Below are 72,089 nucleotides of genomic sequence, written 5' to 3'. Positions count from 1 at the left end.
GATGGCACCTCCCAAGCAGGACCAAGGGGCGGATACCCCACGGAGAGTGCCGCTGGGAGGCCAAATGCAGAGGAGCAGAGCTCCATGTCGCGTCCAGTGCGCAGTAGCGGGCTCGTTGTAATGCGGGTCAAGCAGACATTACCAAGAGATGGCAAGACGATCTGGGTGATTACGGGAACGATCACCTGTGTGGCGAAGACGAAAGGATTAGTGGTCATCATTGTGGCGCAGCCATCGAACCACCGAGCCACCGTGAACACACACACACACACACACACACACACACACACACACACACACACACACACACACACCACACACACACACACACACACACCACACACACACACACACACACACACACACACACACACACACCACACACACACACACACACACACACACATAATGGGTGAATCCACGTAAGATCGAACAAACGACGGCTGGTCGACCTCTCAAATTTATTTCAAAATTTTATATACTATTGCCTGATGAGTGGAAAGAAGAGATCCGCAATTTGTTTTGCCGCCAAAAATTTTTTCGAAGCACGGGAAATCAATAATGACGAAGAGGTGGAGTGGAGCGCTCATCCGCTCTGCTGTTTTGGCCAACTTTCGTTATGAATTGCACAAAAGATATTAAAGTTAGGTACGTTTAAAGATATTAAAGTTAGGTAAATATACTCGTGTTTTGCTTCTGCTCAGGTATTTTTAGTTTTTATGTGTAGTGTAGATGTTTTTATAAAAAACCTCAAAATTGGCCCAGGGAACGTTATTTTCTTTATTTTGAACGTCCTTATCTCAAAAAAGCCTTGTACCAGAGCGACAAAAATTCCGCATTACGTTCTTCGTATGCTTACCTACCAAGCGGCCGAATCTTATAATTATATAACGTTTCAGTAAAGAGATATGATCGGGCTAACTTCAAGAAAACACTGAACAATGCAAAATTCTGACGGCAATTAAAAAAAACACCATTTTTTATATTTCTTAAACTTTGTCCACTTATTCTCCTCCACATCAGCTTTCACAATCATTGAAAACATGTTGCATAATGTTGTTGCACTAATAGTTACGGCGCCTCCAATGAGGCGCTTAGGCAAGGTTTGACAATTCTGACTTCTTGCCCAGCAAATGTATAAAATGCAGGCCGGATTGAATTTCTTTTTATTAAAAGGCCAGCAGGTACCGAAAAATGTGTCGCCGGCACTGAAGACGTTAATTTTGAAATTATTTGGTCGCTGCAGCGGCCACGAGCGCGGGGCTATCAAGCAGGCGCGCGCGTGCCCGAGATGCTCGTTGTAAGAGACGGCGCAGTGAGAGCTCGTTTTCACGTCCTCAGACCGATTGAGTTCGAAACAGCAACACCTCTCGGGTGACTTGAACGCACGTGCACCGGTAGTGGCAATGATCTGGATAATGACGTCAATTTCTTTTTGAAGGGGCATAAGAATGTCATCGTTAAACTGTGGCTTCCGTGAAGATCTTCCATTGCAGTGGTAGCAAAAGCACGCGTAGCACAAGTAGTCCGTCTCACTAACAGTCACTGATCTTTCGGGCGTTAAACGTTCCTTCAAAGGCTAGGTTGGTAACTCTGCGAAATTTTGGCTTTTTTGCAATAATTAAAGGAGTATTCACACAATTTTGAGACATCACAAAAGGGACATTTTTTGCTTCGTTGGTATGCAGTGTCAACGCTGTCCACGCACTGGATTCGGAGAACACGTATAATCTATGTTAATTTGACTTTGAAGTTTTCGTCGCTGAGCATCTGCAAGCCAGCCCCACTGCAAGGAAATTATCCCGACGAGTCAAGACAGTTCCCCCCGAGTTTGCGAGTTCTGCGTCCTGCATGCAGCCTAAATCGTAGAAATGACTGTCAGGATCACTGGACGACAATTCACTCATCGTTGCTTATGTGCACCACAAGCAGATGACGGATTTGCCACTAGTACGTCGCGAGTTTCTGTATCTCCGTGACGTCACACTGCTATGAAACGACACTGAGAAGCCACCCCCTCGATATCGAAACCGAAAGTGTCTTTATAAGGTGGCGCTAATTAAAATATATACGATGCATTCCCAGGCACCACAATAGTCGTTTTAGCTTTCTCGACACCAGTATTTTTATTTAGAGCAACAATCCGAATTTTTTTTTTAATTCGTGTCAGTACTCCTTTAAGCTTAGCTTCCTGTGCTTCGAAAGGTAGTCTGCACAATACACTCATTATACTTTCTCGCCATGAGACGCACAGGAGCACTAGAGTAAGAGCAAAGCACAAGACCTATCCGCGCCGAATGAAGTGTGAACAGCGCACCGAACGCGCGGCCAATTCAGGCCGTTTGCTGCCGACATCTAAGATAGGCAAGCGCATCCGGTTACCGATAGTTTTGCTTTTCTTTCCTTTGACATTCCATATCATTTCCTTTGCCACTGGAGCACCACGTTCATGCTTTTCACTGATCGCAACTAACTGGCGCAGCGCAGTTTCTCAGGCAGCAGCGTGCGTGAAGCGAGCGCTCATAGCTCCCTTATGGAGTTTTCATCTTGTTTCCAGCTCCGCCGTGTTATCAGCGCCTAGTTGCGATGCTAACAGAGGGCGGATAGAATTGCGAAGCTCCAGTGCACGTGCGTTCAAGTCACCCGAGAGGGTTTGCTGTTTCGAACTCAATCGGTCTGAGGACGTGAAAACGAGCTCTCACTGCACAGTCTCTTACAACGAGCATCTCGGGTACGCGCGCGCCTGCTTGATAGCCCCGCGCTCGTGGCCGCTGCAGCGACCAAATAATTTCAAAATTAACGTCTTCAGTGCCGGCGACACATTTTTCGGGACCTGCTAGCCTTTTAATAAAAAGAAATTCAATCCGGCCTGCATTTTATACACTTGCTAGGCAAGAAGTCGGAATTGTCAATCCTTGCCTAAGGGTCTCATTGGAGGGGCCGTAACTATTAGTGCAACAACATTATGCAACATGTTTTCAATGATTGTGAAAGCTGATGTGCAGGAGAATGAGTGGACAATGTTTAAGAAATGTAAAACATGGTTTTTTTTTTTAATTGTCGTCAGAAATTTCCATTGTTCGGTGTTTTCTTGAAGTTAGCCCGATCATATCTCTTCACTGAAACGTTATATAATTATAAGATTCGGCAGCTTGGTTGATAAGCATGCGAAAAACGTAATGTGGAATTTTTGTCGCTCTGGTAAAAGGCTTTTTTGAGATAACGACGTTCAAAATAAAGAAAATAACGTTCCCTGGGCCAATTTTGAGGTTTTTTATAAAAACATCTACACTACACATAAAAACTAAAAATACCTGAGCAGAAGCAAAAACATGCATATATTTAGTTAAAGAAATTTCAGCTACCTAACTTTAATATATTTTGTGCAATTCATAACGAAAGTTGGCCAAAACAGCGGAGCGGATGAGCGCTCCACTCCACCTCTTCGTCATTATTGATTTCCTGTGCTTCGAAAAAATTTTTGGCGGCAAAACAGATTGCGGATCTCTTCTTTCCACTCAGCAGGCAATAATATATAAAATTTTGAAATAAATTTACGAGGCCGACCAGCCGTCGTTTGTTCGATCTTACGTGGAATCACCCTAATGCTTAACAATGGTGGAGACGTGGCTAAGGACTAGGCATTATTTGCAGGATGTTCTGCCTATTGTTTAGGTGCTTATTGATAAAACAGTAGCTTGCGATTACAATGTGAACATGTATGAAATGGCATGAAGTGTTTAAAACCGATTCAGAGAATAATTTTACGAATGACAGAAATTTCAGTTTGTTTACAGGAATTCATTGTAGGATGAAGGCGTGCAGACATAAAAGAGAAAAGACAGACAAGCCAAACGCTAGCCTTTGAGCTGTCCGCATCTCTTCTTTTTCCGTGTTGCATGGTTTACTTTCTTCTAGAATAAACATTTTTTGGTGTTTTACGCGAACGGGAATTGTTCTGAGACTCATCTATATAAACTTCGAGTAGTATTTTATTTTCCCCAGAGGAATCGAGTGCACCACTGTAAAGTTGCTTCAAAAACTTGTTGCGGCTGTCATGCATCCACCACAGTGTTCCTGCTTGAGTAATCCCGGTGGAAGCGCCTTGTTGAGTAACAAGAGGTAGTGGCACCAACTTTCGTCAATTGTCAGATAAAAACCCTAATGGTGTTCGCTCTGATTTGAAGTTCTTTTGAAATTCTTGATCAATCTCTATAAAACTTGTTTAGTTTATGTGTATTTGTACGCTGATTTTGAAAATGCAAATATTTTTTTACTAGTATATGTCGCGTTAATTAAGTATATCAAACATTTCATGTGCCATGTTAGGCCTGCACGAGTTACAAACCTCAACGAGTTACAAAGTAAGCATATCACAATTATATGAAATGGGAACTGTATGCAACGCAACCAGAATGCATGTTCTAAACCCACTTAACAATAGTTATAGTATGCTGAACAATGACGAGTAAGGGTATGTCTAGCTGGTGATTCGCTTACGAGAGTTCAATGTTACGTAACTTTTAACTCAAACCGGTTTAAAACGCGGGTTCGTATGCGGGCTATGGGTTCATGAACATTATGACAGAACAGCGCAGTAAACTCTTTTGAAACTATTGCATGGAGTTTTATCCCCAATTATAGCGATATTTCGATTTACTTTGTAACTCTCCAAGTTTGGAAAGGCTTGCTCATCAAGACACATCAAATTTTTATGTGTTAAAACTGCGTTTTCTTCCAGATAATTGCATATTTGAAATCGCCACATAAGTAAACCTAAACTCAGCAAGTTTCATCAATATCGACCAAGAAGAAAAATAAACGCATTATTTGTTGCAGAGTGTCTCATTGAGTACCACGAAGTCGTCACACTGACTCTTGCCAGGGGAGTCATGTACACCACTGTCCTTAAGGACAACGGAGTCAAAGGAACGCTCGAGTGGGGTTCAACGTTACCATGGCAAAGGGGTCACCCTGACTACCCAGATGTACTAGCGGGAAATAAAAGGTAGTCGCGTAGACTCCTGCGTTGGTAGTAATACATACTCTCTCTGCTTGTGAAGAATGGAGTCATTGGTCTGAAGAACGAAGGGAGTCGTTTGACACCCCAAAAGGTCATCATATGTGTAGCAAGGCGATTACCACCCAAAGGGAGTCAGTACAGACACCTTTTTTTTTAAGAGTGCAGGGAGACCAAGATCTGAGAGGTAAGGAAGGTTAGTACTCATCGGCTCTTTCCAAAAACTGCCGCTTGATGAGAATGTACCCCGAATCGATTTTACTTCCGTCCTACGCACACCATATGTCGTGTATTTAATAACTTTCACGTGCTAGCCTTGGTAAAACATTTTTATAAACCCAGAATAACGTCAACTTGTTCTTTGTGCCAAAAGTGCGGAGAGCTGGGCTTGTTGGTTGAACATGATTAGAAAACCAGCGCAAAACCACAGGACACACAGGAAGGGGACGCACACAGCGCTGAACTCTCAACAAATTTATTGTGAAAAACCAAATGCATCGCCTATAAATACACATGAACCACTCGCATAGTAGTGCGTCACTGGACATAGCGCAGATAAACCGCGAATAGCACAACCAAGACCGATCACATCAAACGCCTCCGTAGATACTCAATTTCCTTGGGCAATAATGCGATTGACGGGGTGCTGACACAGTTTTCACCCAACTGCGCAATCTTATACGCTTCAACAACTTCACGTGTTAGGCGGTCCCTGTGCTTGCTGACAACAATACATTTCTCAAAAATAGGTGAGCACGTGCACGACCTACAGTGGATGGCTAACCAGCCATCTTGTCCACGTTTTACATTGTTGTCATGCTCTCTCATTCTATCGTTAGCACAACGACCCGTCTGTCCTACATAATATCTACCACATGTGAGAGGAATCTGGTACACAACATTTTCAATACAATCGATATACCTAGTTCTGTGCTTCTTCTGACAACCTTCTTCCCGGTTCATTGAATTGCATGGCCTCGTTAAACGGCAAATACTGTTTAATTTTGCGGGAGCAGAAAACACCACTTTAATGTTTGCTTTTTGCGCGATTCTTTTCAAGTTATGCGATGTTCTGTGTATATATGGAATGACAGCGACTTTTTCTTTTTTGCCCTTTTCTGGTTCATGATTTTCTGTATTACATGCTCGAAATTTTTTGCGCATGCTCTCTGCGACAGCAACGATTACATGTTCAGGATAGCCTGCGGCTACCAGTCGCTTCACCTGTTGTCCTAACGCTTCTGAGAGATTATGAGGACATGTCCGTTCGAGCGCATTGGTCAAGCTAAGGTTAACAATACCCCGTTTTACCAGCTTTGAGTGTGCCGAGCTGAAAGGGAGAAGGGGTTTTTCACCCCGAGGTTGGTACATCCAACAGATGTGATCCCTGTTGATGTGAAACAAAACATCCAGGAAACGAAGTCTCCCCTCATCAGGGAATTCGCATGTAAGCTCCAGGGGGTTAAAGAGTTTTCTAAAAACACCGAGGGCATTGTCGGCGTTAGTCTTAAATTCGTGAGGGTCACCGTCAATGAAAATTAAAAAATCGTCCACGAACCTAAAAACTTTTACCACTCTTGTGGAATGTAAGGCGTCACATACGGACCTGTCAAGTTGCGCTAAAACCAAGTCACTTAACACTGGGGCTATACTCGAACCGATGCACACTCCTGTCTTTTGAAGATGGGGCTTGTCATTCCAAACAATAAAAGTTGACGTTAAGTAGAAGGTCAACAATTCTAAAAACGCATTCACAGCAATGCCCGATGTGTTCTGAAACGCTGTGGAACCAAATTCTTGAATGGCATTCTCCACACATTGTAATAACAAGTCATGCGGTAGTGAATAAAACAGGTCCTTAACATCTATTGAGAAAGGCGTCAGACCTTTGTCACAGCTCGTCACAAATTGCAGCACTTCCTTAGAACTTCTGACTAGAAAGGGGTCGTTGACATTTAGAATATTCAAATGTTTTTGCAAGAAAGCTGCAACACATTTCTGCCAAGAGCCATTCTCGGACACTATAGCTCTAAAAGGTAAATCCACCTTGTGTGTTTTGGCACTGAAAAATATTTCCAAGCAGTCCTTTGGACTGCCTGCTATATTACGACACAGATTATCAAGATTCAGGTTGCTACAGATTTCTATAGCTTTAGTTCGTAATTTTTTCAGGGAAACATCATGCTGGACAAATGCAGAGTCAACAGCTTGCTGCGCCTTACCATTGTACACTCCTACAGGTAGTACGGTAAAGCCACCCTCCTTGTCGGCAGGTAGAACACATAGCGAATGTTCCTGAAGATATTTCACAACACCTTTTAGCGGCAACTGCGACCGACTCGGCTGGCAGCGTTGAAGTTCGTCCACGGCTTCGGATATGCAGCGCTCTTCGTCTCCTTCAGTGGCAAGGCGAGATACTTGCCTCACCATGGTGAGGAGTTCTGGTGCGGTGCGCTTTGGCTCAACGGCGAATTTTGGCCCCAGGGAAAGCACGTCCATAACCTGACTAGGGAGTGTTACTCCCCCCGTCGTGTGGACTGTGCATCTTGGTTGCTGGCGTCTTGTCGGCAGGCAGCTTCGAAGATACGGCAACTGCTGCATCCACAGCCATTCAGTAGCCTGGCTGATTAATCGCCGGAATTCCATCAGCTTACGCTGAGTGGCCGCGGAAGATGTGCCAAAGCCTACCTGTGCTTGCAAGTAGTCGTAGTAGAGGCGTATCTGTCGCTGACATTCCGCCCGAAGAATCTTGCACACCCTCACGCCATGCCCTTGAGAAGGCATGTAACCACAGAACAAGCGTCTGACGTCTTCAGGGAGCACTTTTTTCCTCATGCAGAACGACAAACATCGCGCACGGCAAGTGAGACCGGCTATAGCGCTCACGATGGCACACGGATTCGTAGGCGAACACACAAAAGGGCCAGTCGGTCGCAGTTGCCGCTAAAAGGTGTTGTGAAATATCTTCAGGAACATTCGCTATGTGTTCTACCTGCCGACAAGGAGGGTGGCTTTACCGTACTACCTGTAGGAGTGTACAATGGTAAGGCGCAGCAAGCTGTTGACTCTGCATTTGTCCAGCATGATGTTTCCCTGAAAAAATTACGAACTAAAGCTATAGAAATCTGTAGCAACCTGAATCTTGATAATCTGCGTCGTAATATAGCAGGCAGTCCAAAGGACTGCTTGGAAATATTTTTCAGTGCCAAAACACACAAGGTGGATTTACCTTTTAGAGCTATAGTGTCCGAGAATGGCTCTTGGCAGAAATGTGTTGCAGCTTTCTTGCAAAAACATTTGAATATTCTAAATGTCAACGACCCCTTTCTAGTCAGAAGTTCTAAGGAAGTGCTGCAATTTGTGACGAGCTGTGACAAAGGTCTGACGCCTTTCTCAATAGATGTTAAGGACCTGTTTTATTCACTACCGCATGACTTGTTATTACAATGTGTGGAGAATGCCATTCAAGAATTTGGTTCCACAGCGTTTCAGAACACATCGGGCATTGCTGTGAATGCGTTTTTAGAATTGTTGACCTTCTACTTAACGTCAACTTTTATTGTTTGGAATGACAAGCCCCATCTTCAAAAGACAGGAGTGTGCATCGGTTCGAGTATAGCCCCAGTGTTAAGTGACTTGGTTTTAGCGCAACTTGACAGGTCCGTATGTGACGCCTTACATTCCACAAGAGTGGTAAAAGTTTTTAGGTTCGTGGACGATTTTTTAATTTTCATTGACGGTGACCCTCACGAATTTAAGACTAACGCCGACAATGCCCTCGGTGTTTTTAGAAAACTCTTTAACCCCCTGGAGCTTACATGCGAATTCCCTGATGAGGGGAGACTTCGTTTCCTGGATGTTTGTTTCACATCAACAGGGATCACATCTGTTGGATGTACCAACCTCGGGGTGAAAAACCCCTTCTCCCTTTCAGCTCGGCACACTCAAAGCTGGTAAAACGGGGTATTGTTAACCTTAGCTTGACCAATGCGCTCGAACGGACATGTCCTCATAATCTCTCAGAAGCGTTAGGACAACAGGTGAAGCGACTGGTAGCCGCAGGCTATCCTGAACATGTAATCGTTGCTGTCGCAGAGAGCATGCGCAAAAAATTTCGAGCATGTAATACAGAAAATCATGAACCAGGAAAGGGCAAAAAAGAAAAAGTCGCTGTCATTCCATATATACACAGAACATCGCATAACTTGAAAAGAATCGCGCAAAAAGCAAACATTAAAGTGGTGTTTTCTGCTCCCGCAAAATTAAACAGTATTTGCCGTTTGACGAGGCCATGCAATTCAATGAACCGGGAAGAAGGTTGTCAGAAGAAGCACAGAACTAGGTATATCGATTGTATTGAAAATGTTGTGTACCAGATTCCTCTCACATGTGGTAGATATTATGTAGGACAGACGGGTCGTTGTGCTAACGATAGAATGAGAGAGCATGACAACAATGTAAAACGTGGACAAGATGGCTGGTTAGCCATCCACTGTAGGTCGTGCACGTGCTCACCTATTTTTGAGAAATGTATTGTTGTCAGCAAGCACAGGGACCGCCTAACACGTGAAGTTGTTGAAGCGTATAAGATTGCGCAGTTGGGTGAAAACTGTGTCAGCACCCCGTCAATCGCATTATTGCCCAAGGAAATTGAGTATCTACGGAGGCGTTTGATGTGATCGGTCTTGGTTGTGCTATTCGCGGTTTATCTGCGCTATGTCCAGTGACGCACTACTATGCGAGTGGTTCATGTGTATTTATAGGCGATGCATTTGGTTTTTCACAATAAATTTGTTGAGAGTTCAGCGCTGTGTGCGTCCCCTTCCTGTGTGTCCTGTGGTTTTGCGCTGGTTTTCTAATCTTGTTCTTTGTGGTTTATAATGTCCGCATGAGATCAAATATTCTTCGTTATATTCGGTCAGGTAATAATTACATGTTCAAGGAGTTTCTCTCAGCTATGGGACACATGGTATAGAGATGGAACGATAGCTACTTACCTGTACCTTATCTCCAGGTTTGAAGATCTGCATTGCTGGGTGGACTAACCGTGGCATGCGGTAACGCACCATTTTAAGGGAAGGAGTGATTACGCGAACAATTAAGAATCCCTTCAAATGAAACGTTTCAAAAATGCACCTGATTTTCAATCTAAACCAAAGCTTTTCTTCCCGTCCCGATGTAGCATTTATGCCGTGACTCCTGTTTCGACATCATGACACTAGCACGGTACTCGTTTCCTGCATCCTGGTGAACGATATTTTCAGGATGTTTCACGTAACTGTAACCACTTGTTTAAAGAAAAGTGGTTAGCCGCAACTGCATGAAACCATCAACAAATCGTTGGCAGTCATGCGGTGCTCGTTAGAGTACTGTTTATATTGTGTTTAATAAGTTAATAAACTAGGATCAAGTGTGATACGTTTTTAATATTCACCCAGGGCAGGAGCGTTTCGTTACGTTGTAGAGAGCATTCCAAAATGAGCTATGTAGTTTTTTTGTGACAAAGGACATGCTGGCATCGAGGCACCCTATGCGCTACCGTACTGCAGCGCTCTCAAACAAAACAACCGGTGCGCGTACCGTGGCGAAATGAACTCCGCCTTTAACCCATATATGCCCGGTGTCCTACATATAGGACGCTTCTCTGATGCACTCTAACATCGCTATTTCTTTAACTGATGACTAGCGCCACCTACAGCACATCAAGCAGGCCTCATTCTCAACGTGTGCGAGCCAGACATTGCTTGCTTTTCGTGCTGCCACGTGCCGACCGTTTTCTCTGGGCAAACGCGCGCTTTCTGTGAAAACCATGATGGAGAGGAAGAAAAAGTAAGTTATGACACCTCTTTCTTCGTCAAGTAATTCCAATACTCGTTCGACCAGCTCCTGAGAGTTCAGAAATTCACCGGTGTTAGTTGTGTCGTTGAAATGTCGGGAAGTCACGAGTTACGACGTGGTAAAACCAGCCGTCCTATATTTAGGACACTGGGCAAATAAGGTGTCAGGGGTGATACAAGTGAACGGAAGCACCCGCTACGTAGTTTAGTTTTACCACGTGGATAGGCACGGTGCTGCCGTTTTTTTATCGCACCGTTTGTGGATGCGTTGCTCGATCTCGTGTTTCATCGACGAAATATTTTATAGTACAATGCCAACATGGGAGGCGTAGACAGCCCTTATGAAAATGTGAGACGAGTTCAAAAAGAACGTCTAATGACTTTTGACATATCACTCATTTGACGCTCTAATGTGTCCCTTTAGAGTTTTGTAATGTACTTGAAATGACATTCAAAAACATATTTGCCACCGTCATTCTGATGCGTACTAACAAGTGATAGTCTAGTGAGCATTGGCCACCTTCATTATGGTGTGTACTAACATGTGATAGTCTAGTGAGCATGAAACGACCTTTGACATGAACACTCATTTGATTCTCTAATATTGTACTTCTAATGTCATTCAAAAACATATTGGCCACCGTCATTCTGATGTGTCCTTATGAGTGGCTCTCTTGTGAGCATGAAATATCCTATTTGAAGTGACCCTTGGCCAAGCTTGTGCTTCGTGGCCAATGACATTGATAACATTCCTGAAACAGAACTACTACAGTGCATGAAAACATTTATGTTTTGTCCAGATGATAGTACGGATATAACATAAATGTTGTCATGCACTGTAATAGTTCTGTTTCTGGAATGTTATCAATGTCATTGGCCACGAACCACAAGCTTGGCCAAGGGTCACTGCAAACAGGATATTTCATACTCACAAGAAAGTCGCTCATAAGGACACATCAGAACCATGTGTTTGCTTGTTGATACACAGGCAGCCAAGCATCATACAAAAGTGCATGCATGCACCTTCTACACACTTGTACTGTACAAAGACATTTCTCAACAAAAGAAAATAAATAAAAATATTTATTGACTGGGAAACAAGCAGAGGTTAAATGAAAGAAAATATGGCGTACCCCTGCCATATCTTCCTCTCATTTAATCTCCCTTCTTAACATTGACGATAGATTGCTTTTGATGCGCAGGGTCCTTGTAGGGAATCCATGTATGTGTATCCATGCATGTGTATCCTGCACAAAAGATTGCAGTAAAAATATAAGAGTTGCAAAGAAAACTTTATCGTACACATCATGCACCTTAGAACGCTTAGATGTGCTGCCAAGGCCCGGTACAGGAAGCTGACATAAAACACTTTTGTGAAGTTAGAGTTAGTCAAAATTGCGTCTTATATCGCATTTCCAATCGAAACTTTCAGCAAATCCTGTTAGAAAACAGGAAAACAACACAGAAGGTCAAGTCCAGCATGATGTATACATTAATGGAGTTACGTCTAGGGTCTTGTTTCTTTGATCTGGGAATTCCCTCAAAAAAGGTGCAATAGGTTCATGAGCAGGCGCAACATGTCCAAGCTTTTTGTAAAGATCGAAACAAATGCCTACCATAAAATATAAACTCGACCAGGCTCGCAGGTAGAACGCTCCCATCTTTTTCTGCAAGCTGTCGTCTGCTTCAGTTCCACGAACAGGTGAGATCACTGGGTACATATGTAAAGGATACCAGAAAACATTCATGTGTTGGCGCACCACACAGACCTTACAACTCACACACAATACATACAATGTATTCAGGCAAGTCTATGCTTCTATACCAGCAAGGGACTTGAATGATGCACTCAGATTGCACTATAAGAACAGGTATAACCGGAGCAACGGCACGTGGCAGACAACTGTAATAAAGTCCCTATACCTTCGGAAAAGTACAGCTTTCTCTTGATCTACGCCGCTTCCTCCTCTCCACGCCTCTGATAGGGCGACTGCGGTCACGTGGTAGCGCGCGCCCTCTTTCTCGGTATTTTGTCTCCTTCGCCTCTCGGCGCCATGTTGAACGCTCCGACGTGCCATGCGCTGTGTGTTCGCCCCATGTGAAGTGCACGAAGTTTGAAGCGTACGTGTGCGTCTCGCTCGTATTGTCGCGATGCCGGGTTGCTGTGCGTTTGGCTGCCATAACCGTGACACCCATGTGAAAAAGTTTTTTTGCATTCCGTGCGGAAAAGAAAATGCAGGTCGTCGCAAAATCTGGCTCCGCAGAATCGGTCGAGCAAACTTCGAGCCGAGATCGGCGCGGCTTTGTGAGGTAAGTGCTCGTGCGTTTTTACTCTTTACAGGCGTCTTGTTTTGCCGTGTGAGATATGTGGTGTATTACTTACTCAATGTCACGCGAAATTTCGTGTTATTTGTCATGCACCAAGGCAGTCACTTTCTCGAGCAAGTGACTGTCTTGAACACCAGATGGTCGACATTTTCGGAGGCCTCCACTACGGCGTGCCTCCTGATCATATCACGGTTTTGGCACGTAAAACCCCACATATTAATAACTCTGAAAGAACGAATGTCGTGCACTAGAACACTAGGTTGTGTTCCACATATTCTACTAACCTTTCACTGTGATGTGCGGATGGAATGGCGAAGACGGAGCGAGCGTCGGAATGAAAGTGCGATAGCAAAAAAAAAAGAACCTAGCGCGCAGGATTTATCGGAAGCAGTGCATTTGCGTGCAGCTCCTCCACCATATTGTCTAATTTGGCGAACCACTTCTGGGTGACAGTCAGAGCTTTTTGAAAATTCGGAACATGAGCGGGGCTTTAGTTCAGCGGACCGCGGCTCATCGGCCGGCGTGTCATCATGAATTATCGCGTCACAGATATAGCGCATAAGTTTCAACACGCTGCGGTAGTTGCAGCAGATGCCTGTTTGACGCGCAGTAGGTCAAAGCAATAAATTTAAAATTTCAATTAAAGCGCAGCCATGCGCTTATTTTAATAAACGTTCATTCATGTTTAGAACGTTCTCCGACGCTTATGGTGTTTTGCTGCTGTGATAAGATTTCCACCTAGCTTGAGTAAAGTGCGTTGGGGGGCTAGTTGGTATGACATAGAATGGTAAAAAACTGCGCGGTTGACGGAACAAAAGAAGAAGTAGTACACAGGACGAGCGCAGACTAACAACTGAATGTATTGAAGCATAAATCTTCCACATCACAAAACCACGATATGATTATGAGGCACACCGTAGTGTAGGGCTCCGGAAATGAAATTTTGACCATCTGGTGTTGTTTAACGTGCACTGACATCGCACAGTACGCGGGCCTCTAGCATTTCACCTCTATCGAATTGCGACCGCCGCGGCCGGGACCGAACACCCGACCTTCGGGTGAGCAGGCGAGCGCCGAAACCGCTACATCACCGCGGCGGGCAGGCCGAGGAGAAGTAACATATATGAAATGTCATGAAATTTTGATCGAGCACCTTCATGGGAATTGCAGGCATTGCTGCAGTTATATATGATAGAGATAGTTTATACGCACGGGAACTATTCCTTCCCAAACGGCGTGGCTTGACATCACAGCTGCCATGTAAATATTTCTTGCCGATGCAATAAATACACGGGGAAACGCTGCGCTCCGAAAAGAACCGTAAACGACATGCAATTTGCTACAAATTGTACGTTGCTTGCAGCAGGTCTCCTGGCGCGCTGTAAGGGAATTATATGGTGCGCACACCTACACCAACTGAGAAAATGAACGCAGAAATAATAGAGTCATTACACACAGCCGCATGCGAGACATGGCACGCGACCACGGCTAGACTAGAAAAGCTGTGGCTGAAGTGGCAGCGCCAGCGCGCAACCGGCCTGAAAGCTTCACGCGTCCGCGTGGCGCGTTCGAGGGGGCGCCGCCGTCGCGCGCGAGAGCGCGCAGGAGAGGAGGCGGCGGAGGGGAGAGCAGATGGCGGTACTTTTACGAAGTATAGGGGCTTTAAACTGTAATGGTGCCATTGCAAGCTGAACTTTCAGAAAGTTATGTGCTTAGTAAACACTACGTGGTTGGAGAAGGCAGATTGCCATATAGGCAATTTAAATGACGAAAATTATATCAGCTCTGCTACACAATATAAAATGCATAAATTGATAAAATAAGAGTATGTGTGGCCCATGTGCACACTCCATAATGCCGAGCTTTACATATTGTATAATATGATGAATTTCAGCCATTCAGGAAATCAATTCTAGTCGTGTTAAAGCCAATCAATGCCTGGAATATAGATTTGAATTTGTAGTGCTGCAAGCCATTAAAAAAAAACGTTAGCCACTTTTGCCAGCCTTCTGTAAACTTCTGCACACATAGTTACATATGATAATTTAGATTTGTTTCCCCTAATAATTACTTTATAAAATTAATGTAGCACTCTCACAATGAACGCTACATCTTAGTCGCACAACCTGCAAGTAAGACCGCTTTTTCAGTTTCATTATGCCTTAAGAAAAGCTCACAAAAGAAACATGAACTTTATATAAGCACATAATTGAGGTGTGCTTTTGCCACCCCAGCACAGTGGATAAAAAGCTCTTGGAACAGTGCTGCTTAACCCTTAAAACAACTTATGTTAATATAAACCAGTATGCTTCAGGAAACAATATAACGACGGGACAAATATTTCACATCATTTTTATCAAACACAAATATTGCAACAAAAGGCGCCTTGCCAAACGAAACTAACTGGCATATTTGTCTAGAATTGATAATTATAAACATCTTGTGCTACTTCAAATTATTGTACACATGATATAAGTACCAGGATATTACGTAATTCACTGACTTATATTATCTTCAAGTGGGTTCATCCGACGCAAGTTCGTTTCTCGTAGGAACGACCTTGCACAGTCAGATTAAAATGCTAACCATAGTGCAACTAACTTCTAACAAAAACAAGCGCGGTACAGTAGTCGCGGAGAAAGCCACAAACACACGCCACTGCCGAGCACCGCGCGCGCATGTGGAGCCGCAGCGTGTTTTTATATCTTCCTTCCCGCGTAGTACATGCCAATTATTACTGAGTTTCCTGAAGAGTTACTTTATTTGTACCTGCATCATGAGAAGGCTAGGCGATGAACGTTATGTTTAAAGCAGTTCTATTTCCGAAGTGATAAGCCATCGTACAAGTAGCTTCAGGCGATGATCTCGTGCATTATACAGCTGTATTCGATTTCAATAACTTTCGACGACGCTAAGAAGTTTATTTACAGAATCACAACTGGGCTACAAAAAATCTTGCAAATTATTCTTCCTTCGGTTTATGATCGAGTAAAGTTCAGGTTCTTTTGAAGATGAGAAACCACACTCCACACTCGGCGCCCGAGACGCACCACCCGAGGTGATATAAACGAAGTGGGAGGTGAAATTATGTTTGAAGGTAAAAAAAACAACGCTCCGCACTCGGCGCCCGAGACGCACCACCCGAGGTGGTATAAACGAAGTGGGAGGAATTAACATTGGATTCGCTGGTCGCTTGAAGAATAAGATACGCTGGAGAAGTTTAGAGAAAAATCAAGACAACTTATATTTACAGACTTACAAGAAGAGTTACAATCATAAATGTTACAAAGAAATAAAGAAAAACAAGTACTGGAAATGAACCGTCTGTAGGGCGACCCTACGAGATTCGGCAGAGCCGACGGTGCCGAACACCTTAAGCCCGGTTCAGAACGTCAGACGGAACACCGGGGCCGCTTTTTATTACCCGATGCTCCGCCTTTACATCACTGCCGGCGAATAGCCGCCTGTTTGCCCTGTAATTGGGCGGTGCATGCAGCAAATCAACAAACTCGCGACCAGGTCACCGCCTCCTTACATCTATGCGGGCTCATGCTCCTCGCCCCAAGCAACACACAAACAAGAGGCAAATAAAAACAAAGTAAACTCGAGTTGTTGTGGCCAGGGCAGGCTCAGCTGACGCTACACGCGTCTAGAGCTAAGTGTACGCGTGCGGTGACGAGCAAAGAAAAGAAAGACGGCCCTGAGAAAAACGACCCTGGTGGTATGTCAGATACATTTGCCGAAGAGACACTCCACTTCGACCACCCTCGGGCCACTTAGCTTCTCCCCCCTCCGCGCACAACGTCGCACGTGGCACCACTTATAAGCTCATTTTCTCAGCTCCCGCTCCAGCTAGTCTGCCGAACCAGACTGTAAGCAAAGTGTGGAAATGGATGCCACGCCGAAGGGGGCCAGCGCACAAACAATTGTCAAAGGTGCCGACCGAGCGCTCGATGCCCCACGACGTGGGCCCGCTTCTCGTCGATCACGTCTTCGAGCGTCAAGGGCCTGTCCGCCGTTAGAGACACCTGAAGTACGCCACACATGACGAATGCCTCCGGCGACCGCGCGATGCACCAAAAAGCAGGCCGCTTGGTCCGCTACCTTCATGGGTGGCGCCCGCGAAGCGCGCGAACGGGAAACGGCGGGCCCAGCGGCGGCCCATTCATACGCCGCGGAAAGGCATCGCTGAGCAAACAGGGAGGTCATTACGACAACGTTTCCAACCCTTCCTGCCGCCGCCCGTGAGCAGGGCCGGGCACCTTTGTCTCGGCCGCGACCAGGGACCCGATGGGCTCACCCATCTACTGAGTCTAAGTGCTCTTCGGGCGATGCACAGGCACTTCGAAGCACCCCCACCGGCGTGACCGCCCAAGTTGGCCGCACCAAGTAAACAAAAACAAGAACCGTGCGTCCGGTTTTGACGGCGGTCCTACACCCCCCACCCAAGACTTCGCAACAACTTGTATACAGTGTTGCCGAAGTAAACACAGCGAAAGGCGGACCGCGCTCGCCCTGAGGGCGCACGGTAGGTTAATAGCCGTCGCTAAACTGTACCCCCGAAGGGGGGCGTAACCGTTCTCTACGTGGCGGTCGCGCCGCTTCCGGCATGCAACAACAATTGCATATACCAACTCGAACAAGAACGCGGAAAAATGTCCTAGTTATTTACAGTAAAACAAAAACGGAACAAGCAATGATTTAAACTAACTCATAGCGCCAGCCTACATGTTAAGGCTAATCACTGAGCTGCCCTGCTCACTAAACACAGCACATGGATGCGAAACGCTATGAAGATTAAACGCCATATCTAGTAGATAAACAAAAACATGTCAATCAACTCACTCCGCATGCTTGCTCGACAGACGCTTAATGCGTAATACATGCGGCACCTTACACCAATGTGTACTCGTAATAATAAATAAAACGAATGCATGCCGCGGATAGTTATTCGGAAGCAAAGCTAGCGCTTCCCGGAACAATATACACAATCCCCAGCACTTGCCGTTTATAATCTGCATTTCCCAGCCAAAACGGGACAAACGCGCACACAAAATACATTGGCGGGTAAAAAAAAAAACATGCGGAACTCGCAGTTTACAATCATACACTTGCAAAAGTCACACACCATGGTGTAATCTTCAGTTCTAAACTTAACCACTGGGAGTGTTCATTCACGGATGTCCGCTGAATAGTCATTTCAGTCACAGTACATGCGGCACATCACACACACGGTGTAGTCACTCCGGTCTCACCACTTCCCCCTGGTCGCGGTCGAGCCGTAACATGCAAACTGCACTATAAAGCTTTAAAAACTAAACCGGGTAAAACGCGAGGAAATAACTTTCTCGCCATCTCCTAACCTGCCGCTGTTCAAATGGTCACCTAGGTTGAATCTTTTCATTGGCCCCCAGGGTCAAAAGTACGCACGAAAAGTTCAGCGGAGATAACATGACCATGGGGCACACCCTGGCATGCGCCTGTCACCCTCATGGGGCAATCTCCCGGTGCGCTGACAATTCTACCACCGAGTCTATCTACAATAGGGCCGCAGGTGCCTCTATGGAATAACGGCGCTGGTAGATTGCAACACTCCTCAAATGCTAGTATTCCAGTAGCAACCCTGCCCCTCGAGCATCTCTTGTCTTTTGCGAACTCCTCATACTCAAGATTCAAAGCCATTCGGTGCCTCCGGAACGCCTGAATATTGCTAAGAGGGTTATCTTCCCGGCAGCGCGCCGGCGATTCAGTACGCGGGAACGCCACTGTAACGTCACGTGCGACTCCTGTCGCCACTGCAGAAGATTCCTTTCTAGAACCGCACGGTCGCCGTTCCTCCCCGCGCATTTGCTCCTCGCCTGAGTCAGACAGGCTACACGCAACGGATTCCGGCGCCGCGACATCTGCGCTAGCCGACTGCTCGAATTGAGCCGCATTATCCTGCCTGGGCACGCGCGTAGTGTCATGACTCGCGACATACGACTGCGCCGCTGGGCTTACTCGAACTGCCTCTGAGCTCGGTGATGACGCGGTCATCGCCCGTTCGCCGCCGCAAAGGATATTCTGTAGCGGAAGGATGCCTTGGCCCCCACTCTGAAATTTGGTTGCTGCATCTGCTTCCTGCGGTTGTCTACGAGCGTCGGTATTACACTGAAAACTCTTCACCGATCCGAGATCGGTATCAAGGACATCTTTAAACTCGGCAACCCGTGTTGCCGCCACCGCATCCTTCGCCTCTGCCTCGAGTTCGAACTCGGCGGTACCCTCACACTCCGTCGGGAGCATGCTAACCGACTCGGCGCGTTCCTCTACCGCAAGCACATCAATGTTATTAGAGGCATCCGCGCGCGGTTCAACGTCGACCACCTCCTTGCTAGTGCCCACTCGCGACGAGAGCTCATCGCTCAACGATTCGGGTACTAACTTTTTGGGTTCGGCGAGATATGATGTTTCCAGCACGTGTGGCACGAAACCCGGTCGTGACTCCCTCACGGCACTCTGACTCTTACGCAAGGCTCTGGCCTGCTCTTCCAACTGTGCGAACTCCAGCTCCACCTCGAGCAGCCGGCGGCGCTCTACTGCCAACTCGAGATTAAGCTCTGTTGTCTCTCTCGACCAACCGCGCATTAACGCTGTGTCGTAGACCGCAGGTGTTGAATACGCCCATGCGGCATACCGATCTAATGCTGCTTCCGACACATGCAGCACAAAATCTGTTCCTAGTGCCTTCCCCTCGGCACTCTGACTTTCCCGCAAAGCTCTGGCCCGCTCAAACTTCGCCAACTCTAGCACCGCTTCGAGCAGCTTGCGGCGCTCATCTGCCAAACGGAAATTCAGGTCTACTCTATCTGTCGACCAACCGCGCATTAACGCTGTGTCATAGACCACAGGCATTGAATACGCCCACGCGGCATACTCATCTAATTCTGCCATACCAAGCGACATTTCCCTCGGCTCGAACACGAACACAGGAGCGAAAGTAAATGGGGCCGAAGCGACTCACTCTGTTTTGTTGCCGGCTCCCGTCTCCGATGAAAGTGGTTCGACCATGTCCGATGATGGATGGGGCCGTGGGTCGCTGGTGGTGACTCGTTGAGGGCTGCCTTGAACCAGCCGCTCCTCGTTGTCTTCCGAGAAGACAAGGCTATCTGCAGCGTCCAGCTGCTACAGCTACCTGCTGCAGGGTCCGTTGATACGGTGCCGATCAGAAATCGGTATCTTCCTCTGTAACTTCTTCGTCCGTAGTGATGTCTTGCCCAACTTCTCCTTCAATCTTCCTCAACTCAGCGATACCAATCCTGTCGACTGCGCCAGTAAAGTTCAGGTTCTTTTGAAGATGAGAAACCACACTCCACACTCGGCGCCCGAGACGCACCACCCGAGGTGATATAAACGAAGTGGGAGGTGAAATTATGTTTGAAGGTAAAAAAAACAACGCTCCGCACTCGGCGCCCGAGACGCACCACCCGAGGTGGTATAAACGAAGTGGGAGGAATTAACGTTGGATTCGCTGGTCGCTTGAAGAATAAGATACGCTGGAGAAGTTTAGAGAAAAATCAAGACAACTTATATTTACAGACTTACAAGAAGAGTTACAATCATAAATGTTACAAAGAAATAAAGAAAAACAAGTACTGGAAATGAACCGTCTGTAGGGCGACCCTACGAGATTCGGCAGAGCCGACGGTGCCGAACACCTTAAGCCCGGTTCAGAACGTCAGACGGAACACCGGGGCCGCTTTTTATTACCCGATGCTCCGCCTTTACATCACTGCCGGCGAATAGCCGCCTGTTTGCCCTGTAATTGGGCGGTGCATGCAGCAAATCAACAAACTCGCGACCAGGTCACCGCCTCCTTACATCTATGCGGGCTCATGCTCCTCGCCCCAAGCAACACACAAACAAGAGGCAAATAAAAACAAAGTAAACTCGAGTTGTTGTGGCCAGGGCAGGCTCAGCTGACGCTACACGCGTCTAGAGCTAAGTGTACGCGTGCGGTGACGAGCAAAGGAAAGAAAGACAGGCCTGAGAAAAACGACCCTGGTGGTATGTCAAATACATTTGCCGAAGAGACACTCCACTTCGACCACCCTCGGGCCACTTAGCTTCTCCCCCCTCCGCGCACAACGTCGCACGTGGCACCACTTATAAGCTCATTTCCTCAGCTCCCGCTCCAGCTAGTCTGCCGAACCAGACTGTAAGCAAAGTGCGGAAATGGATGCCACGCCGAAGGGGGCCAGCGCACAAACAATTGTCAAAGGTGCCGACCGAGCGCTCGATGCCCCACGACGTGGGCCCGCTCCTCGTCGATCACGTCTTCGAGCGTCAAGGGCCTGTCCGCCGTTAGAGACACCTGAAGTACGCCACACATGACGAATGCCTCCGGCGACCGCGCGATGCACCAAAAAGCAGGCCGCTTGGTCCGCTACCTTCATGGGTGGCGCCCGCGAAGCGCGCGAACGGGAAACGGCGGGCCCAGCGGCGGCCCATTCATACGCCGCGGAAAGGCATCGCTGAGCAAACAGGGAGGTCATTACGACAACGTTTCCAACCCTTCCTGCCGCCGCCCGTGAGCAGGGCCGGGCACCTTTGTCTCGGCCGCGACCAGGGACCCGATGGGCTCACCCATCTACTGAGTCTAAGTGCTCTTGGGGCGATGCACAGGCACTTCGAAGCACCCCCACCGGCGTGACCGCCCAAGTTGGCCGCACCAAGTAAACAAAAACAAGAACCGTGCGTCCGGTTTTGACGGCGGTCCTACAGATCGCTTCTGAGCGGCGGAATGCCAAGAACGGGCCACTTTCTCTCCTCGGTCGCGGCCCCGTCCCCTCTCCGGGAAAGAGCCATGCTCTCAGTCCTCCCCTCCTACCTCACCTCCCCCCTCCGGTCCCCTGCGCCCAAAAGGGCAACGCGAGTGTTGCCCTCCTTGCGACACATACATCGCGCAGGCGTCCCCAAGGTCAACCAGCTCCCGGGTAGAGAAGCAGCAGCGGGAAGCGGGCGGGCCGAGCGATAGGCATTCTTGGAATCGAAAAACAGCTAAGGAAGAAGAGCGCCATGACAAGAAACGCTTGCGTTACAGAAGCGAGCGGAGTATCGCGCAAAGCAACGCGCCTTCATCCACCCGTCGCAGTTGTAGGTAGTGAACGCACATGGTGAATGCTTCATACAACCGTATAAAGTGCACAGAAAGCATTGAGCATAGCGTAAAACATACCCTATCATCCTTCCTCTGGCCATCATCCCCGCAGAGTGAACACACCGCCCAGACGATCCCACTCGGTTCCTGCGTAAAAGATGTCATGTAATGAAGTAACCTAGCTGTGAAATTCAGAAAAAAAAAGTCACAGTTTCGCCGCAACGGCGAAGCAATGATTGCGATAGCAATAAATTGTAATGTAACGCGAAGAACGGAAAGCAGCTCGAAATTGCCAGCGCGTCGCTCGAGCCCGAAGGACGCACGAAAAGAACGCGCACAGGACGAGCGCGAACTAATGCGTCACAGCTCGACACTTGAAGCGCACTGCTCAAACATTAAGCCTATTATTGTTAAATATCAGTCGTCAAAAATAAAGGATAACGTTTTTTCTCAGAGGAAGAAGTTCCAATCCTCTAAGGTGTCAGTTATTGAAGACTTCTCGAAGGCTACACGACACTGCCGGAAAAAGTTACATGAATTTGGCAAAAACTCTGGACAGCCATACACGCTACGCGTAAACAAACTGTATATTAACAAAACTGCCTATGTGTATTGCCATATTACCGACCGTGTGTGCGACCTTGAGACTCGGGAGGAGCGCAATAACAGTAACTCTGGTAATGCTTTTGCCGTCACTCTTCCAGCTGCTGCCAGTTCACGCGCCCCAGCAACATAGCTAGCACGAACGCAATCAGCCAGTCAGGTATCCGTGCTGTATACAAATGTACGTAGTGTATGTAGCAAGCGCGACGACTTATCTTCCGTTATTGACACGTGTTCTGCGGATGTGGTACTGTTCACAAAAAGTTGGCTGTCTTCCGCAATCCATGACTTTGAATTATTGCACTGCGAAGCGGGTTACAAGATTTATCGTTCGGATCGTACTGATAATCGAGGTGGTGGTGTGTTGATAGCTGTCCGGGATACCTTGGTTTCTAGTGCGATTATGGTCGACACTAAGTTGGAATTTGTTAGCGCATGTGTATTTACAGGGCATAGAAAGTTTATCTTCAGTGTGTGCTACAAACCACCACAGTCTTCAACAACATTTTGTCAAGAATTACATGATGTCCTAAATAAGTTGACTATGCGGTTTCCCAAATGTTCTTTATGTTTTTTTTTAGATTTTAATTTGCCTTGTATAATCTGGTCTACTGACCCACCAAGTCTTGCAGCAAATTCAATGGAATGTTCGTCATTTTTGAATGTTTGTTTAGATCTTAACCTTAAGCAACTGGTACTTCAGCCTACTCGTTGCTCACCTCATTCCGCTAATGTGCTAGATTTGCTGCTTACGACCACTCCAGAACTCGTCTCACCTCTAGTCTTTATGCCTGGCCTAAGTGATCACTGTTTTATTCACTGCAGTGTTCATGCCCATTTGCCTTGCACGAAACAAGTTAAATTTATTAAAGATTATAAAAACGCCAACTTTACCGCAATACATCATGAACTTCCTAATTTCATTACAGACTATATGCCGGGTTTTTAACTCGTACCATTCAAGATAATTGGTTGATGTTTAAAGAAAAGGTCGCTTTTTTGATTGACTGCTACATTCCTAAAAAAACGGCTCCTTTCTTCTTCTAAAGCCCCTTTGTTTAACGCCCATTTGAAGCGCTGGCACGCGTACTTCGTCTATGAACACGAGTACAAAAACGCCATAGCGCAGGCTAAAAACGTATTCCACAAAAATACACTACCCGCTCTACTGAAATATGATTCCCGGCAATTTTGGAATGTAGTTCGTGGCAGCAGATCTACAACTTTTCACTTAATCGATATGAGTGGTGATGCTGTTTCTAGTCGTGACTGCTGCAATGTGGTGAACGATGTATTTGTTTCTTGTTTTTCTACCGTCATACAGTGTGTGCCTTTTGTTGTTTCAGACAGCAATGAAGCCGCTCGTGCGAAGCTGAATAGTGCACAGTACAAGTCTGACCTGGAGTGTGATGCTGTACTGGAACCCAGGAAATTAAGTAGTATCACTTACTTTTTTGTGCCTAGGTATGCAACAATTTACTTCCCAATTTTAGATATCCATGCCAAGCCGCTACTTAAGCGATAACGAGATGCCTTCTCCACCAACTCTTCCAAGTGCATTTCCAGAGCCTCTGAATGCAGCAGGTAAGTGTTTTCTTCATGAGCCATGTGTGTATTTGTGGTAGCAGGTTTTGGGAAAAGTAAATTATTTTTATTTCAGGTAGTGAACTGGGTGAGAGTGCTGAACGTAAGAGTAAAATTTTTATTTTTATTTCAAGATGCTTAATGATATCTTAATTTCAGCATCTGATGCAGATATGAGCAGCGAGCAGCAAGATGATGAAGGTAAGTGCAAAGCAAAATCAAAATTTTGTTCGCAAAATGTTCCAGCTTATAATTTCTGAATGGCTCATTAAATTAGTACATTACTAAACAGCACAGGTGAATGGAAGTGTGCAAGAGGTAGCATAATTGAATACTGTCAGGAGTACACAGTACATGGTTTTTTTACCTAACAGGCATGATTTTGATATTACTTGCTCATTCTTTGGTTGTAAACCTTCATTCCTGTCATGCCTGCATCTGTATTTAACCATCACACTGTACGATTATGAGAATTGCCACTAATTCAGTGCACTATGACTGGCCTTTGTTGCAAGTGACAAGCCGTTTTGCTTCCAGTTCATTCATTTGCACTTTCTTCTAATGCATCACAGATTAAACAGCAGCCATTCATACAAGCTCACTAAAGCGTGCAGTTGGTGAAAGCGAACCAGGTAGAGGTCTGCTTTTTCATATATGATACAAGTTCCATGCCTCGAATAGAGTATCTGCTTCTATTAGAGAGTTTTAGTAAAGTGGAAAATGCTTGAGTTAGCGTACATCTCAACACTAACGTTAAGACAGGGACAGGGTTAAGACAGTATAATGGAAGGGAGTGAAATGATAATGCTAACTCAAAAACATTTGGCACCATCTAGACGTAAAAACACGAAGTATTGACAATTAAGTAAAATCTGTTCGATTGCACCTCTTGGTTTCTATGTGGCTGATTTCAATACATACATGCCGAAGACAATGGGAAGGAACACTGAGCTGCTTGTACAGGTCACAGTGTTTCTGACATTTTTTACGTACCATAGCTTCCTTGATATCGCATTTTGTCTGCATTATAACTATACGAAGCAAGATGTGAGCTCTGAAGTTCATGTGAGCTCCAAGCAATTATTGGCACCTGGAATTGTCTACTTCAATCTTTCATTCACGTTCTTGGCTAACTGCTTCTACTTGCTACATACATTTTTTCTTGTGCATTACTATTATTAGGCACGGCTTCAACAAGTAAACATGCACCATCTCGGAAAAAATTGTTGTCCCCTGAGGGTAAGCTTTACTTTTTTTGAACTTCTGAATTGCAACCGATGTACTATATTGTTTGAAAATTTCCATTGCACGCATGCATACTACTGTTAAACTCAAGTTGTTATTAAGTAAATTGTATTTGTTAGTTTTTACAAAATATGCCTAGAAGTTGTTTTATCATGCCTGTTGCCTCTTGTGCGTAATTAGGTATTTATGTTTAAGCGAAATATTCTTTTTGCAAAATCTGTTAGGACGTACTTTATTGCATTAAGTCCCCATGTTGTAAGCTGGCACACATTAAGGCATATTGGTTTTAGGGAAGAGATATTGTCCCACTAGTATTCCCATACATCTGTAAGGATGTATATTTTTGTAGAAAAGTTTTCAAACAGGCCTAATAGAAAGTAGGAATGCTGGCTTAGTGCATGCAGCATTACCCAGTTTGACATCCTGTTGCACTTACCACCCTAAGCACAGCTGAATTCCATGTGTATTCGTTGCATGGACGAATTCACTATTACGGCACTCAATCAGTACAGTCCAGATGCCACTTCTGAAAAGGCAACATGTGTTATACTTATTTGCTTTATATTCTGAAGTTTTTTGGACGTTTTTCTTTTTTTAGAATTCCAGTACTAGGTCTTGACAAGGCTCACAGTTCTCCGAATGGTTCAGCAAGAGCACGGAGATTTGATAACAGCTTTTACGACTCGGTATTCACGAGATAAACTGCAGCGCCTACAAGAAGAAGAGCCAGTGATGAAGGGCCCTTTCAACAGCTATGATGAGCTGAAACATTTCGATGCTAAGTTGAGTGGCTCCACAAGGGAACGCTTTGTAAGTACTAGGCTTCTGTTACCTTTAGTCAAGGTAAATCTAGTTTAATTTTTATAGGGTGCATATCTTGTTTTAATAAAAGTACGATTCACTGAGAAGTACGCATGATACATGCGTCATCTGCCTTTTCTCATTCACTCTTGCCTACTGCACACCCATGGGAGGGGTTTGTTTTTCACCCTGCTTTATTCTTCAGTGATTTTATGAAAGCATATGATGAACAATTGCACCCGATACGACATGCGACACTAGAGTGCTTGGCCTCATGAGCTCAAACATTGCGTACGCCTTTCAACAGCACTTAGTTTCACAACTAGACACTGTTCTCTTGTTTGGAGACAATCCCAGATAAGAAAATATTTAGTTACAAAACTCATGGCAGCTGAAGTCTTGTGCAATTATTCAACTCGTGAGGCCACACGTTCCCATGTTGCAAATCATTGAACATGGCTGTACTTTTGCATTCTATTATTAATAGCATAACCTCCACTGAAACTGTCTTTAAATGTTTAAGAAACAATGCTAGAAGTCATATTTGAGTACATCAATGTATCCTGCCACCTCAGTTCCAATCCTGCCTCGTTCTCTTGCAAGAACTGTTGCCATGGCACGTACAGAGCACATCTTCTCAGAACATGTCAAGAATTTATTTTTATGCATGATAAGTTGTAAGTAGTATATTACCAGAAGTCTCCAACCTACTCTTAAGTCTGGCTAAACAAAAATGCTATTATTACTTCCTGCTTTGCAACGTTTTATACTGTGCAGATATTTTATTTAATGTTCAGACAGGCTTTTGGACACTCACCTAGGGAGCTTAGTAAGTAAGGTATCGCGCTTCTAAATGCAAGGATATGGGTGCAGTTTCCAGTTGTGGTGGCCACATTTTGATGGAGGCGAAAAGCAGGAGTACTATTGGACATAGATTACAGTGCACTTGAAATAAACCCAAGTGGTCAAAGTTAATCTGGAGTCCTAGCTATGGCGTGCCTCATAATCGTATTGTGGTTTCAGCACATAAGATGCCAGAAATTATTAAAAGAAGCTTTTGTGTGATTTCATATCCGAAAATTTCAGCGCTCACATATTCGTGATATATGACGTATAAGCCAAGTGGGATACATGTGCACTTTCAGGTGCAAGAGCTCTCTAAGAAAGGAGGCGTACATGCAACTCAAATGACAAGGAGGGTTCTGCGACTGCTTCTTTCTGACAGCCTCGCAGCACAGTTCTCCTGGTTTGGAAAGAAAGGACAACATGCTTTTCAGGAGCTGCACATGTCATCGTGCATCATCAGTAAGTGTGAGATTATATAAGCTATCATGTTTTGTTATATTGCAGCCACATTAGATACCATTCACAAGCCGCTATTTCAGTGAACCAGTGAATATACAGTTGCACTCACACATTAGCTACAAGGTGCAAGCTTTTTACCAAGTGCAGCACGTTTCGTTGTAGCTTCTACTAAGTATTATAGTGCTTGACATGTCACCATGTAAACGCTATACTGAACTTGTGTTCAAACTAAACTACATAGGAGTTATCATCAGAGTTCTCTTTTGTCTCCCCTCTCTTTTTAGTGGCACGATTTCATGTAATTGAATACATGTTTATGATATTGATATAGTTTCACATTTTTTTCGCAGGTGCTGTTTCAACAACGCACAACAGCAGCGAATATACAGTTGAGGCAGTAATACGCGACTGGTTGCGCCATGCTCCTTTTGTCTCCCCTCTCTTTTTAGTGGCACGATTTCATGTAATTGAATACATGTTTATGATATTGATATAGTTTCACATTTTTTTCGCAGGTGCTGTTTCAACAACGCACAACAGCAGCGAATATACAGTTGAGGCAGTAATACGCGACTGGTTGCGCCATGCTCCAGCGAGACAGCGCCGATGTGAAAGTGTAAGTATTTATCTTCAAACCAAACTGCTTCACAGTTCAAGTTAAGCTAGCATTTTGGTTGATTACTTCAAATAAGCATTTCCTTTTACATTTTCTGTGAAGCGTATGTGACATATGCATGGTTTTTGCTGGTCTTTATAACTAAAACAAGTTATATGCAATGAATAAACACTTTTAGCTGCCCTATTAAAAGCATCTTTTCTTGAAAACCTTGGGGCATGTGAAAGTGAAATCAACAGGACCATTCCTTTTTTTTTGGGGGGGGGGGAAGAACATGTGGTATTGCATATCTTAGTCTAACAATAGCGTCTGTGCATATTTGTTCTCTTTTATTATTTGTAATGTCGTTATAGCACTCTATTTAGTAAATAATTAGGTAATATTGGGTTCCTTCCTGTCGGTTCCAACTGCATGTACGAACACTGATGTTCCATTTGCTGGTCAGATGTGTTTTACAATGTACCATATTTACTCGATTGTAACGCGAGGGTTGACTTTTCATTGCGTCCAGTCAGAAAAAAAATATTTATTTCGGTATTCGACTATAACGTGAGGGTCTATTAAGGCAGCAAATGTCTGGAAAAAAACTTGCGTTACATTGGAGTAAATACGGTATGTTTCAACCTGAGTATGCTTAAGCACAAAGGAATGCTATTTTGCTCTGAAATAAATGTAACAGCTACTTCAAACACATCAAAGGGCCATGAATTTTATGCTCTATTGCACAGACCTTGTATGTTATCAATGAATATTTCAGGTGTAAAATCTCCTCAGAATCTTAGAGAGCATTGTAACTATTGTACAAATCATACCATGTTTTTGGATACTAGCTTGGTACATTTATGAAAGGAATCTCTTGAGTGCATTGCTGATTGCCTCATCTCGGGCATGCTGTGCAGCTTAATCAAATTAGGGGGTACCATTCTGCTTGCACGCACCATACGGGACGTTAATTTTCATTTTACAACGAGCATCCATTGAACAAGGATTATGTTATTCAATGGAATAGTGCATCTTATGAAGCTTAAAGACAGCCATAGTAAACATTGATTGTGATGGGCAGTGTGAATGCTTTATTAGATCACGCACCGCTCGCATATCAGCACACAAAAATCAAATATGCAAGATGTTGTACAGGCAGTGCACCTTTGGCTTAGTTCATCATTAGTAGTTATTTTTTTAAAGGGGACTCAGAATATCTGTCTGTATCTGTCTTATTTGCTGTGTTTCAATTTCTTTTGTGTTGGCATAAAGTTTGTTTAGTGTGCTTTGCACATAAGCTTGCATTCCTTTTTCTATGGTTAGAGAGGGTATAAAAATCAGACCTTCCACTATTTCATTGGTAACTGATGTGACCGTTTAGTGTGATGGAATGTTACAACCCTCAAGACTGACTTACAACAGTTTATTTAGAAACTTGAGACTGAAAATATGATAAATATGGTCTTCAACATAGGTATGCAGCCTGTGGAAAAGTTCTGTCGTAGTATTGCATGTACAATAGTTTCTTATGTGATAAAAAACATGGAAGGTTTTTGTGCATAGGCATCAATCTGCTCTGCCTCGCTGACTTGGGTCAGTTGACTGTCGCTTTTGCTGAGAACTTCACAGGCTCGATAAATTGAAATGCATGCGGGCATGTAAAAAGAAATGCCAGCCACTTTGTTGACTGCCCATAATCAGCTGTCTACAGTTCTATATTATAGTGGGGACAAGCTATGCTGGTCTAAGCAGAAAGGGTGTAAATGATTGCCTTCAGGAACATCGCAATGGTACGACATGCTGCATTGCGGCTTTGTTGGTCTACTCTACAGGTCTACTCTACAAGAAATATAACAGTGCAGGAACAGGACAAAATTTCTACAGCATCTGCAATTGTCAGTGAAGCCGGCATTCAACTGGCTCATGAAAGTACCTACGTGGAATTTACTATCCATGTGATATCTGTGCATAAAAAGTCTGTCCCTCTCTCATGCGAAGAGCTGTCGTACTTGCAATACTACACAAATTTTGAGCAGGCTGTGCATGTGTAATGTGTAATATGTATTGCCTATATTTTTTGTGCAATTTTTAATAGAAACTTGTGAATGGACGCTACTGCTGTTTATTTTCTGCTCGTCCTCAAGCACGTCAGCTAGTGTTCCCCGCCTTGTGCACTTTGAGCTTCAGTTGTTCCTTAGGTGCTTTACTGTTTGGCAACCACTGACCTGTAAGAGAATGAACAGCTCTTCCAAAAATGCTTACTCTGTTTTCTTATAAATTGTGCAGGGTGAAGGTCACCGCTTCACCAGTGCTCAGTCGCCTGTGAACACAAGCACGTGCAGTGACTGAGCAGAATTGGCCAGGAGCAAGTAGCATCAAGGTAATGTGCGCAGACTAGCAATACACTGACAATACATGTCACATTGGGCTGTGGACATCTTGAAAAACCTCTGGCATCCCTGGATTGCTTTATTCTGCAAGAAACGAGTAGCATTGGGGAGTGAAGCGTAGCAGCATTGCGACTCAAGGAAATACAAACATTTCTTCTGCTGGCGTGTGGCAGTGGTGTGTGGTGACCAACTAATGTCCAAGAAGCACGGCATCTGCAAGCTGTGACTATCATCTGAATGCAACAGACTGTGTGCCATGTTGCGCTGCGGACTTGCCATAAACATCAGCTAGTGTTCCTGCAAGACATCTGTGACGTGCCAGAAAGGGTGTCATATTCAATCAGGTGACTTCTGCTTAACTAGGTCAGCTTGTACTTCCCCATTTGCCTAGAATGTTTTTTAAGGGCATTGTTCTGAATTCGAAGTTTATCTACAACCTAACTTAACCATATGTGTGCATTCTTTTGCCTGTGCACATTCCTGGTGTATTTTATTTGTGTTTCGTGAACTTGGTACGTGTACTTTGCTAATGTGCTGCACTGATTTGTTGGTGCAGTAAATGCTCTGTCTGGCTAAGGCATTCACTAAAGTGAAAACTTGAAAAGCGCGAACGACGAAGATGAAACACACACAACAGGACTTGCGCTTTTCAGGTTTTCACTGATGATGGACCAACTCGCCCAAACCAAGGTATTGTTGCATTCACTAAACTTTTGGAGCAGTTGCCAGTCTTGTGAGACTATAGAAATTATTTCAGTCGTGCTGTGTAATTTCTTAGTTTGCTTTTGTTTATTCTCTTGTGTGGCTTCTGTACCACCCAGTCAGTTCTGTTTGCATTATTTGCAACTGCTTAGTGTGTTACATGTGCCATCTACTCACTTGTTGAGCAGGGTTTTTAAATGCTGCTTACTTTAACATTACTGCCTAAATGCAACAGTAATTATATGCTGTTTTTGTTGGTGTATTTCACAGTACAGTGGCGCCTTGTTTTAAGTATTTTATTCTAGTCTTGCATACATGTACATCTTATCAGGCCTTGTTGTGCTACACTATTGTGACAGTGTATATCTAGTCATGCCAGTACCGTGCTCAGCATTTTTACTACTGCGCGTATAAATCTTGTCATGCCAGTTCCTGGCGACATTTTAATTCTAATGTTCCACGTCCATGCCTTGTGTTTAATTTTCATACTTGTTTCTTCATTGGTTGCAATTATTGGTGACAACTTTCAAGCTGCTGTATGATGGCAGTTGTACTTTCCTTATAGTGTGCAGCTGTTTACTGCAAATTTTCGCTTGGTACTCTTGGTACATAATTGTTCACATGACTTACAGTCATTCATTTGTACAGCTTTTTTCTTTTGCATAAAACTTGCTTAACCTGAAAATATTCGTCGCAACTTTCACACTACTGTGTGATGAGAGTTTTCTCTCATAGTGTGTAACTCTTCACTGCATAGTTTCGCTTGGTATTCTTGATATATAATTGTTTGCATGACTTGCATACATTCATTTGCGCAGCATTTTATTTCGCATAAAACTTGCTTCACCTTCACCCGGTAGCAACTCGGTAGCAACTTTCACTTCTCTCATAGTGTGTAACTGTTCACTGCGAAGTTTCGCTTGGTATTTTTTATATATAACTTGTTCGCGTGACTTACATTCGTTCATTTGTGTAGCTTTTTCTTTTACATGAAACTTGCTTAGCCTGGCTGTTATTACAAATATTTCATAAATGAAGATAGCCTTTTTCTGAAAATTCAATAAAAGCCTCTTTGTTGCAAATTTTGCGTAGAAGTGCTGCTATTGAAAACTTGCCAACTTACGTCTCGTTTGTTTACAGGGTGTTTACGGTCAACTATGCACGCTACCACCACATGCTGAAAACAATTATACTCCAGTCTCTTTGTTGCAAATTTTGCGTAGAAGTGCTGCTATTGAAAACTTGCCAACTTACAGGTATTACAGGTATTACAGGTATTACCACATGCTGAAAACAATTATACTCCAGCCTCTTTGTTGCAAATTTTGCGTAGAAGTGCTGCTATTGAAAACTTGCCAACTTACAGGTATTACAGGTATTACATGCTGAAAACAATTATACTCCAGCCTCTTTGTTGCAAATTTTGCGTAGAAGTGCTGCTATTGAAAACTTGCCAACTTACAGGTATTACCACATGCTGAAAACAATTATACTCCAGCCTCTTTGTTGCAAATTTTGCGTAGAAGTGCTGCTATTGAAAACTTGCCAACTTACGTCTCGTTTGTTTACAGGGTGTTTACGGTCAACTATGCATGCCACCACCACATGCTGAAAACAATTATACTCCAGTCTATAGATTGTATGAAGCAATAGCTGTGTACGAGTAATTCCAACCTTCTTTATTGTTTTTTTTTGAGACCATATAACCTTCATTCATGAATGCAAAATTGAAGTACCCATTGAGTACAGAGCTGCAGATACTGCAAGATACATATAGTGGACTCTCGGTAAACAAAAATTTGTTAAACAGAACTGCTGCTTAAATGGAACAAGTGCCTCTGATATGAATGGTTTCGTACTTGTATTCTGCACCCCTGTTCATCTCTCAGTAAATCGAACTCCTGTTAAATGGAACATATTTTCCCGGTACCTTCAGGTTCTATTTAATAAGTCTACTGTATATAAATTGCAGTATCTGCAACTCTTATAATTCAATGTACACTTCACTGAATGGCAGTTTAAAGAGGAGGCCAGTCGAAGGTATGTCACATTTTCGTGGAGGCAATGTAGACTGGACGTCTCTCTACGGTACAGGGCATCCATATTACGTTCCAAATGTCCGGATGCGATGTGTGGGCAACATTATTTCAACGTGATTCGGGCGGCCGATTGTTAGTTGTGGCAACGTTGATTCTTGGTAACACAGATCAAAAATAATGTCTCATGGATGCGTCTAACGTCCAGCTAAGAACATTTTATGGATGTTGATGTGATGTATGTGGTTTACTGGGATCCAGAACCAAGCTATCCATGAGTACGAGTCGGATGCGACATCTTGGAATTCAAAGGGAATAATTTCTTGGTTACAGTCGATTACTATAGCAAATTTTGGGAAGTTGACCACATCGGATCGATGACCTCAAACCATTGGCACTGAAGCTAAAGGCTCACTTTGCAAGGTACGGGATACCGAGAATACTGATAAGCGGCAACTGACCGCAATTCACCAGCGAAGAATTCCAAAACTTCACGAAGAGCTGTAACTTTGAACACAAGACGTCAAGCCCAGGATACCCGCGTTCCAATGGAATGGCTGAATGAGCCGTCGAGACGGTGAAAATGCTCCTCAGAAAAGCAGATGAAAGCCACTCAGACCCACAAATGGCACTTCTTGATTACAGAAACACGCCACTGCAAGAGCTGAATGCTAGTCCAGCGCAACGGCTTATGAGTCGCCGCACTAGAACGGCTGTACCAACAGCTTCAGAGCTACTGCATCCCGAAACAGTCGATGTGAGCGAAAGAAGAAAGCAGAAGAGGCGAAAAATCACGCACTATCACGACAGACAAGCGAAGGATTTACCGAGCCTAAGAGAAGGTCAGAATGTCACACTTCGACCGACGAAATCTGGACCATGGGTCAAAGGCACCATAATCAAGAGAATTGACTACAGGTCGTATGAAGTTCAGACGGAAGACAGCGTCCTGAGAAGGAACCGAGTATTCCTCAAGGCAAGCCCTTCTCCGGAACAACATACTGAAGTCAATCAGCCAACTAGAGCGACAGATCAACCGAAGCAGACGGAAACTTCTGCCGGACCTCGAGGAACCATACAGCTTCCAAGGAGACCAGAAGATTTCATCGTACGTTGATGGATCGACTCCAAAAAAGGAAGGATGTTACAAGAAGGATCCAGAGATGGCGCAGACATCGCGTGCAGTGTCGTACGCAAGCCGCACGCTCCTTCGAGATCCTCCGCTTCCCCCTCCTGTGTTTATTTCCTCCTCCTCCTCTAGGAACTCCGAGCTCACGAAGTATCAAGTTTCGTCTGGCCCTTTGGATCGCGGGCCGTCATTCGTCATTCCGCATTGCCTGGTGCCAGTGTAACGTGGAAAATCTGCTTTGTGGACAGCCAACTACTCCACAGAGCCCGCGATACTCCCTGACGGAATAAACCTCGCTACCTTCCGAGCAGACGCGCTTTCTACGGTGGCCTCGTTGACAGATGGAGATGCTCCGGACGAGGTGGTCACTCTACGCCCTTCCGACTCACGTTTTCTTGGCATGGTTAACACGTCACTGAGTGAGCGCGAATGCCGCACCTTGGTCGACGTCCTGTCACTGCACCTATCTGTGTCCGACTTTACGCAAGATGACAAAACGCTGCCGATCCCTGAGTCTTGCACACTCCACAAGATCAACACAGGTACGGTGTATCCCATAAGGCAAAAAATCTTACCGAGTTTCCCCGGCAGAACGAAAGATAATCGATGAGCAAGTTGGCGAAATGTTGGGGAAAGAAGTGATTCAGGAGTCGTGCAGTCTTTGGGGGGGGCCCCAGTAATACCTGTAAAGAAAGACGGCACATGGATGTTTAGTGTTGACTATCGACGTCTCAATGCAGTCACTGAAAAAGACGTCTATCCCCTTCCTCATATTGATGATGCTATTGACTGCCTTCACTCAGCCTCGTACTTTTCCTCCGTTGACTTGCGGTCAGGTTAATGGCAGATACCGATGGATCCGGTGGACAAAGAAAAGACAGCTTTTGTGACTCCGTATGGGCTCTATGAATGCAATGTAATGCCATTCGGTCTGTGTAACGCCCCCGCAACCTTCGAGTGGTTTATGGATACCATCCTTCGTAGCCTCAAATGGGAGATCTATATGTGCGACCTCGACGACGTTGTGATTTTTGGTCGAACGTTTAGCGAACACAAACTGCGTCTCGATGTTGTGCTGGCTTGTATTAAGAACGCTGGTGTCGTTCTCAATTCAAAGAAGTGCCATTTTGGTGAGTGGCAAGCACTCGTTTTAGGGCACCTTGTAGACAAAGATGGTATCCGACCTGTCCCGCAGAAGGCTAAGGCCGTTTCCTAGGACTGTGCTGGTACTTTCGTCGTTTTATTAATCGGTTTGCTGACGTCGCTCACCCGCTGACATGCCTCCTGCGAAAGGATGCACCGTTCCATTGGACAGAAGTATGTGACGCTTCTTTTCGACAGCTGAAGCGTCTCTTGATGTCGCAACCGATTCTACAGCACTTTGACCCTCCGCCCCAACGGAAGTTCACACAGACGCTAGTGCTGTGGGCGTCGGCGCCGTACTCGTCCAACGCATTGATGATAAAGAACATGTAATCGCTTATGCCAGCCGCTCGCTGAGCAAGCCGGAGCGCACTATACTGTGACCGAACAGGAATGCCTTGCCGTGATTTTCGCAGTTCAAAGATTTCGGTCATACTTGTACGGACGGCATTTCACGATCCTCACAGACCACCACTCCCTCTGCTGGCTTGTGAGTCTACGTGATCCATCTGGCCGACTTGCGCGCTGGGCCCTCAGATTGCAAGAGTACGGCTTCACTGTATCTTCCAAGACCGGCCGGCGCCATGCTGACGCTGACTGCCTTTCAAGACTACCTCTAAAAACCACGGACTGCGAGGCAGAAAACTTCGATCATTACCTCTCTTCCCACGATCCTGCTTTTCCCGACGTGGACGTGTTCAAGGCTAAACAGCTGAAGGACCCAAAGGTGTCGCCATACCTTTCTGCCGCGCAAGATTCTCAGATAGCGCGTCGGTTCTTTGTTCGCAACGGAACACTATATAAGAAGAATTACACTGCAACTGGGCCTTTACTGCTGTTAGTGGTACCGGAAAGCCTCCGTTCTTCTATATTAGGCGCCATGCATGATGACCCGACTTCCGGCCACATGGGACAGGGGCGTAGCCAGAAATTTTTTCCGGGGGGTTCAACCATATTTTATGTATGTTCGTGCGTGCGTTTGTAGGTGTGTGTGTATATATACGCAAGCGAAATTGAAAAATTTCGGGGGGGGGTTTGAACCCCCCCCCAACCCCCCCCCTTGGCTACGCCCCTGACTTGGGATCAGTGCGGACTCTGTATAGAGCTAAAAAAGCGTTTTTATTGGCCGCAAATGCGTCAGGCTACCGAGCAGTAGGTCGCCAGTTGCACCAGGTGTCAGCGTCACAAGCATCCCACGAAAGTTCGCGCTGGTCAACTCCAGCCTGTACCGCCTGCGTGCTCGCCTTTTGAGAAAGTGTGAATCGATCTTCTAGGTCCTTTCCCACGATAGTCCACCGGTAACCGCTGGATAGTCGTGTGCATCGATTAACTCACTCGGTACCGCGAGACGGCAGCCATCCCCTCTGCGACTGCTGCTACCATCTCTTCATTCTTGCTACATTGCGTCATTCTCCGGCACGGGCCGCCCAGAGTGATAATGAGCGACCGTGGCCGCCAGTTCACAGCAGATGTTGTGAAGGAATTGCTATGCCTGTGTGCTTCTACTTTTCGACATTCCACACCCTACCATCCTGAAACAAACGGACTTACCGAGCGTGCGAACCGGACGCTTACGAACATGCTTTCAATGTACGTGGCATCCAATCATAAGCATAAGAACTGGGACGAGATTTTGCCGTTTATAACATACGCGTTCAACACAGCAAGACAGGAAACGACATGCTATAGCCCATTCTTCCTTCTCTGCATGCGCCCACCTTGTTATACTTTGGACACTATCCTCCCTTTGACCACCGCTGATAATCTATCAGTAGCTCAGACTCTCTGTCGTGCTAAGGAAGCTCGTCGACTCGCGCGACTCCACACGCTAGCTTCCCAGACCACGTCAAAGGCCAGATACGACAGTAAGCACCACCCTGTGAGCTATGTCCCTGGTGACTTTGTGTGGTTGTGGACCCCAGTACGGAAGCGCGGTCTATGCACCAAGTTCTTGGCACATTATGCTGGCCCGTTTGTCATCATCGACCGCTTGAGTGAGGTAAATTATACGATAGCGCGCCTCACACCCAGCGGCCGACGTTCTCCAAGAACAGTTACGCACGTCGCCCGGCTAAAGCCATGTACACAGCGAGAGGACACCTGACTCGCCTGGCGGGCTTCGTCTGCGCGAGGAGAAGTGTAACGGCGCCTCTGGAGCGAGAAAGAGAAGCTGTGGGAGACGACGACGACTTTGTTGTTGCTTCCGTAGCCTCACCCCATCCAGTGCTCCTGCAGATGTGTTACATTCCAGATTTGTTAGATTAAAATGCTGTTCCCGCAGATGAGTTACATTCGACCATGGGTGCGCTACCGTTGGTTACGCGCTGAGGCGGTTTCGCAAGCGTTCAGTCGGCGACGCAAAACTGCCTTGTTGTAACGGTGCAAATTGTAAGGCGCCAGTAGGCCCCGAAAGCGACGATGTGAACGCGAATATTCTTGGCGGATCGTGCTATTTACGAGTACATGTCGGAAGGTTATTCAATAAAATCCTAGCTAATCGGCGCCTACTTCTTGGAGTAACTAATGCGTTTCATCTTCACTTTTCACGTGCGTGAGAAGCGGACCTTTCTTACATTTTGATCGTGCAGTAGCTCTATGCAAAACGTACATAGTGACTACATTGTATCAAAAACAACGAACAGGACAACGTTTTTTTTTAAATAAGATGCACAATATATTAGGTCCACGTAGCTGTCCTTTATGAAACACGCTTTGAAATGGGTCAACAGCACTTTCGTACCGTCATGGCTGTGCCCATACAGCTGCGTCGCGCGCTAATGCCTCCTCCCAACAATCCTACACTCCACGCATGGTGTTCCGATAGCTATATAACAACGCTTCATTCGCTACACTACAAAAAGACAAAATTTATAACCAAGCGCAAAGCTTCATTCTCAACGACCACCGGCTTACATGTGACTCAGTGACCCATGTACCTTCTTCTTGTTGCGAGGCAGTTCTTCACACGTAATAATTGCCAACGTAAAAACTAGGAAATACCAGTAACGTGTACAGGCTCGTCTGACGGTTTTACGCCCCGATTGGCGACTATGAACGCAGATACAAGCAAGAAGTTATACCAGCGACAGCAATACGATTCGGACACAAGCGTCCAACATGGCGCCGAATCGGTAGTTTCGTCAAACCTGCGACAGATGGCAGCAATTTTGCAAAAGGTCTAACCCCCCCCCCCCCCCCCCCGCTTCGAGTGGTGTCAGCTTTTGAAACGGCATTTGCCGCCTCCTCGGCCTTGGCGGCAGCGTGGCCGCCATTTTGAATCCCCCGCCCGGTCACTTGTGCGTGTCGCGCGTGCTGTTTTTAGGTCTGTGCTCGTTTCCCTCCAGTTTTATGCGCTCGTTACCGTCACCATGGCCGGCTCTTGCGTGCCGCAGTGCACCATTCATTCCAGAAACGCTGGGAGCTGTATCGTTTTAGAAGATGCGAGGCTTCTTTGGACAGTGAAAATCAAACGTGACAAGCGGCATCCGAAGAACACATTATGCACTTGCAGCGTAAGTTTCCGGCTGGTATTTCGAATGCACATGCAAGGATAAATTCTGCCGGTGTTAACTTTGCGTAATAAATGGACACACTAATATCAGCTACATGCTTAAAATGCTTTGGTTCACGTGTGCATGAGTCCTGCATTTTTATTCGCAAACATTTTTTACTGCACTTGGTTGGCCCTGTATCTGCCTTTCATTCTTGCTTTAGCTATTGTTGTGATTTGAAATGTATCATGGAATATATTATGCGTGTTTGTCTGCAGATCAGATCCTTCTATTTTCCTAATACTAATTATTTGTGAAAATTTACGTCCCAAGAACCCCGATATGATTATGAGAGGCGCCGTATATAATGGAAGGCTCCCGATATGTTGTCCATCTTTTGTTCTTTAATGTACACCTAAATCTAAGTACGCGGGCCTCTGTCATTTCACCTCCATTGAAATTGGGCCGCTGCGGCCGGGATTCCATCCCGCAACCTTCGGGTCACCAGTCAAGCACCATAACTCAAACCACGCGGGGTTCTTGTTTTTTATATTCCTTTCCGTGTTTCAAGTACGCCTTTTGTGCTGGTCTGATGCCCATATATGTATGTGTGCAGTTAAATGTTTTTTTATCCTTCCCTGTTTGTGTTTCAAGGTTACATTGTCGTCAGGTCTTAAATAAATACGCAGTTCCTGTTTTTTTTTAATCATTTACGATCACTGTGAATCGACTAGTGGCAGTTATGCTTTATTGTGTAATTTGCGTTTTATTTGTGTAATTGCTTCTGTCAGCGCAGCATTAACGCGCACAAATAAATGGCCTGTACACCGGATATTACCGCGCGCGCACGCGCGCGCACCCACACACACCCACACACACACATATTCAGTATTTTATTTCTTTCAGCAAGCGTAATTTATTTATTAATAATGTAAGCCCTGAAGGCTCATACACGAATGCACATACAAGCAGTTCTCGCGAAGCGTCTATACAGAGAAGACGCATGAAAACAAGAAGAAGACGGGGAAGCATTGTGTACCGTAGACACGCTATATGTCAGTAAAAAAACACAAGAAACAAAGTCATGTTGTACAATGAGTACGTCATGGAAAGCCAGTTAATGAAATAAAAACTCGCAGGCTCCCTCATGCGTTTGCTTAAGACGGCTCGAAAGCGAAAGCCATCTTCTTTTTCTCAGTTTTTTTGCGCACAAAGCGCGGTTTTGCATTGCCTCCAAGATCGGAGACACCTTACCTGCTTTTGCACTGCCTCCGTGGTCTGCCCACTTTTGACCAAGCTACGATGTGATGTGATAACGGCATCATATGACGTCACGTCAAAATTTGTGAAGCCATGATGACGTCATTTGGTGAAGTCATCACGTGACGATGATTTTTTGCATCCCTCGTCCCCAACGTCGTGGTACGCTGACGCTGTAGACGCAGGACGCCCACGGTCAAATTTCGCTTTTTATGAGGCATTTAAGGCTTTCGCCTGAAAGTGTACATCCGCCACGGTGGTATAGTGGTGACGGAGCTCGGCTGCTGACCCGAAAGTCACGGGTTCGATCCCGGCCGCGGCGGTCGCATTTAGGAGGAGGCGAAATGCTAGAGGCCCGTGTACTGTGCGATGTCAGTGCAGGTTAATGAACACCAGTTGGTCAAAATTCATGCAGCCCTCCACTACAGCGCGCCTCATAATCATATCATGGTTCTGGCAAGTAAAACCCCAGATTTTATTATGAATAAAAGAGACAAATAAACGACGCCGTGCATCTGCCGCACAAAGTGTAAAACAGTATTGGAAACACTCAATAATTTGGGCATACGAGAAAACCTGCAAATACAGAAAAAGAAACTGCAGATACAAAAAGAAAGAAAAACGCACTGATACTGCGCGCATGCAAAATGTTTTACGGCATACTACTCAACAACGTATTCATCGTTTTGATAAGGACTCAAGGTGCAACTCGAGTGGCGATACAATAGCGGCTACAGATTGTGAGCAAAAATGTCAGCAATAATAATGATAAAGAAGCTTTCGTTTCATTTTAGCAGGATATTCGCACCGTATTGCCCCTCGCCCCTTTATATGATATGGCAGATATGATCCTGCTTTGTCCGTGCTGGAGTCGAAAAGTTCACAAAAATATCAACCTTTTCAGCTGACCTGTTTATGTATCGTTGAGCATAATCTGATCGAGCACAAGTACTCCGCGAGTCTGTAGGGCAGGTCCGGTCTCTAAGAAGGAATGTAAGAGCAGGTGCACTGTAGCCGGGTGTATTCGCAAGGTACGCCTGCACTATCTGATTGAGTCGGCTGCTCGTGGTAAGTGGGATAAGCGTCATGCTGCGCAACAAGTCACATATGTTTTGAGACTTGCAATGTGAAGTAACGGGCAGTTCACCTTCAACATTTTTGTGCATCGCATTCCTTGTTAGTTTTTCGCTTGCATTTGCCCAAGAGAAGTCTCAAAATCCAGCTCCTCTGTTGGTGGCAGCGATCCATGAACTGCACTGAATCCTTAGCTGACAGCTGCACCTTCAACTTCATGATATTCTCCAAAGACGAAAATCTTGCTGCTGCTGTTGCTGCTGCCCTCACCGCCTTCCTTTCGAATATTATTTTGCCTCCGCGCATGTAGCTACTTCTCCCTTAACGCATCTCTTTGCATGCGTTCTTCCCGAGTGCGGCAGAACGCGCGAGTTGTCTGCAACGGAAAAACTTTGCACTGATGGGGTGTGCATCGGCTGCTTCCATGAGCCCTTTCTCCTTCACAAACTAAAGGTCTGTCGACCGTCATTAGTAGCTTTTGTAGGTCATCAATAAGGCCGATGTTGCCACTCAAGTGAGCCTTCGCCGTGCGTCCGCATGCGCTTATAGGGAACCCAAGCTCAAGTTTGCGGCGCGACGACAGCACCGTGCAGCGGTTCTTGAGAGAAGCTCTGGTGCAACTGGGTGCATGCGCGGCCGGCTCAGCCTGTTTGTCAGCAGCGGGAACATGCGCGCGCGCGCGTTCTCAGTCGGTGCGGAGAACTGGGGCGCCCTGCCGACAGCTTGGCACGCTGAACCGAGAGGCTTGAAGTGCGAAGCTGCATTTCCACGTTGGCAGAAGCGACCCCGCCGAAGCGCAAGCGAGGTCCGAAGTATTGCTGTGTCGTGACCTGCCACAACAGTGCAAACAACACGAAGGCACGCAATTCACGTGTGAAACTGTATCGGTTCTCGGGCATGTCGCACGACAAATAAAGGCGACAAGCGTGGATAGCTGACAGCGCTGTCTCGCCTTCTATTTTGGCTGTCCTAGTTCATCGCTTTCATTCGTTTCGACTAGATGAATTAGTACGTAACTCGGCGCATGCACGCAGCGACTACAGTAATGATTACTCGCTGTCTTCTCGCATTGTGAAAGTCCAGTTACGGTTGTAGGTGAAACAACATTGTCTTTTGATTCCCCGTGTTAGTGAGGCCTACCCGTCCTTGTTGAACGTTCACACTCGCGTTATACCAAACGTTGCGCAGTTGGTTGAATTCAGTTGAACTTGGCACATTGTCAGAAATTCTGCGCCTGCAATTCACGCGTCGGGAGGGCTGCTTTATCACGCCTGAACAGACATCTGTGCATTTTCAGCAAGCTTTGACATCGTTCTGCATGTTTGCTTGTTTTTGTCACTTCATTAGGGTGATATTTAAACCGCTAAATATAACTGGCACTTAATACATGCTTTGCCATTGCAACCTGGAAGTAACCACCTTCTGACTTTGTGCAATACTCTAGCCGCGTTCGCGCAGCAGGTTTTATACGCCTGTCAAGTCGATATCATAAAAAGAGACTGCAAGCATGACGCGAGAGACGAAAAAACGAGGCGAGCAGTTTTGCTTCACAGCGGTTAAAGCTCAGCTAGCTGCCTCGCGTCTTAATCGGCGGGTGATTCTCCAGCGGCACGGAGGATTTGACTCTAACTTTCTCGGGAAACAGTGCCATGGCCGTCTAATTTCTTTTTTTCGCACGCCGCAAACGTTTGTTCATGAAAGTGCACGACTCCTACTACAAGCATGCCATATCAAAACAACGATCATATGATTCGTAGTACGCAACGCAGAACATCGATAGCGTGCACGGCTTCATTTCGGAGTGCACGTAAACCATTATTCATCTTTAACATGACAGAATGAGACTTCGCTCGAGGTATACGTCCTCACTGTGTAATCGCGACTTTGGAAATGCATTTCGCTTTCAGTCGGGCGTCGTTCTCGTCGATCGTCTGCTCTTCACCGTAAACGTTGTTCACAAGCCTTCTCCTTTTATCAAGTTCGCTTTTCGGAAGTGCCAGTCAAGCTTGAAGATCCTTTTGAAGCCGCACTACAAGCGGTACATTGTAGGACGCCGCAAGTGCACCGCGAGAGCTCTGCACGTGCACGGAAGCAAGCGGCAGCGCATTGGAGAGAAGAGAAAACGTGCGTTGCTGGCACCCAGTGTTTATTTTTATGCCAGAAATGGCGCTGCCTGTCAAGAGTAGCAGCGCCGCTAAGCGTTGCTTGGGAAGCCTATGGGAGACTAGCGCTGGATAGGTGGCGCGCCAAAAAAATGCGCCTGGCGGGAAGTCGCGGCATAAGTCCGCCGCTCGATCCGACGACATTTGTTGTAGCTCGCATATGTTTCGGCTGTGCGCGTCGTTTCGCTTCGGTTCAAGCTTCTGAGAGAGAGAAAATAAAACATTAACAAGGTTCTGTGAATGCTCATTCAGTTAGCGCCATCAAGCGAAAGAATAATGAAGAAAATTTGCAAAGCTTTATATATTTTTCGCAGTGTGCCGCGGCGAGCGCGCCTGCGTAAACCCGCTAGCGTGGTTCCCGGGTTCGCGGTCCTGTGCTTGTTTAAGTTGTCGACAGCTATGGGGCCAGTTGTGCTCCGCTATGGTTTTAGCAAAATAACATGGCCTGAGGACCACTTCCGCAGAAAGGCACTTGAAAACGGGGCGAGGCTGTGCAAGGCGAAATACGTGCACGATGTGGAAAGACGGTGTCGTGCCGTGACAGCGATTCTCAAGTTGCAGCGAAATGCCACTCGCAAGTACACCAAGCCAGCTACGATGTCACACTTCAGGTAAGCGAGCATTTGATGCTAGCTCGGTTATTAGCGCGTGTTCCTGTCTTGTTTCTTTACAGCGCGTGTAGTTGTGTAAAATAAGCGCGACGCTGTACGCAGTAAATCGCACAGTTGGTTTAATCGTACAGCGAGTTGATTTCCGTGCGTGATCGCAACGCTGGCACTACATGTTTTCATTTCGAACGAACACTTGTGCACGTTTACTTAATGCAGTTTTTATGTGTTCGCCTCTCGTCTCAGCGCCTGATAAGTGGGGCCACCTGTTCCTGCAAGGCCGGCAGCGACGGCGCCTGCAAGCACGTCGCAGCGGTAGCACTCGAGCTCAATAACTTAGCCGATGCAACGTCGTCAACTGACGTGCCTCAAGTGCTCCCATAGCTGGCCGTCTTCACTGTTGTATAAAACAATGAAACACGCGAAATTCGCTTTAGACCCCAGCTCGACGCCGCCAGAGAGGACCGAACTTACCCCGCTCGCCCGACAGCTTGTATTCAACGTTGCCTCCGTTCTTGCTCGTATGGTTTCGCAGGAAAGACGTAGAAAGATATATCACCTCTCATTCCTACGTAGTTATGACACTTATATACGCTGCAGTAACCGTCGGCCTTCTTTTTTTTTGTTCGGCGTTCAGTGCCCGCACCGCCTTCGCTAGTAGCCATCCTTGTGCGTGTCGTCCGCGGGAGCGGCTGAGAAGTGCGCGCTTTGACCGCCAGGGCGGCACGGAAACTCCAGCGCTGGTTCCCTATAGCAGCCAGCTTTTCGTCTCCTAAGGAAATGAATTTTTCTATTTGTACAGCCCTGATGCTGAGCTGACTAAAAAGAGCGATGAATGAACCACTGCCGTGCCCAAGCGTTATCTTTCGCCGCGAAAGTGTCAGGTCGACATGATCTGTGTCACGTGAGCTCTTCAATTGCGGCACAAGGGATGTCTTACTCGAGCTCAATGTTTTCCTTGTTCAAGCTCCTATTCTGCTCTCCGAGGCCACAAACAGCGCTTTGACAAATGGTCTCCAGAACGCTCTCTCTTCTTTTTCTATTCTTCATGGGCGGCTTCGAGAGGCAGGTTTGGAAAAATTCATCGGGATCGTACCTTCGCGGCCGCTACATAAAAAAAAGCAGCTGCGGCCTGCTGCGTCGCGTCGCCGTCAATGGGTGAGCACGGGTCGGCTGAGCGGCAGCTGTTTTGGTTGAGGGCGCCACTAGTACGGTACGCAAGGCAGACGCCGGTTCGTGTTACTGTGTGGTCGCCTCAGGATTTATGCGTGTCCGTGTGCTTTTACGTGTGCTTTCTCGTGTCTTTCTTATGCGTGACCACGCGTGTGGGCAGCTTGCCTCATGGTTCCTGCGCCAGAGTACGGTTTTTTGGTGCGCACGTGTGTGGTACACAGTTTTTTCTAGCGGTGTGATGCCTGCAAGCTGTTGTGTGCCGCTGTGCAACTCGAACGCGTGAAAAGACGCTACTGTGAAGTACCACGTATAGCCGTGTGATCTACAGTGTCGGCAAGCGTAATATTCGTAATATAGCACTTCTTTTAGTCACAAACTAGCCCTAAAACAGGCGTGCGCCGCCGCATCCTGACGACAGCATCAAGTCACCGCGACGACAGTTTTGCCTCAACGGGCGCGCGCAACGAAAAAAAAGAAAAGCATCAGAAGGCGCCCGTGCTCCCTCTCCACCGAAGGCGTCGTCGCGACAACCTAACGCCCACGCAGATCGCGAGAATTTAAGAAATCAGAGTGGAACCGACCGTTTCCGCAGACAAACCGGCGAGACGAATCCCTTTCCCGTAGCTGTCGCTGCACTATGTGCTACGCGCCGAACAATCACTTGGAGTGTTCGCGAAACCGGGAAGGATCCAAACGAGAGACGACGGAGGGTAGTACAGGATGGTGAAGTTGGCGAAGAGTTATGTTGTTCGAGTGAGTCGTGTAGTGCGGTCGGTCCATCTTGAAGAATCGAGTGATGACGCCTTGGGAGCACTGTTTTGAAGAGTGTCGCCGAATGACGGTGATCAGAGCTGGAGTTCGTTTGAGTGTTTCCTAGAAGAGAAATATTCGAGAAACGTTCGAAGAATTGTGGGCTGCACACGTTTGGTGAATATTCAAGGCCTTTAAGTGTTCTTCGATAGTTTCGAATGGTTGAGAGCGCATTCTTAGCACGGTAAGTTTCTTCTCGTTTTAAACGCCATCTAAGCGATGTTGTGAGTTGTAATTGACACCTACCGAGTGTGCAAGTTTGTGTGATGCTTGTACTGCCTTAACTGAGAATAAATTTTGTTTGTGCTGTCAGCTCTTGGCTCTAACTCGGTCTTTGGACCACAACCGTCGTTCGTTGGCGCACTAAAAGGACCTACATTTAAATTGTGCAATCTTTCGTGGTGCGTTTCGGTGGGCCGATACGTCAGCCCTTGCAATCTGCCCGGCGACGGCCTGCCCATTAACGGGATCAGTGATTCAGTCACACTTGTCATTTCAGGTGGGTCAAACGGGCAGCATTCATGGAGAGTAGTGAGGCCCACTCTACGAAACATTGCTACTCCTAGGGCAAACTGTTCATATATGTGGGGTAATCGGCACTTGTTATAGGGACTTCAATATTCAACCTGTAATGTGCAACTATAAAACGCGTTATCTACGGCCTGACTGGAGTAAGTGTCGGGCGTACGAACGCGACTGTCGAAGCGCATCTCCGTGAAGAGCTGTACCGGTGTGGTGGCGCCACAGCGGGCGCACGGAGAACTAGGCCCCAGACGCCGTTTCGGCGCCACGCAGCAGGCCGCACCTGTGTACCTTGAACGAGGCTTCATCTTTCACGCGCTGTTTAGACTACTGTAGTACATGCGGCAATCTCATCTGCAAGCATGGTGCCTTAATTCATCATTATCATCATCAGCCTGTTCTGCGTCCACTGCAGGATTAAGGCCTCCCCCAATAATCTCCAATTTGCATGAGTTTGTTCCATTTTGTTCCTGCGAATTCCTTAATTTCCACATCCCACAAAACTCGCGCCAGCCTCAGCTGCGTTTCCCATCCCACACGGCAGAAACGACGCGCGTAGCGCACTTCACGTCTCCCCTCTAGCCCAGCCATGGCCATACATGCGAAATGCTACGCTGGAAAAATTGTAGCGAGGACGCAATGCACCTTCAGAGCGGTGATTCACCCGTTGTAAAAAACGTATCTTACTGAAGAGCTCTGTGTGAACATACGTGGTCGCTAGCTACGCAAACGGACGTTCCAGCTGTTACGCTATACGACACTTTGACAGATGCCACTGGGGTCTGTACGCGGCTTTATTACGCCAACAGAGGGTCGACTAAGAGCAGCTTCACTGGGAAAATGCGTTTTTAAAGCGCATTGAATGTTTGAGGAGGGTATGTCAGCTTCTCGATAACAATGTCGAGGTGCGTAGGTGTGCTATGTTTTTATTGACGTTGAACAGCTTTTAGTGTTGTAAGCTACTTTATCAGTGCTTTAGCAGCCCAACAAAATCAAGCAAAATGCTTGGATGAGGTTATGAGGTGAAATAAGGCTTTCAAGTATGAAGATGATGAGCAAACACAAGTTGCTGAATGAACAACTCAGAAGTTAAGCGGCTTTCATTTTTCTGAATGCCTTGCACAGAACGCTCTCAGCAGTCATCTGCGGGTACGCTGCTGCGAGCCGAAAGCGCTTTGGCGAATGGGCTCCAAATTGGCCAAGACTTGAACTTGTCCGATGCAAGATATTCCTGAAGACCTGGCAAGGCAGCAATCCTGTCACAGTATTCTTCGAGACCCGGATAACCTTTTCGGAATGTAGTAGGGCCGAGTATCTTCACCACCTGCACAAAATAAGAGATTAATTTCGTCTTCGTCTAGATAACCGAACTCTAAAACTCACGATGTATGACTTGATAAGCCGTATTACAATGTAGTAAACGCATATATAAAGTAATTCGGCTTGCCGAACAACAATACCGCAGTTTTAGATTGTCATTGGGCGAATGAACGAAATTCAACTACAACATAGTATTAGGAATACGCAGCCATTCACTTGAACTGTGTTAAAAAGTTAGTAATTGCAGCGTTTAGTACCCCCATGTTATCTTTACTGCATACGCTGAAGTTCTACTACTATAGAAATTTATGAGATGTAGTAGGTGGAGTCGTTACAACTCAACATGTCACGGTTAATGGAGGTTACTACTGGCGTACGTGACGATTTCGTAAACATTACTACCTTTGGTTCAAGCATATAATATGCTCTAAAAGCGGCAGTCTTACGGAAAATCTTGCTGCGCTACAAATCATTGATTAAACGGGAATAACAGTTTCGAAACCTGTTATGAAATACGTGCGCACACCTACGATATAAAATCTGGGTCCGAACAGCGAACATAAGTTCATTGCTACTGAGCAGGGCTGGGCAAAGATACTTTGAAATTGTATCGCGATACGATACAAGATACTCAGGCAAAAAGTATTGGAGATACAGATACAAAATACTGCCGCAATAATTGTATCCGATACGATACTTGGCAATTGTATATTAAGATACTTCGATACATTCTCAAATTTGTTATTATAGATCCATATAATGTAGCAGCAAACGCCTATGCACGAAAATGTCTGCTGGAAACTTTCTTAACTGTGGCCTATTTTGTTTCACTGGAATGAAATGTCTTATTATCTCAAAAGTTTTGCCCTTCTTGCTCAAAGTGAATTAGTTTCCTTCCAAAACAACTTATTGGGGCTTGTTTTAGCTTCTTCACAGGACAACTCTTTATACACTTCGCTGACAGCGGTTCTTGCTTGTCATTTTTGCATTTGATCGGAGTCGCTGCTCAGCTTGCCGACCAGCTAGCGGGTTGCCATATAATCATATAACGTCAATAGAAAGCCTTCGCACGACGGCGCAAATACCGGTGTGGACTTTTACCTTGTCCGTAAAAGAAGGTTTGCACAATACCGTATATCCGAACAGGCGTACACCAGCAACAACGCTGGTAACGGCTTTTTTTAAGGGGGGGGGGGAGGGGGGAACGCATGGTGCAGGGTTGCCAATGGTGGCTACTTTTCGCCAAATTGGCGAATTTGAGAGGCCCGTGGCGACCTAAAATTATGAATGGCGACATGGCGAAGTTTTGGCGATTTTCGCCTTAGGTCTCCACCGAGTTTTGAATCCTAAGCTCAGTGTCTTCCCAACGAATGAGCGGCAACATTCTCAGTAGCAACATTCTCAGACCCACGACAACATTCTCAGCGGCAACATTCTCAGACCCACGAGTAGAATGTGCACATTACGCGTCATTCGGTATGTCCGTCCTGTACCTCGTGTGTGCCTCCTCAATTCATCTAGAGAGATAATAAAACGTTTATTTGATGTTCTGTGAAAATAAGGTCAGTGAGTGGGATCCTTAGTTCGGGATGCCATCTAGATGCAGGAGGTACTGGAACGTCCCCCAGCGACATTCTAGCAAAATGTAAGTCAGCGGACTGCCTTGCAAACCGCGAGGGGGCAGTGATTGACTATAGGTTTATGGCTTTAGGTGCTTTAAGCTCATCTGAAGTTTCGCATCTGAAGGGGCAAGACGACAGGTTGGCCGCGTGTTCCGACCATTTGTTCCGCCAAAGCTCCAACTGCTCTGAATAGCTTGGCGACTTATTCACTGTTGCAGTACCCCCAGTTCAACTCGCAAAGACTGTTTTGGAATAGCGAAGAGAGGCGGATACGTGGCTATTTCTGCAATAAAAATTATTTATTGAGGCATTTTTCACTGTTCTCGGTGAGCGTGTGCAATAAAAACAATTGCTATATAACATTTTACATTGTTATACAGCAAAAACGCATCGGATTGACGCGTGTAGATATAAGTAACTATAAGAAAGGGTCAGTGATGTCCGGTATAATATTAGTTCACACTGAAAAGGTGTAAGACTCACTAATGATCGGTTCCTGTAAGATTTCTGTCGTGTTACCTTCAATACATCTTTTAATCCTTTTAATTCATATAGGGGTACGTAAAGCTGTCTACAAATAATGCTTTCACGGTTTTCGCCCAAGGTTTATACCCTACTTTTAGCTTTGAAACGAGACGACAGGGATGGAAGGATATCATGAGCGTTTCGTTCATTCACCCTTGCGCCACCACGCACATCTTGCGGCTAGTCGGAGAAGCAGCACCATGCACTCCCATGGTGAAGCGGGCGATACGACTGGCATCGAGAAACGTCAATATAATTTAAGGGTCTTGGATGGTACTGTATTCTACGGGGCTATACGTGAGTGGAAATTTTTATTACTGGGTATGCCGCACATATCTAGAATGGCTACTTTTTTGGTGAAATTTGTAAAAAAAATGGCGACTTTTGGCGACTTTTTGCTCGTCGTTTGGCGACATTTACTCGAAAGTCAGTGGCAACCCTGGCATGGTGTATACGGGGTTTGACACCGTTCGCTAGCGGCCCGGCCGGCACACATGACCGTCTCCGTCCCATTTGTTTTTATTTTCTAATTAAGTATGTTCGTGAGCTACACAGACATGACTGGTCTCAAGCATTTCTTTCGTGAGGAACATGTGGTCACCATGTGCTGAAACATAACCTTGGAACAAAAAATCTACATTTCAATCCGCGTCCAGATTTCACTCGTTGTGTACATCGGCATCGATGTTTCTCGAATCCTGACTCCAAATCCCCTTCAGAAATGACCTATATATGAGATATCGGATCTTTTCAAATGGCAATGTCATTTTGTTCAAACTCTCTCCGACCCCACCATCTTCACTGTCCGGACCCTTGGAGCTAAATTTCGCGACTGCGGCCCGCCGGCTATAGGCTGAGTTTGAACCCCCTGGTGTATACGTAGATGACGTAAAACTGCAATGAATTTCCATGATTCTATATAGCTGCTGGCGTAAGGGATTCTTTGTTGATACATGCTCACTAACCTGCAATCTTTCAGCAATATTTCTTCAACGAGAGAACATGTGCAACATAGAAATGTCTCAGACGTATTGTATAGAATTGAACAAAGCGTCGCAGGACACTGCCGCTATTCGCACTATTGCCGCTTATAGCTCCCATTTCCTCCTCTCTAACTTTCCTTCCGCCTCCCCTTTCCCCAGTGCAGGGTAGCCTACCAGGCAAAGCCCTGGTTACCCTCCCCGCCTTTCTTTTAATCTTATTCTCGCTCTTATTACGTGGCGACTACTGATAGGAAAAATATTTAAGACTGCCTAAAACAGAAAAAAACAAATATAAGTAAAAGAGAGAGGTGGTTGTGTATCAAACATTGACATTGAGTGAGTACAGAAACACAATACAGACGACGCCCTTAATAGCTATGAGCATGAAGCATTGTGAACTTACCTGTTGAGAGAATACAAAATTCAGTGCCTATGGAAAATTGTCTGAAACGACTCGTTGGGACGCTCATGAATAAATCGGAGCATTCAGTAAAACAACGTTTCTCGAATCCGCTTCCTAAAATACTTAAGATGGCTCCTAAATATTTTCATTATTATAATCCAAACTCAATTGCGCTATTTTCTTAAGCGGTAAGCAGAATATTTTGTACTGTATACTCAAGGCACGCCCACATAATAATACATTTGTTTTCAACATCGCCTTGGCAACGTGTAAATGTGTAAACAGTAGTATAAATAAAGCAGACAGAAGAATAAAGCAGAAATCTTATTTTGGGAGCGCGTTACAAAATACATATTGCAGTGACCAGACCAGAAAAACAGTGCAGAGACTTAGGTAATCTATGTGATCCAAAATGACAGCTAAGAAAGCACTTGTGCCAGTAAACAAATTATGATTTCATAAATTCTTTCAATAAATATAGATGGAAGTGAAAAATACGGTCCGCTAAGATTTTTTCTGTTAGGTAAACGCTTGCTCTATTAGATCTAGCATCAGTACCGGTAGTGCTAAATTTGTTAGAATCTTATTTGCATATAGGTTAATCCATTGCACGCAAGTCAAACTTACATCCACGAGATCGTTCAAATCACTGATATGTAAAATCCACGTGACGCAAAGCTGCCCCATTCTTACACGCATCACATTTCGTTACGGAGCAAGACGCAAGAGAATCTTTTATACCTACACTGTAACCACATCGGAATTTGGGCGATAGACGCCGCACGCAGTACGCGGCGCAAGACAGTGGCTAAGAGCAAGTGTCGCTGCATTGGCGCAACTAAAAAGAAAAGAAATCGAGAAAACATAAGGTACGTGGGCTGGGCGTAGACGACCGCGTGCTTGTCTTCCTCATTTTCTACCCTCACTGGATGACTCTGGCGTAAAAATAAAATAACGCCACTCCCTTAGACTTATTCAGATGGCTTAGTGATACCAGTACCAGCTTGAGAAGCGGAGCTTGGCCAGCGATTATTGTTTCGCACGGTTGTGTTGCGATAGAAGTATCTTGTATCTTAAGATACACGATACATTATCGAATGTATCGGAAATACAGATACAGATACTCATCTTTCGAGATGTATCGCGATACAGATACAAGATACCCATAGAGTATCTAAGATAGTATCTAAGATACATGTATTTTCGATACTGCTCAGCACTGCTACTGAGTTTATGGCTGCGTGTAATACCCTTTACTATAGGGCTATATATAGCCTTCAAGTTGCGGTAAGAGTATCTTCCACCTAGAAGTATTGAAAGAGCACTGACACAAAAGTTTTGCATCCTCACCACGGCTGGAAAACTCGTTTGCTCATGCGCGCGACGGTTGATTATTTCGAGAGGGTTTTATAGCGCCAAGTCGTAGTTTGGGTTTCAGAGAGCGCCGAGGGAGACGGGATCCAGAGTTGTTTTCATGTAAACATAGCTGACTACGTGCGCACACAAAACCACGTGCACAAGAGCACCGTGTTGACAACTCTTTTGGACCAAGGCTCCGGGGGTGCTGCTATAATCCCCTCTGGGAAGTCGTAAATAAGCGTGACCCCCCACCCCCCAAAAAATTGCACTGCCGAGGTATAGACGTCAGCCTTTGCAATTCCGTGCAAGTCTCTTTCCGTTGAAAAGGTCTGACAGGAGAGTGCACTTGCAAGGATCGCGACAGCCAACACAAACTCGTGACGCAGGTAGCGGTTGGTTGCTTATACTAAAACAAAAGGGGCGTTTCGCGGGCAGTAGCGCGAAACGCACTTTAAGTATGCGGGAAGTTAGCACTTAGTCGCGCATAGCTTGGCACAGCGAAGCACGGTCCTGTCGCGGCTCGCTGGGCAACCTATTTCTCTATTTCTCTATATTTATTATAGAGCTGCGCGGCCTTGTTTATTTCTATTTAGTTTCCTCTTGCTTCCTCCCTTTTCTATTTCTTATGTCTTTTTTATCTCTGTTTATTTCAATTTCTTTCTCTCTTTCTCTTTTTCTTCACCCTCTTTCTATTTCTCGCTTGCTTTCTCTTTCTTTCCATCTTTTTTTCTTTAACTCTCAAATCAAAAAAATCAAAAAAATCTTTATTTGTCGCAAAAGAATATACACGCATGGGGGTTAGTATATACAGAAGGAGGTCCCATAGCACAAGGCTGAAAGGGGACCTCCTGTCAGAAAATTACATGTTGATAAGTACAACAAAATGGCAACTAAAAAGCGTTGAGTAATTATTGATAGTAATAAAGACAACGCAAACATGCAATAAAAAATGCCAGTCAAAATGGTAACAAAATAACGTCTAGTAATTATACAAAGCTATGAAAAGAACGAAACATACAATAAAAATGGCAGTAAATCGGGAACATAATGACGTTAATGAATGATATATAGCTGTTGAAATAACTCCAATGTGCATGAGTAATAAATGTGAAAAAATAATGAACACAGTAATGGCTCTAAATGTAAGAGAACGCCGATATAGAAATACAGATGAGTTATGATTGCGAGATAATATGTTTAAGTTCTTTTTTAAAAGCTGGTAATGACAATTGTTTAGTGCTTAGTGGTATTGAGTTCCAAAACTGAATGGCTGCAAATATGGTAGTATGTTTGCCGTAGTTAGTGCGTGCATGTGGGAGTAAAAAGTTGTTGTTTGAGGCAAACCTAGTAGGATTAGAGTTTGACAATTGAAATTTCTCCAAAACATTGGCTGTTATGGTACCGTTAAGACATTTAAATACAAGAATCCCCAATTTATATTTGAATAAATTACACACTGTTAGTACACTATGTTGTTGGAAAAGTGGGGACGCGCAGGTGATTGGTGAACTGAATGTTAGGATGCGAATGGCTTGATTTTGGAGACGTTGAAGTGGAAGGATATGAGATGGATAGGTATTCGCCCATGACGTGATACAGTACGTGATATGACTGTGGATGAAGGCGTAGTACAGTTTAAGCAAAGTCTGCAAGGAGAAGAATGGTCGTGCTTTAATTAATGTTCTGATACCATGAGCAATCCTCTGCCTTATAAGTGAAATGTGATGATGGTACTTGAGATGAGCATCTAGAACTACTCCCAAGAATGTGCACTTAGTAGCACTAAGAAGGCTGTGGCCGTTGATAGTAATAGCGGGTGTAGGTGAAAGAGCATTATGACTGGAATGGAAGACAATGAACTGTGTTTTATTGGTATTAATTGTTAAACCATTAGCTGTGCACCAATTCTGAATGTTATAGAAGTCAGAGGACAATTTATTAGTTAGCGCATCGATGGACTTGTCTTTAGTTACTATAGTTGTATCATCTGCGTACAAGAAAGGTTGACTGTGTGTTAAAATTGAGGTTAAGTCATTAATATAGATTAAGAATAAAAGCGGACCCAGTATGGAACCTTGCGGGACACCTTTGTCAATAGATTTAAAAGTGGAGAGGATGTTAGAGACACAAACAGCTTGCTGTCTATTGGATAAGTAGCTATTAATCTCTTTCTCTTTCTTTGATTCTTTCACTTTCTGTATTTCTTTCTCTCTATTACTCTTACTCATTCTTTATATGCTATGCTTTACTCTCTCCCCTCCTGTTTTCCCTCCTGCACACCCTCACTTCCCTTTTCTACCCCCTTGCCTTACGATGTTGCTATGCTATGCTTTGTCAGCGTGCCTGGATAGCTGAGTGGTTAAGACGCTAGCCTTAGCATTGTGGGTACGCGGGTTCGAATCCCGCCGCCTCATAAGGAATTCTTTTTCGCCAAAATTTTCCCTTTCTTTATATCTTCCTCTCTGTCTCTCTATTTCTTTCCCTCTTTCTTTCTTTGCCGTCCTTCTCCCCCTCACATCTCTCCTTCACTTCGTGCTTCCCCCTTGCTATACGCCGGACATATCGGGGCACGTGTTCTGGGAGCGAAGGTGAAGAAGAGGACGAAGAGAGCGCGCGTGCTAGTTCATGATGATGAAAATATTGGGCCATGACATTTTACGCCGAGCTGAAACAGCTTCGCTGTTAAAACTGATTTTAATTATGCTCTAGGCTATTTCGCTCATATTCGTAGATGATGCGTGTGTGTCTACACAAATCCTTATTCCACAAGTTATATGGCCTCCAGAATTTTGATTTAGTACTGCTTGAATGTTCTATGTCTGCGCTTATGCGTATGCCTTCTCATGTATAATTGAAGGTACAGTGAAAAAATGGTTGTTTGATCCCTCCGTCATAGGAATCGGTATAACACGAAAGTGAAACGTGTCGTCACAGAAGCAGTTTATTGTTTATAGTGCATCGATATATGAGAGCTCGTACAATGTCTACTGTCCTTTGGCAGATATAGCACTGCTTGATGGTGGACGCATCGCACTCACGTTGACGCCTAGTAGCACATCTCCGTACCGACGACAAACGCCCATGATCATCATTTGACCCTTGCGGTAGCTGGAGTTCTTAACATATACGTGGACTCCGCATATGGTGAATCCCGCGGAAATATGGCATCAACTGGCACATAATAAACACTAATGCTCGATATGCACTCCTTCAAAGCGTCGTGAAATGCGAAGAGAAACGCTACGCGCGTCGTTTCTTCCCTCTAGCCCGGCCGTTACTTCTCACAGGGCGAGCGGGGAACGCGGTGCGACAGCCAGGCGAGCGTCGCAGAGCTATTTGTCGATATGGATGGATGCTATGAGCGAGGCTTGCGCTAAAACCGCCACCTCACGGTGTGTTAAAACGTTGACGAAATTAAACTTGTATTGGGAACGCGCCGAATGGGACGGTCGTTGCAACGGCGCGTTTTTTTTTTTCGAGCCTGGTGGCACAGATGTCACCGCCCCGTTATAAAGGGGACGCTCATAGCATCCATCCATCCAAGGTCACTGTGAGAGGCAAGTGTGAAAGATAAAAGGCGCGTTCATGTCGCCTCCGTAAAGTGTTTAGAACCATGTACCCTGCGGGTCGATGGAGAAATGTACTAAAAAGGGTCAAAAGAATGTCTTTCTACTACATTCAGGTACACTTCCTGTCAAACCTTGGCTGGAGGAAAAAGGCATGTTTGTGCCATGGGGAACCGATTGCTTAATATGCAGAAAAGTAGAAACAATAGACCACATGTTCCTCGACTGCTGGGACGCTGTGTTTTTATGGGACGTACTGCAGCGTACCATCAAAAAAGATTTCCCCTTAGACCCCCCTGGAATTCGATATCTCTCTGTTGAAAGTGATGACGGGACACCTTTTGATCTGATAATGTTGATTACACTCCACAGCATATGGAAGTGCAGGATGGCCATACGGCACGCTGATGCGGACGCCCGTCCGGCGCGTCAATACTTCAAAGAAAGCGTAACCCGTTTTGTTGAAGAACAAAAACTTCTTGAAGATGTTCCTGATTGGTTAGATCGTGTAGAGCTTCTTTTGCAAATGAAGGAGGTTTAGAGCGTCCTCATTAGTCCCAGTATGGCCTTTCCTTTTTTTTTCCTGTCGATCCCTCTCCCTTTTTACGCAACCAGTGTTTGTATTGTAAATAGCGTTTCTTCTTGTTTTTGTTTGTTTCTTGTCAAAAGCAGGCAATAAAGAAAAAAAAAGTTTGGCGGTAGCTCAGTGGGTTAAACGCCCGCCAGCCATCGTCGTGGACCTAGAGATCATGGGTTCGATTCCCTTCAATGGAACTTTTTCTTAGTTTTTTTTCTTTGCCTTCTGATGGCATTCATTTTGCTGGCGTACTTCCGTGACGGAAATACGTCATGAAAGTCTTGGTGGACCCCGGCATAAAACACTTTCGTGTTAAAAAAAGGCACGCACAAGAACAACTAGGCACGGAAACTGTGGCGTGTCCGTGCCTACTCGTTATTACGCCTACTTTCTGAACAGAACAGTTGATAAGCGAATAAAGTTTGCCTTAGGGCTTTCTGATTTTAACAGTAAGTCAGTTCGCAGGCACTCAATTTATTGCGAGTGAGCAGAACACGTGCTAATAAGTTAATTATGCACATGCTAGCTTCTTAAGCCTATAAATGTGCACCAGCGCGATGGTACATACTTGAAAGCTCTCGTAAAGCATGAAGTCCACGTAGGTGACGGTATTCCCAGCCCCGTATGGACCGTGCTTGGCCAAGTAAACTTGAAGATGGTGAAGCCTGTCGGCCACATCGGTCAAGAATTGTCGCCTTTTGTCTTCTGTGTAGTCGGGGTCGTAAGAGAGACGCGCTGTGTCCCACAGGATATCAAAGGCCTGCAGACCAGACATGGCGAGGACACAGAGTAAATGCCAATGCGGCGCCATTCACGCGCGTGCCCAGGATAAGGACAGCCAAGGTGAGTGTGTGAATGCCCATACAGTGCGCGCTTATACTTTTTTGTTCTTCTTGTAGATGTAATGCGCCGCCGATCACCCAGCCACGTACCTCGACGCACACCACGATTGGAATTTCCTCGAGTAGGGCGGTTATGCTAGGCACTGAGACGCGACCAGGCATGATCGTCTTCCGACGTAATCGAATGTTGGTGTCCAAGGTTCAAAAAGCATGATTATTTATTCCGTACATAAATAAACCACCTAATAAGGCGCCGGAATCATTCAGTCATCATTGCATTCGAAATAGACTGAAAAATGTCAAGAGCGATCGCAAAAATTTTGTTTCGAATAGTGAAAAATGGAAATTTTTGGAATTGACCACTTTAAACGATATCTCTTAGGCACACCCACGCATTGGACAGAGGTTACCTACAGGGACAGCACTGTTGTCACAAAAATGTACAGTACGGTTCACTCTTAGAGGGAACACGCGAGCGCGTGGCCGGTGTATGGGGACTCGACGTGTGCGCTTTCTCCGCTACTGGTGGAGACACTGCTTCTGTGGCCGCCATGTTGATTCAAACGTTCCCATTCGTTGGCACTGTCTGGCATGCAACGAAGGAACGCTTTCAGAGAAATGCGAGGAAATTTGGCTCAGTTTACCCGTTCTTACGGTGGGGCTTGCGCATTCAGTGTTAGTAGACAATATGTTAGGCATTTATTAATAAACGCGAAGCATTTCATGACAAACCAAAGGCATTTTGAGCGTATCTATCTAACTGGCTGCCTAGGTATTCGTGGTCTCTCGGCCCTTTCATTAACTTCATGTGTACCAAAATTGGCATAGCATGACAGGTGCGTATGATGAACATGACTCGTCATAACGCGAAAATCATGTTACGATGTCACGTCCATCATGACATACATACATGCCATGATGTACATGTAGAGGCTTCTGTCGCAGTTATGATTGATGTTCGTCTATTATAAACCTTCTTTTATTAACAATCACACATATATGTTTCGATTATAGCAACGGTTTTCTATATACCGTGACAGACGACAGTGAGAGTCGACGGCAAAGCTAGGTCCATAATGTGTATGTTGAAATCGCCGACTAGTATAAAGGGTTTGTGCTTGTAGGTGTTTTATATTGTTCCGTCGCAATTATGACTGATATTAGTCTATTGTTAAACCTGATGTTTTGATTCTACACGATGCTGTGCCTTGAGCACGGACAACGCGCAACGGACAAAGTTCGACTCTTAGGTGCATCGCCCCTAATAACCCCAAATCGAACGCACTACAGCCTCGATCGCTCGCTATAAACACGTTCACGGCCCTTGCGTATATACAAGAAAGGTGGGCCATTGAGCGTGGGTGTTTTGTAGGCTACGCTTTCCTCTGGCAAACAGAAGAGGTGTTCATTGTTTGTAGGTTGACTCTGAGCAGGAAGCGCGCAACTGAGGGATTCATACAAACGTAAATAGTCATCTCTCTTGTGATGGCTCTAAGAAATCAAAGAAATGTATTGCACCTTTTATAAGAATAACTTCGGTACTTCAGTTTTTAAGAAACTCTAGGTGAAACACGATTCAGTGCGATGCGCTCATCACCTCGTGCTGCAGCATGTCGACGCGCCGTAATGTTCCCTCGTCTTCCGGGACCAGGCTGTGTTTTCGTCCCAAGTAGCGCAGGATAGCCTGACTTTGCGTCATGCGTATGTCGCCATCAATCAGGTACGGCAGGTTTGGAAAGTCAAAGTCAAGTTTGTGCTTCACCGCCAGCCACTCATCACGGTTAGGCTCTGTTTCACTGCCGTAGGAGTACCTGCGCAACGAGAGCATGGATGGAATGTGACATTCAGATAATTACACTGGCAACCTTGCGGCCAATGATATATGAGAGTGACTTTGGCAAGCAAGTGAAGATTTTCTGCAGTGCAGTTTGAAACTACTAAAATTAGCCTACAGAGATGTACTTTCAAAATATTTTAATATGGACCTGATATATCTTGAGTAAGAGTTTGTACAGCTGAAAATGATTACTGCTAAACTGCTCTGGCAGAAAATAAAAGTTGTAGGTTGAGCATTGGAACGAGCAGCAAGGATCAATTTAGAGGCAAACAATGGTCGCGAGCATTGTCGGTGATCCAGGAATCAAAGCACACTGCTCAAATCATTTCCATGTATATATACGCTCATCCGCACATAAAAAGACCTAGGTACTCTTCACACCCCTTGGCGTTTCACAACTTGATAATGTACAATGTCAAGAGATATGCCTGACGCGCCGTTGAGCACCAATAACATAATCGACTGTTTATTTCTCGCAGGGCTATCGCCGGCACAAAAAAGAAAAAGAGAGCCTGTCAACATAATCGCTTGCAGATATTAAATCTGAATGGAGAGTTCTGTACTAATCGGGTCTGTTGGGGTTATGCCCCGCGTACAAAGAAAGCGCTTCTGCCATATGACTCCGGCCATTGGAAGCTAGTGAAACAGGGTATTGCGTCATTACATCTTCAATCCACGCTCAGGAAGTCGTGCATCCATAACATGCAGCCCCGTTTCGACAACGAATTTGGTCAGGCTGGCTTCAGCTGGGCTTCCTGGTTCGCTTGTCACTGGTGTCGCTGAAAGCCTCTTATAAAAAATCATGGTTGATCCCTCCGTCATAGGAATCGGAATAACACGAAAGTAAAGCGTGCCCTCACAGAAGTAACTGAATGTTTACTGTACATTGATATAAGAGAATTTGCACAATGTATATTGATGCCTGGCAGCTATAGCACCGTTTAACGTGGATGTGTCCACTTTAATGATTGGTGGTACATCTCGATCCCGCCGACTGACGTCCCTACTAAATGATTAAACAGAACCTTCTGGTAGCTGCAGTTGTTAACGATGAAAGCGTAATCAGAGAACTAGGTGTGATAGCCAGACGAGCGTCGCATATTGGACGCAGAACTTGGTCGCGATCCCGCGGCATGTTAAAATGTGATTGAGCACCACGGCCGGACTAGAGGGAAACGCAAAGCACGTCGTGCCGCGCCGGTAGCCCGGCCGCGATTTTCCTAGGGGCGAGCGCGTGAGCGGGGAACGCGGTGTTACAGCCAGGTGAGGCAGGCGCACGTCGCAGAGCTATGAGCGAGGCCGACGCTTTTACGACGCTTGGGCTGATGCCGCCACCTCACGGTGTGTTAAGGCATTGACAAAATTGAACTTCAATTGAAAACGCGCCAAATGAGAGGGACGTGTAACGCGTTGCAGGTGCTAATCGCGGAGGCCACAGTAATGACGAATTACGTTACTTTACCGCTCCCAGAGGGCAACACCACCCCGCAGACCGGGAGAGTGGTAGATATACAAGGCGCGTTTGTAAAGCCTCTAGAGTCTGTGACCGTGGCATTATTCCCATGCATTAAAGAGAAAAAAAGTGACCGTGGCGCAGTGGATAGCGTGCCCGGCATCTGTTGTTGCGGTCCGAGCGGTCGTGGGTTCGATGCCCGTTGACCGAACTTTTTTTCTTTGCCATCTGATCGTGTATATTTTTTCGATGTCATTTCCGTGACGGAAATACGTCACTGAAGTCTTGGTGGACGCCGGCATAAAACACTTTCGTGTTAAAAAATCAAGAAAAGGGCTCCCAGTGCTGAAGCTGAGGTGCCTCGTACCAGGCGCGGTAAGCCGATATGTAGTGCTTATACTAGTCCGTTATGATGGGGAACGCACGCACGTTTCACGAACGAGTTCGCATGTGTTGAAGCGGTTCGTGACAGCTCTCACGTAGATGGCGGCGAGCGCAATGTCTTTGTTATTGTGATTGATGTGCACAACGCAGACCTCACGGGTTCCGCTGCTTGTCTGGGTGTGCTCGGTGTCTGGCGGCCGGCGAAGTGGGATGTGGCCTACGTTGAGGCTGCGCACGCCGCCGCACCTGCAATGAAGTCGCTTGCTGTGGACGACACATTGGGATCCCGTAATTGCAGTGTGCTCATCGCTGCAAGTTTCAAATAGTAGTAACATGCCGATTTCTGCGAGCAGAGCGTCTTTTTCGAGGTGGTGCACGTGCGCGTTCACAGATTGTACATTGAAAGTGGCAAGCGTGAAGTTATTGTTGTGGTTCTGGCACCGAATGAAGGTGGTAGCCCGGTCAAAGACAATGTCTAGAGGCATCTTTGCTAGCCGAGTCATGTCGTCGACAGACTGTGTCGATTGAGCCCGCGACTTGTGGGAACCTGAAGTCACCTTTTGCGTTGGTGAGGTATAGGCGGTCGATGCTGGTAGACCTGGAAAGTGCTACGTGGACCAATTTCAGTGGATGGCGCCTATCGTATCCGAAGACTACCTGGGCGTATGTGGCCCTTTGTCATTTATATATACTTATGGCGTTTTCTTGCGCAAGGGGAACTGTACCCTTTTACACGATATATTTTTCCGGCGTATGTCCTGGCGTATGTTGTGCCGTATGTCGGGGGTCGCAGTCCAACGGGCACTCATTTCAATTCTATTGAGCGTGTGCGGTAGTGATGTGCTTCGCGCGGGCTGGGACCACATTGCCTACCAGGGACGTTGCAAATTCAAGCCACACTCGCAAGAGGTTGCCGTGTTCATCACGTTCCATGTACCATAGGGGCTCCCGTCGCTTACGTCGATGGTGACCATGATGATATACGGCTTGCCGATGCTCAGGTAAATTGAGGCCGGCAGGCTAGCCATTTCACTTGCGTTAAGCTTGGCCACCTTGGTCAGGGAATGAATCCCTGTGTACCTACTCATTCTTATAGCCACCTATGTTATCGCATGCGGGATGACATAACACGTTGTCCGCAGCGTCGAGGCAACCTGCGTTATAGCGGTCGACGACCGCATCCCTGTAGTATAGCCGTATGCCGTCAGGGCATTTAGCTGCGGCTTCGTCGGCTGTCACAAAGCGGCTCTCAATCAGTCTGACGTCATTCGCGGTCAGCATAAGCCCGTCGCCCAGCCCCATATGCAATGAAGAGAGCACTGCGTCATTCTGGCTGACCACGTCGACGAGAGGATGGCAATCGAGCGTCTTTCAGGGGTGTTTTGTCTTCAGCTCCCTCACTTGCCTTGCGTTTCAACGTGTATTGCGGCCGTTAATGTGTTGACTGAGACTAAATCCCCTGTGGCTCATACCCGCATAACATGAACTGTAGTGTGCGGGTATGCGTAACACGTGACTGAGAGAAAGTATTTCATGCCGTACGCGACAGGCCTTTTGAGGTATTCATGTCATGACCAGTGAATCGTGTTCGTCATACAATGATCCCCTGCTGTGCGAATTTTGGTATATTACAAGCTAGGGAGACGACAAGAACAGCGCCCAGACGTACGCGGCTAGATAGATAGATAGATAGATAGATAGATAGATAGATAGATAGATAGATAGATAGATAGATAGATAGATAGATAGATAGATAGATAGATAGATAGATAGATAGATAGATAGATAGATAGATAGATAGATAGATAGATAGATAGATAGATAGATAGATAGATCAGAAACAGCCGAAGTACCTGAGGTTCGCCAAGAAATGCTTCGCATTTTAACATCACCGCCCAAGCCCTCCGTACAGATGGTTAACCGGTGAAGCTGAAACGTGTGGCCCCGGTGTTTAGCAGTGAGTTAATCCCGACGGAGCAAGCAGTGAATGCGATAAGTACACGCCGTAATGTTACATTAACGAGGGCTAGCAGCTAACTCTTTTTGCTCCGATCTCACTCAACTCTAGAAAACTCCGGTGTATGGCAATACGGCCGCTCCCGGCAGAGAAGTCGTTTTCGGTCAGTTTGTTGTCTCAGTGGTCCGTATCAGTGAGATCACAGCGCTCACAGGGCGTAGAAGGTATACAAGCCGTTCGCTGGGTGATGTCTGCCGAAATAGCGCGCGTGCCAGCGCTCTCGACCGCGCCCGTACAGTCAAAGTTCACAGTTGCTGCTCGAGTTACGCAGTCCCTCTCCCCAGACATCCCTTCCTGCTCCTTCGCCCAGCAAATGATGGGTGGGGCGTTTCCTTCTGCTTGAGGAGCAATCGACGCCACGCCTCGCACGCGGGTTGATGTTATTCCGTGTGACGGAGATGGCCAGCTTGTTTCATGTCTGCTTTAGCCATGTTCCTTGCCAACGCTCGCGAGCTTTTACTCGCAGGAAGAATATACAATGCGCGGAGAGACGTTATCGATTTAGAGTTTATACGGAGCATGACGGCGACGGTTAAAGCAAAAAACATGGCTGATCCCTCTGTCATAGGAATCGGTATAACACGAAAGTGAAACGTGTCTTCACAGACATAGTTGAGCGTTTGTTGCGCATTCTTTCGCCCCAGGGGCGAAGGAATCAATGCTACAGCAACAAATTGTAATGTCACGCGAAGAACGGCAAGCATCTCGAAACTTGCAGCGCGCTGCTCAAGCAGAAAGGACGCACGAAACGAACATACACAGGATGAGAGCGAACTAACTGTCACATTTGTTACTTAATTCTGCCTGAGCACCGCGCTCCTTTCACAAAAGCGGCCGCTGCAGTGAGCCAAGTGACCTCCGTGCTCCCAACGCGAGACGTACAAACCACCGCGATCAAGAGATAAGCGCACGCACAAGCGACCACGCCCTGTAGACGCGGGCGCTCGTCGCAACGGCGACGACCTTTCAAGCGCGCTTGTGCTGCGCTCTTCGAGCCTTTCGCGCCATCGCGCTAGTGATAACGAAAACACGCTGTAGCACAGATCTCCGAGTACAGCCACCGGCAAATGGCGTATATAAATAGCTCGCCGTTAGCATTGCGAAGAACGTGCCGTCCGTGGCCGAATCGTTTCGCGCTGCGGAGCGAGGGGTCGTAAGTTCGATTCCCGGTGACGGAACTTTTTCTTCTGGTTTTTTTCTTTGCCCACTGTTAGTATTCATATTTTATAACGTCATATCCGTGACGGAAACACGTCAGTGGAGCCGTGGTGGACCCCGGCATAAAATACTTTCGCGTTAAAAATTTAACCATTTCCCACTAAAGGGAACCATGTGGGGATGCGAAGGAGCGCATGGGTCTTCTTAAAGTTCCGTTCATCACGGGCACCTTGCCCGATGTTAACGCGTCCTTGCATGTGGAGCACACCATGAATTCACTGTAGTTGCTGTTGCTGTTACTCCTCCCGAACTCTTCTTGGAGCACGCGACGCGGGTTCATCGCGCGTCTGCAGAATCTCGTTCGCCGACGCCATCACATGATTGCTGAGAGAGTGTAAGGGGGAGAGACCACAGCGTCTTATCCAGCCCCTTACACAGGCCCGAACAGAACGCGCTAGCGCGTGCCAGCACACGTGGTTTTGTTTGCGTTGCGCCAAGCTAGGACTGCTTACGGCAGCCCGGGTCCCTAAAGTGCTCTGCACGTATCATCATCAAGGCGGTCAAAGAACAAGACGAAGAAGACTTCTCCTTGGCCCGAGCGCACGCTCTGCACGTATCATCATCAAGGCGGTCGAAGAATAAGACGAGGAAGACTTCTCCTTAGCGCGAGTGAGCGCTCAATATGTTACAAATGGCTATGGTAGGTTTTAGAAAGCGGACGGTCGCCAATGGAACTACGGACAAAGCCCAGCGCAAAAACTGCTTCGAATCTAAAACCGTCGAAAAGGGCTCGCCGTAAGGTTCCCATGATGTATTAAAGACGATAGTCTTTCTTGGGGAACTTAAACGCCTAAATTTTGGTCTGTCTTTCTGTCTTTCTGTTTGTCGGCACGTCCCTCGATTCAGCCACCCGGCCAAAGTTGAACCACTTACCCAAGGGCCAGCCACCTTGAACGGATGACTAGGTTCATACTTGTGTACATTGTTGATCAAAAAGCAAACATTACGCATATCTGAGGCGCAACATCACTAGGTAAGTATTAGGTGCTGTGTTCCTTTAATAGAAAATACATAGATACGTAATTCTAGAGACCCTAATTTCTTAAGCTGCGCTGAAAATGCGACTGCGCTGAAACTTGTCTTTCTCCGTGCCCTCTGCACGAGCTCATTGTTGTGTTTCGGTTTCGGTTCCGTATTGCACTGTATGAATGCCATGGGGTGCCGCTCTGGCATTCCTGTTTTACTGAGGCGACGTGTAAATAAAAGAGTGTGTGGAGAGCACTCGTTGAGTGCGGACGTTCCTTCTGCTTCGGCGCTTCCCGCCAAACCGCGTGTTCGGGCTGGCTGGCGTCCCCACCGGTCGTGTTGGTCACCGCCGGCCTTCGCCTGCTGCTGCGCCGGGACTACCAGCCCGCAACACAGCACTCATGTTTCCCGACGTATTGCCAGATGGCGTCCATATCTCACGCAGCGCCTCTTCTATCGTCTTTAGACGACATTTGCAGCGACGCACGCAGACACGCGGCCAATTTTTCCTGAGGGTCTCAATAATGTCAATTCCCTCTCTCTCTTTCTCGCGTTACCTTATGTTATAAAGCGTAGTGGAAGAGTTAAATAACGACCGGGCGTCACACAATATGAATTACGTAACTAGTGGGTAGTTTAAAGCTTCCAACCCATTACAAAGGGCTCAGCCATAATTCTTCATCGTCATCAACCGTCGCAACAACAAAGTGCACATAATGCCTTACAGATGGTATGCCTCGCTTCTCCGCAGAATGACGAATAATGTGGTGCGTCCTTCCCAACTTCACAAAAATTACGATTTGTGGCGTAGTGGGTACGTTGCTAGCGTAGCCACAAGAGAGTTTATGACGGGCTTTAGGAACTCCGCTCGCATTCCCACGTAAGAGGCCATACCTATCAATTAAGTGCGAGTAGTGGTCTACGTGAGAGATAGCTGTTCACTCTCTCGACTTTTATCTTATGTCCGTGTTTCCACGTCATATCGTCTTAACATGAATACCTACCAACTAGCTCAGCTATATCCTAAGTTTGCCATTCTCTTTATTCTGTATTAATTTATCGATTTACTCGAGTAAGAATGAAAGGAGAAAGTGTACTAACGCACCGACATATATTACTTGGCTATTTTATTTATTTATGCACAGTGTACTAGGTCCAAGACTCCAAGAATATGCTATCGAGCTAGTTGGGTCCTCGCTCTTTAAGGCTGGAGGACGCGGCAGCGTTAAGGTCAGGAAATACTCGTGATATTTCTGGAGAAGAAAAAGGTACTACAACTTCTGGGGAGCTATTCTCGATGCGTTCATCCAAAGGATATGCCCACAGTCCATTTCGGCAGAGCGCATTCAGTGATCCGAAAAAGCGGTGAGCCGTGATGTCACCTCGCTCTTGACCACATCGCCGCACCGAAACCGCCAGCGCATTCCTAGCGTAAGAGAGTGGACGAAATGCATATAAACAGGAACTTTTCAAGCCTGAATTTGCATATGAATGTGTCCCAGATGTTTGAGAACGATGCAGGGAATACGTACCGACCTTACAGCTGCGTTAGACCGGAGGCCGCATTAAACCTGAATAGATGGCTAACACGATCAAAAGACATGTGCACCGAAAATCGGATCTCTGAGGGCTGCGTTCGTTGCATTGAAGCGCATTCCGTCCCTATCATTTGCGTCGAGAGTGTTTGAAAGCTTCGTGATGTCATGATGGCGCTGCAGAACAAGAACCTGAAACGGGGCGGCGCTTCTCGCCGAGCTCCCGCTATTCAGCGGCGGCTGAAATGGACAGTCCCTTACATGGAGACATCGAGAAGAGCTCCTCCGGCGCAGTGCTGTATTTTATTTCCAGATTCCCCATTTGGATAAAAAGAAGAGACTATACGGCGGCGCGCCGCAATTGTTGCGCGGCGGCGGCGTGATCGCTCTTGGGACTTCTGCGGCGACGCAAGCGGCGTGACCAAAAACAGGCGACGGCGGCGCACACCTCTATTACTACCAAAGCAGATACAAGCAAGAATTTATAGCAGCGGTAGCAATACGATTCGAACACAAGCCTCCAACATGGCACCGAATCGGTTGCGTCGTCAAACCTCGGACAGATGGCAGCAATTTTGCATAAGGGCTATTGGAGGAGTCAATGTATGGGGCAGATCTTACGCCCCCACCCCCCTCTTAGGTTAAACGGCGGTGCGGCCGCCCCGCTCCCTGCCCCCCCCCCCCCCCCCCCGACTATGGCGCTAGGCACTTCGTGCGAAGTTTCGACCGGCCGATCGTACGACGAGCATTACGATTATCCGATTGTTCCAAGGCACGTGGAGCGAACGCGAGCGTGTGACACGTTGTCTGCGCCACACGTTCGCGCACTCACGGTCTTGCTCTCACGAAAAATCAACGTTTCGCCATAAAGGCAAAAAGAAAAGTATTGCAGAACACTTGCTCGTTTAGCACGAGCAACATCACGAGCAAAACACGTTTATACGCTGAGCAAACATTCCGCAACTGCGCGCCCCGTAGAACCGGGCCTACGGCTCTGGCGAATCGGCTGCGGTTCGTAATTAAGTGCGTATGTTCATCCATTGAGACACTTTCCGCGCCATTTTGTCATATACACCAAAACAGCATCAGCTTTTGCGGCGCCGTTGGTAGAAATGATCGAGTAAGCATGCCAGCCGCGCAAGCAGCTGCGCAAAAACGAAATCTGCGGTGGCCGCTCTGACCACCTGCTGACGAAATCACATGAAGTACAAAAAAAGAGAAATTGCTAGAGGGACTGGTTTTTCTGTACTGTACACAACTCTTGAAACCCACAGACAATTAAGCCAAGAAAAGCATAGCGGACATTATTTATGATTTCTTAACTGTAGTGTAACCATTCTCACTTAAATTTAAAGGAATTAAAGGGGACGAAAAATCACCCTTTCCGCCGATGTGATCCACAACCGTCTAAATGCGCGAATGATGTGTAATTCGAAGGTTGCGGGTTAGGATCCCACCAACGAGAAGGGAGACTTTTCGTCCACTTTAATTCCTTTCAATTTAAGTGAGAATCGTTACACTACAGTTAAGCAACCACAACTAATGTCCTCTATGCTTTCCTTGAACACTGAGGGAATAAGCGCTATTGCAGCAAACGAGAATGTGCCGCTGCGGTATGAGATCCCAGTTTAGCAAGTCCAATAGGTGCACTTTAAGTACTCCAGAATGACTGTGCTCGCGTCATCAGTCATAACTACAACTGCAAAACAAGCATTGCCGCCATGGATAACTCACTCGAACTGCCGTCCCTGCTTCACGTCGTAACTGTTCCGCCTGTCTTTATTTCAGAAAATCTATCGTTATATTCCTACACTTCATGACATACTTATTTTGCTCTTTCCTTGCGTATTGGCTTGTATTGATCATTCGAGTAAACTAGATGTTGTGTCATGTCTAACAAGAACATGCAGCGGTAAATATGCCCTCATATCATCTCTTGACTGGAACCGCCTTCCCGGATCTGTGGTCACCATCAGTCATCATCACTAGTTTCTTTCCATCCGGTGCAGTGGTACAGAGGTGACGGAGCTCGGCTGTTGACCCGAAAGACGCGGGTTCGATCTCGGCCGCGGCGGTCGCCTTTCGATGGAGGTGAATCGCTAGAGACCCGTGTACTGTGTGACGTCAGTGCACGTTAAAGAACACCAGGTGGTATAAATTTCCGAGCCATACTCCACAGCGTGCCTCACAATCATACCGTAGTTTTGCCACGAAATCATCATATCGTTACATGAAGAGTTTCGTTCCGCGCTAGCTAACGCTGTATAACGAAGCAATTCAACTTGCCAATTTTTCTTGTAGGTAACGTATCTATTTAGGCTAAGATTGTATAAGGAATTAGAATCGTGTTTCTGAGCCCACCCTAATGCCTTTTGTCCGGAGAGTATCGCGAGACAATTGAATAGAATAGAGATGAAGCAAGTTTGTTAAAATTACTCCAGGGTTAACAACTACAGGTAGACGTATAATAATATCACCATTATGACATGCAAAACACCAGTAAATGATTAAATAATTTTATTCTATTTTCTCACTTTATTGCGAGGTGCAATCATGGGGGTGAATCAAACGGAAAGCTATCTTACCTCTTGTCCACATATGGGACCCTCGCGTAGGCCAGCAAGTAGCGGATTGACTGGGCGAGGCCTCGGATGTCCCAGTAGCCGAGAATAACAGGTGGCATGTTCGCCATGCTCGATAGTTTCGCGCCTCACAAAGCAACAAGCTCAAGTTTAACTTCCCAAATTATTATCCGCTTTAAATCAGAGCCGACACTTCTTCCACGTTTATTTTCTCGCCAGCCGACCCGTTGTCGTTCACGGCACGGTTTACCGAATTTACCCCGACACACCGCTGCACCAGCTCCGCGTCGCTTGCTTCTGCCCCAGCTGCTCTCAAAGCTACGTTTTCAACTCGAATTTATTGCCGCCGAAACAAACGACGGAAGTTACCCACGCGGGATTGCCAGAACGAAACCCCTTTGCAAAAGCTAATGCAACAGCTGCGTGGAATTCTCCGCGTTCACCTGTCGCTTAAAGCAGGCGCCGTACAAACGCTATACTTTAATTTTCGGAGACAAGGGGAATCTCAAGGGCTAGTTTTCCTCTGTTAGAGACAAAGTTAATTACAGCTGACAAGGAAGCCAAGAAAGGTACAAGGGACGTTATTTGTAGTAATTAAGATGTAAATATATATATATATATATAATATATATATATATATATATATATATATATATATATATATATATATATATATATATATATATATATATATATATATATATAGCCTAGACTGGATGTCTCCAGGTAGTATGCGCATGGTTATTGGTCAGCTGCCAGCTCGTAAAACGTGCACGTGCTTCGTGACGCATATATATATATATATATATGCGTCACGCATATATATATATATATATATGCGTCAGGAAGCACGTGCACGTTTTACGAGCTGGCAGCTGACCAATAACCATGCGCATACTACCTGGAGACATCCAGTCTATATATATATATATATATATATATATATATATATATATATATATATATATATATATATATATATATATATATATATATATATATATATATATATATATATATATATATAGATATGCGTCACGAAGCACGTGCACGTTTTACGAGCTGGCAGCTGACCAATAACCATGCGCATACTACCTGGAGACATCCAGTCTAGGCTTTCCTTTCCTTTTAGCAGTCTTTCTTCTGGCAGCCAAGCCTTTCCTAGGCTTTTTTGCCTGTTAGTTCTAATTGATATTAATTCTGCGAAATGCATAAACTTATTAAGGCAGACACGTTGCGCGCCTTCACTACTTACATGGGGCACGTTCTTCTGTCTCTTCTTGATCTATTTTATTTATTTATTTATTTATTTATTTATTTATTTATTCATTTATTTATTTATTTATACAATACTGCACATCCTATTTGGGTCCAAGCAGGAGGACAAATACATGAATATATATATATACAAGAATAGTAATCAGGCAAACAAAGAAACGAGAGAGGGAAGTCACAACTAAAAAAAATTCGGCAGATCCCACGTCCCGTGGGAGTCGATGTTATACGAAGCATGCGGCGGGTAGGTGACTGTGGCGTAACTTTTTTTTACTGAGCGACACGTTACAAAATGACGCTAAAGATTTGTATAAATTTTATACGCACACATATATATGTTGAAGAGCCGCATATGTGTTACATAACCAGCTGTTTACGGTTGGATAACGCTGCCAATGGCAACGTGGGTATTACCAACACCGGAAGCGGTAAGCTGATATGTAGTGGTTATACGTGTCCCGAGAACGTATGCACGTTTCACAAACCCGTGTGCACGTGTGCAAGAAGTTCTTGACAGTTCTTGAACAAGGGCACCATCACCGTGATCAGTGAGCACCAGCAGCTGGTCATGACTTCTTATAGGATCCGGTCGTGATCGTGGTGACGAGGGGTTCATGTGTAGTGAAGTATGTCGTATAGTAGTATAGTATAGTGTGGATGCCTCA

The 72,089-nt window shown here is 45.9% G+C and overlaps 1 protein-coding gene and 1 pseudogene across 1 annotated transcript; both read right to left on the bottom strand.

Moving 5' to 3' along the window:
• The window catches only part of LOC119397185 (uncharacterized), a 1,361-nt pseudogene extending 1,275 nt beyond the window's left edge, over positions 1-86 (bottom strand).
• A 48,006-nt stretch (positions 87-48,092) lies between these two features.
• Positions 48,093-70,259, bottom strand: LOC119397813 (glutathione S-transferase Mu 2-like). Its single transcript, XM_037665181.1, has 4 exons — positions 70,153-70,259; positions 59,755-59,968; positions 57,884-58,075; positions 48,093-48,284 (listed from the first exon to the last, which is right to left on the bottom strand). Exons 1-4 carry the CDS (start codon positions 70,257-70,259, stop codon positions 48,093-48,095), a joined length of 705 nt encoding a protein of 234 aa, XP_037521109.1.
• Positions 70,260-72,089: the final 1,830 nt, after the last annotated feature.

Source organism: Rhipicephalus sanguineus, chromosome 6, assembly GCF_013339695.2.
Source record: "Rhipicephalus sanguineus isolate Rsan-2018 chromosome 6, BIME_Rsan_1.4, whole genome shotgun sequence".
NCBI lineage: Eukaryota > Metazoa > Arthropoda > Arachnida > Ixodida > Ixodidae > Rhipicephalus > Rhipicephalus sanguineus.
This window is presented reverse-complemented; position numbering and strand designations above follow the sequence as displayed.

What these genes read in the sequence shown, in the direction of transcription:
- LOC119397813 (XM_037665181.1), bottom strand. Translation starts at nt 70,259, where the DNA reads ATGGCGAACATGCCACCTGTTATTCTCGGCTACTGGGACATCCGAGGC. An exon ending in GTCCCATATGTGGACAAGAG is followed by an intron (nt 59,969 to 70,152) that starts GTAAGATAGCTT and finishes CTCGTTGCGCAG; the next exon opens with GTACTCCTACGGCAGTGAAA. An exon ending in TGCTTTACGAGAGCTTTCAA is followed by an intron (nt 48,285 to 57,883) that starts GTATGTACCATC and finishes TATTTTGTGCAG; the next exon opens with GTGGTGAAGATACTCGGCCC.